This window comes from Malania oleifera, chromosome 5 (genome assembly GCF_029873635.1).
Source record: "Malania oleifera isolate guangnan ecotype guangnan chromosome 5, ASM2987363v1, whole genome shotgun sequence".
NCBI lineage: Eukaryota > Viridiplantae > Streptophyta > Magnoliopsida > Santalales > Ximeniaceae > Malania > Malania oleifera.
This window is the reverse complement of record NC_080421.1, coordinates 39950210-40022298: the sequence shown is the minus strand read 5'-3', so window position 1 is coordinate 40022298 and position 72089 is coordinate 39950210. Positions and strand designations below refer to the sequence as shown.

At 36.9% G+C, this 72089-nt stretch overlaps 3 protein-coding genes across 5 annotated transcripts; 2 read left to right on the top strand and 1 right to left on the bottom strand.

Moving 5' to 3' along the window:
- The first annotated feature begins 19863 nt into the window (after positions 1–19863).
- Positions 19864–20448, top strand: LOC131155939 (uncharacterized). The gene is made up of 2 exons (XM_058109392.1): positions 19864–20223; positions 20326–20448. Exons 1-2 carry the CDS (start codon positions 19864–19866, stop codon positions 20446–20448), a joined length of 483 nt encoding a protein of 160 aa, XP_057965375.1.
- Positions 20449–24995: 4547 nt separating this feature from the next.
- On the top strand, positions 24996–63007 carry LOC131155133 (putative lysine-specific demethylase JMJ16). 3 transcript variants are annotated; one of them, XM_058108065.1, is made up of 9 exons: positions 24996–25353; positions 28046–28333; positions 50924–50995; positions 51152–51229; positions 51367–51891; positions 51993–52217; positions 52371–52532; positions 61110–61478; positions 61792–63007. In XM_058108065.1, exons 2-9 carry the CDS (start codon positions 28046–28048, stop codon positions 62716–62718), a joined length of 2646 nt encoding a protein of 881 aa, XP_057964048.1. In that variant the 5' UTR covers positions 24996–25353; the 3' UTR covers positions 62719–63007. The 3 variants fall into 3 exon arrangements, with proteins under 3 accessions (XP_057964048.1, XP_057964049.1, XP_057964047.1); XM_058108066.1 differs by having other exon boundaries at positions 25006–25277; XM_058108064.1 differs by lacking the exon at positions 24996–25353 and adding an exon at positions 25896–26045.
- A 1162-nt stretch (positions 63008–64169) lies between these two features.
- LOC131155132 (probable arabinose 5-phosphate isomerase) lies at positions 64170–67039 on the bottom strand. Its single transcript, XM_058108063.1, has 3 exons — positions 66098–67039; positions 64786–65009; positions 64170–64495 (listed from the first exon to the last, which is right to left on the bottom strand). The coding sequence occupies exons 1-3, from the start codon at positions 66743–66745 to the stop codon at positions 64339–64341; spliced, it is 1029 nt and encodes a 342-aa protein (XP_057964046.1). The 5' UTR covers positions 66746–67039; the 3' UTR covers positions 64170–64338.
- Between the last annotated feature and the right edge of the window lie 5050 nt (positions 67040–72089).

Genomic DNA, 72089 nt, shown 5'->3' with positions numbered 1-72089 from the left:
ATTCAGTGTACGTTACCCCATTTGGTACACAAGCTCGGATTCCTACATCTAGTGCATGTTACCCCACCTAGAAGGCTACTACATCCGGTGCACGTTACCCTCTCTAACGCTATCTTGGACTCCTACAATCCTCATGCGGTTTGTAGGCCCCACGCAGTTTGTGTGACCCACATATCTCCATTGGGCCCCACATGGCTTGTGGGTCCCACACATCTCCATTGAGCTCCACACAGCTTCATGGACCCCCATATTATTATTACTGTTATTATTATTATTATTATTATTATTATTATTATTTAACTTATAAAATGCAAGCATACTTTGTTCCTCACCACATGCATTGTCCCCCTTATTATTATTCACCACATGCATTGTTCCCCTTATTATCATTCATCTCATACTATATTCCTCTCATTATTATTCATCTCATGCACTGTCCCCCTCATTTTCATTCATCTCATGTTATATTTTCCTCATTATTATTCATCTCATGCATTGTCTCCCTCATTATTATTCATCCCATGTTATACTCCGCTCATTATTATTCACCCCATGCATTGTCCCCCTCATTATCATTCACCTCATGTTATATTTCCCTCATTATTATTCACTCCATGCATTGTCTCCCTCATTATTATTCACCCTATGTTTTGTTTCCCTTATCATTTTTCACTCCATGCTTTGTTCCCCCTATAATTACTCCCTTATGTCTTGTTTCCCATGCTTGCCCCACGCTAAGTTTATAAATAACCTTCTCATTTTAAGCACAAAAGAGGAGTTTTTTTTTTTTTTGGGAGGGGGGATATTGAAGTCTTATATTGTTAAGTTTGTTTCTCTCTTTGTGAGTAAGCAGTAAGGCTATATTTCATTCTATCAGGAAATTTAGTGGTCGACAAATCCTGTTTCCTACTGTCGCTGAGTCATCTCACTTGAAGAAAGTGCTCTGTAGCGCCGTAACTCATAGGTCAGGAACCATCCCCAAAAGGATGCTATAGACAGGCCTCTAGAAGACTAACCAACAGGACAAGAAGACCGGAAGAGAGGAAGACAAAAGGTAAAACTACTAGGTCTATCCTTTCTTAATCACATTCTAAAATGTGATAGAATATTTATGGAATTGTGAATGCGGGAATTCAAGCTCAACGTTAGGTTCACCCCCCCCGAACCGGTTGGCGCTGGTCTTCTTCATTTTATATATTTAGTATCATTTCAATGCTTGAAAAGTTCACAAAAATCCATAAAAAAAAAAAATGTCAAAAAAATCACAAAATTTTTTAGAAAATCCCAAAAATATTTTCAAACTTTGATTTTCATGATTTTTTTCTTAATTTTATTTATGCTATTTTAAAGTTCGGGAAAAATATTGAGAGAATCACAAAAAATATTTTCATACTTAGAAAAAATCCCAAAAAATATTTTCTTAGGCCCAGAAAATTGTTTCCACCTCGAACAAATTCTAAAAACCTACCGCAATATTACTTTTTACTTAGAAAATTCTATACAGATTTCAAAACCCCGGGAGTGTATTTTTGTAAATTATTTTCTCGATTTTCCGATCCCTATGATTGCAACAGAGGGACATGAGCTTTTAAAGCTTCCCGTGCTTTAGTTATGAGGGAATATGTATACTATATTATTTATTCCTTTGTTTGCATTTTGTAAATTCACAAAGGGAGGAATCTAAATGGTAAAAATTACCTCTGCTAACTAATCTCTTTAAAGTTAATGTGAATAACGTTGAAGGTCACTTCTTCCATTACAATGTCTCTCTTTCTTATGAAGATGGTCGATCACAAATTAAGCTGTTCAAGCTTCGTATACTCTGATTCTGAGGGAGTATATACATGTTGTATATTTATGTGATTCATTTATTTGCATTTTTTTTCGTTTTTGTACATTTCTTAAATTCCTAAAAAGAAGTAATCTTAAAGGCTTATTAAGTTTGGTTTAAGGGATAATTTTTGATTAATTTGGTACCGTTCGTAAGAACGAGCGTGCATGGGGTGCTAATACCTTCCCCTTGCATAACCGTACTCCCGAGCCCGACTCTGGTAGCGTAGACTGATTCTACCCTTAATTGGGTAGTAATCAAGTGTTCTAACCACACTAAAAGGTTAGTGATGAGTCCATTACACCATTTTTCACAAATATTTAAATTCACTTTTCATTCGCCTCGTTCCGCTTCTAGACGTCGTGACAGCTTGGCGACTCCGCTGGGGATACTTGAGAGTCGAGCCAGTAATTAATTAAGAATTATCCCAATTTCAAATATAATAAGTCTTTTTGGTTACTCCACCATATTTTGTACATAATATTTGATTACATTGATTGTTTCCATGGTTATTTGAATAAGCATGTGATTAATACTTTATTAAGCATATGATTGATTGTGAATACTTTAAATAAGCATACTACTTTGTTTCCTTTGTTGTTTTATTAAGCATGAGATTACTTGTGAATATTTTGTTTGAATACGCATGAGATCACTTGTGAATGTTTTGATTAAATAACATGTGGATGAATGTGGGATAGAGGGTATAGGCTAAAATGGATGGACTCACACACTTGCGCACACCCTATACCCAGGTTTTCCTACTAGGACTAGATAGGGGTGTAATAGCATTTGTCCCTTCATAGCTAAAGCTTGATGGGACCCGCGAAGCACTCCGCTCAGTGCGAGTTTTGTTTAGACCTCTGTGAGGGAGGATAGAGTCTCAATTTGGGAACCTATTTTCCAATAGGAAATAGAGCCTAACCACACATGATTGTCTAAAATCCCTCACCTAGGATAGAGTCTTGAAAAACCATGTGTACATACTTACCCTGGGATAGGGACATGAACCACATCCTTCTCCACAGGTTGTAATCCATGTCTGTTGTATATATGATTGACAAATGTTTTTTGTTGTGTTGTACATTCTGCATCCATTTACGCATCTATATCATTTGCCCGATGTTTCGAGATAAACCCAATTCATTTATGAAAAAATCAAATTTTATTTCCCAACGTACCTTGCCATGGGAAAAATGGATCATTCCTAGTATCATTAATGGATAAGGTTTTTCCCAGAACTCTGGCCGAATGATTATTTAAGCTGTATTACACGCATCCATGCATAATGAGATTTCCTCTCCAATGGGCCGATAATCACGTTCCAACTTCCAATCAAGCCAAATTAAAATCCAAAATTCCAACATTAAGCCCACCTCTACCCACCCTTACTATACTAAAAGTAAGGCAAGGACTATGGCTAAGCAAGTGGAAGACAGAATTACGGGCCTTGAACGAGGGCAAGAAGAATTGAATGACAAAATGAGTAAGATCTTGGACCAACTAATAGGCAAAGGGAAAGCGGTGCAGCTACAAGATGAGGAGACGGATTCAAACCCTACTCATCCTTCAGGGTTCACCCCAGTCCATGGGCAAACATCAGTACAACCACTAGTTGCCACAGAAAACCCCCTACCGAATAGTGCTTCATTCATTCCTACTCCACCAATGCTAGGAATTCAAGCGATTGGAGTACCCCCGATAATGATGACAGATGCAGGGGTAAGTAGAATCGCAACTGAGCGTCGCTGTGATGTGCTTGAAGAATGGTTAAGATCCATTAAACGCTCTAATTCATTCGGATCTGTTAATCCAGTGGACCTCTACCTAGTACCGAAAGTGGTCCTACCACCGAAATTCAAGATCCCAGGCTTTGAGAAGTTCGACGAAACCCAGTGTCCTCAAACCCATTTGAGATTGTAAAGCCAAGCGATGGCGGCGCACTCAAACAACGAAAAATTGATGATACACTACTTTCAGAGCAGTTTGACAGGGTCGGCCATTCGTTGGTACATATAGCAAGATAGGACCCGGGTTCACACTTGGAAGGACTTGGCCAATGCCTTCATGGTCCAATACTGTCATGTGGTGGAAATGGCGCCAAATCGAATGACCTTACAAGAGATGGAGAAGAAGCCCTCGAAAACATTCAGAGAATACACTTATCGATGGAGGGACATAGCTATTTAGGTCGACCCTCCAGTAAATGACCGCGAGGTTATCTCTTTGTTTGTGGGCACATTGAAAGACCCCTACCGTGGTCATCTTCGAGAAGCAACTCCCCATGATTTCATGGACATTGTAGCCGTAGGAGGGAGGATTAAGGCGGACATCAAGGCAAGCCTGGTCAAGGATGGTAATGCTGAGAGTGGTCCGAGTAAGAAGTGAACTGGTAGGAAGAAAGATGAGGAAGCACAAATGGTTCAAAGGCATTATTACCAAAGCATACGAAACTAGGGACGTAGGAGAAACTCTGTTTTTGAAGCCCCCATTCATCAAATAGCACATGCAAATGCAAAGCCTCAGATGATTGCTCCAAGACTCATGCCAAATCAACAGAATACTCAGACACCGCAAAAAGGTCCTAACAGGGTAGAGCCAATTCCCATGACCTATTTAAAGTTGTTCCCTCAGTTGCTCAAAAGAAAGCTCATCGAGGTAATCCCTGGAGTAGCTATATGACATCCCCTGCCGCAATGGTATGAACCAGATGCTCGGTGTGCGTATCACTCTAATTCTCCTGGCCACACCATGGATCATTGCTAGCCATAGCGCCAATCTCTAAAGCTCCTTACCGAATGGCTCCAATAAAATTGGGAGAATTAAAGGACCAGTTGTAGGATTTATTGAATAAAGGGTTTATCAAACCTAGTGTATCGCCCTGGGGAGCTCTAGTGTTTTTTGTGAAAAAGAAGGACGGGTGTATGATGATGTGCATAGATTACAGGGAAATAAACAAAGTAACAATTAAGAACAAGTATCCTCTACCCCGTATAGATGACTTATTTGATCAGCTTTGAGGTATACGAGTCTATTCCAAGATCGACCTCAGGTCATGTTATCACCAGGAGAAAGTTAAAATTGAGGACATAGCACGCCCTGAACCCAATAATGGAACCGAGAGGTGAATTAGTAACCTAACATGTCCCTGTATCATACAATTCCAACAATACAGCACAATGAATGAGGGTCTGATCCCATGGGGTTTCTAGGCACCCTATACACATTCACACACACAATAGATACACAGCGGAAGAAAAGTCTCTTTATACATATTCTGTACCATACCAGAGTCTATACAAAGGATTTAAACTCCACAAAATACAACACAAACCTAGGTTTCGGCCAAAACCACCAAAAGACAACCCAGTACAGTTCTAGTACTTACCCAAGTACCACTTGCAGTACACCAACCACTACGCTCCCACACCAGGACGCTAGTTCTGGTTACTCGAAGGACATGTAAAATATGTATGTACACCAGGGGTGAGACACCTCTCAATAAGAAAGAATCAGGTTATATCAGTGTGTGGCATATGAGTGTTATCATGACATACTAACGTGCATAGCTCAAATAGTCAAAACAGTTAAAACCAGTTCCAGTATTTTCACAAAACAAAAATACAATCTGGTGTCGTCACACCCTTTGGCTCGAAACCGGACTGTCTAGTGGTATTTCACACCGTTCGGTAAAAATCGATGATCTGGTGGTATTTCACACCGTTCGGTAAAAATCGATGATCTGGTGATATCTCACACCCTTCAGCAATAGCCGGCAGTCTAGTGATATTTCATACCCTTCGGCAAACGCTAGTGCCCTCGGTAACCTGGCATAGCATCAGCCCACAATGTTGAGCCGATGTAGATCTGGTGTTCACACACCCTTCGACAAAAGCCGGCCGATCTAGTGGTTTGTGCACTCTTCGGAAAAAGCCGGATTTCAAAACCTGAAACAATTCGTAACCCCGTTCCTATTTCACCAAAACACCACTTATGCATGCTCATATAACCAAACAAATCCACACCCATTTGGTAATCTAAAATCATGATTTTCCAAACACATACAGTTTTAACAAGTCAAGGTACGACCATCCCTATAACACAATATATATCACAATATATCTATAGTTTTCCAACAAAACCAGGGATGCAACCCAATACCCCCTTTTTCCCAAAACTGTAACATGAAAACCCTATAATTTTACCTATTAGATTTCCCCAAATGAGTAACCAAAACGCACACAGGACCGTGGACCACAGTTCCACCGAGTCCGATTCCAAAAATAACCGACATAGACATAATTCCCCTTACCTTTCCCCAAATGACAAATCCTGAACTCTACGGTCCCTAAATAGCAAACTGAGTTCCCAAAACCTACAAACAACAGTATAGAACATACTCACAACTCCGTTCTCTACACAACTACCGAAACATAATTGAAAACCGAGCCTTACCTCGACTTTTGAGCCAAAACCGACAAATGCCTGAAACCAAGATTTGATCCATAAAACTTGTAAAGAATCCTTCCCTGATCCTGGTGGTAACGTCGAATCGACAATTCCCGTAATGTACAATGAATAAATCTAGAGAGAAAGAGAGGGTATTTCGAGTTTCTAGAGATATAGAGAGAGAATTTTAGATTACTTAGCTTGAAATAAAAGGAAATGGATATTTATAGCCCTTTGACTCGGATGCCCTCGTCGACAAGATGGCGTCTTTGTCGACGAGGCACTGAAGATAATTCGTCAACAAGATGGCGGTCTCATTGACGAGCCTGAGATTATCGGTTTCCCAAAACCTCTCGGCTTCTCCTCGTCGACAAGCCTCTGCATTTCGTCGCCGAGTAATAGAAGGCCTTCGTCAATGAACTCTAGCTTCATCGATGAAGCTTGCTCAATTACCATATTACCCATTTTCTTCATTTATTATTCCATATATCACTGTTCAGGTTCTTACAGGACATCTCAAAGATAGCTCTCAGGACCATATATGGGCATTATGAATTTCTAGTTATGCCATTTGGTCTAACGAATGTTCCTGCTGTATTCATGGATTTGATGAGTAGAATCTTTCATCAGTATTTAGACCAATTTGTTGTGGTTTTCATTGATGACATACTGGTATACTCGAGGAGTTTTGAAGAGCACGAGACGCACTTAAGGCTAGTACTTTAGATGCTCAGGGAAAAGAAATTGTATGCCAAGTTCAGCAAATATGAATTTTGGTTAGAGAAAGTTGCGTTTCTAGGGCATGTTATATCAGGGGATGGAATTTCAATAGATCCCAGAAAAATAAAGGCAGTAGTGAATTGGGTTAGACCGAAAAGTGTTCAGGAAGTCAGAAGTTTCTTAGGACTGACAGGTTATTACCGACGGTTTGTAGAAGGATTCTCAGCATTATCAGAGCCTCTAACATGACTGACCAGAAAGAATGCCAAATTTGAGTGGGACGACAATTGTGAGCAAAGCTTCCAGGAATTGAAGTAGAGGCTCGGCATTGCACTAGTATTGATTATTCCATCAGGAGGTGATGGTTATGTGATCTACTGTAACATATCTTTGAGGGGACTTGGATGTGTATTGATGTAGCAGTGTAGAGTGGTAGCATATGCCTCTAGACAATTGAAAGAATAGGAAAAGAATTATTCTACTCATGATCTAGAATTGGATGCAGTAGTTTATGCACTGAAAATTTGGAGGCATTATCTGTACGAAGAGAAATGTGAAATATTTTCAGACCATAAAAATCTAAAGTACTTCTTCATGCAGAAGGAGCTGAACATGTGGAAAAGAAGATGATTAGAGCTCATCAAGGATTATGATTGTACTATCAGCTACCATCCAGGTAAAGCTAATGTGGTGGTTGATGCTCTAAGCCAAAAATCAGGGGAAGAAGCTTAGTTAATAGCAGTAGTTCGACATTCAATCCTGATGGGCTTGGAAAGGCTTGGCGTGGAATTAGTAGAAAGTGAGCACCAAGCATTTATTGCCAACCTAGTGGTGCAGCCTACCCTACAAGAAAAGATTAAAGCAACCCAAAAGAATGACGTTAAGTTAATGGAGTTGATAGAAAAGGTATAGGACAGGCAATGGGAGGAGTTTAGTATATCAGATGATGGAGCTTTGTGGTTCCGTACCAGATTGTGCATGCCTGCAGATGAGGATATCAAAAGGATGGTCCTTAAGGAGGCTCATAGGTCCCTATACACGGTACATCCCAGTAGCATAAAATGTATAAGGATCTGCTAGAGTATTTCTAGTGAAGCGGTATGAAGAGAGAGATTTCCGAATTTGTGTAGCAATGTTTGATGTGCCAGTAGGTAACGGTTAAGCACTAGAGGATGGCGGGCCAGCTACAACCACTTTACATCCCAGAGTGGAAGTGGGATCACATTTCTATGGATTTCGTGACGAGTTTACCACTGGTGCGACAAGGGCAAAATGCTATTTGGGTGGTCGTAGATCAACTAACGAAGACCACTCACTTTACTTCTATTAAAATCAACTACTCCATGGACAAACTAGCAGAAATATATATTCAAGAGATAGTACGATCGCATGGCGTGTCGGTGTCTATAGTATCAGACCAAGACCCACGATTCACACCACGGTTTTAGAGAAGTCTGTAGGAGGCACTGGGGTTTCAGTTATCATTCAGCATGACGTTTCATCCTCAAATGGACGGGCAGTCAAAAAGGACGATTCAGATATATGAGGATATGCTATGGGCATGTGTGTTGGATTTTGGGGGTAGTTGGACCCAGTATCTGTCGCTGGTAGAGTTTGCATACAATAATAGCTATCATACCAGCATCGGCATGGCACCTTATGAGGCACTATATGGTAGGAGATGTTGTTCTCCTTTATACTGGGATGAGATAGGTGAGAGGCGAGTTTTGGGACCAGAAATAGTGCAGCAAGCATACGATAAAGTTCGACTTATTAGAGATAGAATCATTGCAGCTCAAAGTTGGCAGAAAAGCTACACTGATAATTGCGTCAAAAGTTGGAATTCAAAGTTGGGGACCTTGTACTTTTGAAATAGCACCACTAAAAGGTACTATAAGGTTTGGGAGGAAGGGTAAGCTGAGCCCTAGGTTTATTGGCCCTTTCGAGATACTTGAGAGAGTGGGGTCAGTTGCCTACCAGCTAGCTTTACCACCAGTTTTATCTAGAATACATGACGTATTTTATGTTTCTATGCTAAGAAAATATGTTCCAGATCCCTCCCACGTGATCAATTATGTAGGGATAGAACTCATAGATTCACTGGCTTATAAGGAGATACTAATGCAGATCTTAGACAGGAAAAAACAGGAATTGCGTAATAAGAGAATTCCACTAGTAAAAGTCCTATGGAGGAATCATGCAGTGGAAGAAGTTTCATGGGAACTTAAGTAAGAAATACATCAGAAGTACCCACATTTTTTCAGTGGGGACCAGCATTAGACAGAGGGAAAAAGCAGTAATAATTCAAGTAAAGTAGATAAGGTTTGATTTATTTATGCTAAGCAGGATAATGTATGTATAAATGTTATTGTAGGTTATAGGATAGGTAGTATTTTAGTTTTGAGAGAATTTTCTTTTATGTATATTATGTAATCTCTCAGAAACCTGAATGTAATCACGGTATTCCTCCACCACAAGTGAGGGTAAGTAATAAAATAAGTAGCTCATTTTCGTTAAGGGATGGTGTATAGTTTAGAATAGCAATTTTAAGGACAAAATTTTATAAGGAGGGAAGAATGTAGAAACTTGAAGAATTATAGAAATTAAAAAAATAAAAGAAAGGAGAAAAAAGAGATTTTTCAAAAAGGGATTCAGCAAGGTCTCGTCGATGAGTGCTTGGGCTCATCAACATGGATGCGTGTCTCGTCGACTAGAACTTACCGAGAGGGCTATTTTCAGCCTCTCTCTCTCTCTCTCTCCCCTCCCCCCTCTAGAAAATCGTCCTCCCCACCTTCTTTCTAGGTTTCTGGCTTCGTCCTTCATCAATTTGATGATCGAAAGCCGTCGCGCTACTCTTGGGAAGATTTTCTTCAAGTCTGTTGGAGTAGTTCGTTGGTTAGGCCAACTTGGGTACCATCCCAAAATCTGGGTAAGTTGGGTATTTTAAGTTTTATAAGGCCTTTGGTGTTTCTGGATTGAGGAAGATGCTTTAGATGGAATAATACTAAAGTTTTGTTGGGGAAAAATGTAATTTCAGGGTGTTGAGCCGGGGAACACATGGGTGTAGGTTTAGTTTAAATTATGGGCTTCTCAGTAAGTCAAGTAAGAGGATAAATTAAGTCAACCTTTTTTCATGAAATTATTTATTATTATACAACATTTATTTTCAAGAAAATATGTATGTTATAGAACTATGTTTTGGAATACTACTGTTGAATAGGGAAATGATTTTAACATTTTTTATAAGAAAAAATGATTTCTGAACAAATTATGAGCTTAGAAGGCTACTTACGTTTGTGTGGCATTAGTATAATATTTCTATGAAAATTATGTTATATTGAAATATTATGATTTTTCCAAGATAAGCATGTTATAGTAATTTTCAGGAAAACCCTAAAAATAGTACAAGAACTATGGTTTTAAGATTTTGTTAAATAGTGCAAGAATTTATGTTTATTACGTTATGAATTATGTTGGCGTAAATGCCATGATTTTTACGTTATGAATTATGTCAGCGTAAATGTCATGATTTTTACGTTATGAATTAGGTCGGCGTAAATACCGTGATTTTTACGTTATGAATTATGCTGGCGTTGATGCCGTGATTATGTATGATATATAAGAAATCATGAAATATGTTTATGACAAATATTACTCTAAAATACAAAACATCAATGTTTTAATATGGAATGTATTATATGTTATCAGAACCTAGATAGCTTAGTTCATTTTTATGAAGCACAATATCGTAGCTATTTGTTCACAATTATGTTTATGTTAGTGCTACCACACATCTTATGTTGAGTGTGGGAGATGGCAGTTGATGTGGTTTTATGGGAGTGTCGTAGTTCCCCTGGTAGTCCGGCATAGGTGGAACATGCCCATCGTACTTACACACCTATTTTTGACTTAGCATGGTCGGCCAACCATTGCTAGGTCCCGTCTTTGGGCCGCACAACCATGTCAGGTGGGGGGTAAGACATGACAACAACTAGCTATCTATCCCGGGTAATAATTCAAGTACGATATTGTTATACAAGATGATTTTTCAGTATAGAAATTTAGTATGTTAAACTATGTTATGATAAATCATGTTTTATGCAAATATGATATAACTATTTATACAAGTTATGAATTATGTATTGTTTATATGTATATCACGAACAATACTCATGTTGCCACACTCTGATATTAGCTTATCTCCCTTACTAAGAAGTGTCTCACCCCAGCATTACAAACATTTCAGGAAATCTAGGTAGGAGGGCGGATAGAGCCACACAGCAATAGAAGTGGACCGAGCTACCCTGTCAGTAGAGTAAGTGGTTGAGTTAGGGTCAGATGGGTTTTTGGATTGAGACCCTAGGAATACTTTTTGGGTCTTTTGTGGATGACTGTATGTATATATATATGACAGATTCAATAGAACTTTGGTATGGTTTTTGGTGTCCTATGGCATGTATATAATTTTATGTTTTCTACTGCTTAGGTATTAGAGTTGTATGACAAGTATATCCCTGGTACTCATGGGTCTAGGTTGATCATGATTATGACAGTTTAGTATGATGTTAGAATTATTAATATTATTATTATATGAGAAAAAAAATATATGGTAAAATAGACGGGTCGTTACACTTGTTGTTAATTGTCACTTTATTTATTTCTCTGTAGTTGATGCACATCCTTATTGTCCCGTCTTTCTTCTTTACAAATAACATTGGCGCTCCCTAGGGCAATATACTGGGTCTGATAAATCCCTTATCTAGTAATTCTTGTAACTGATCTTTTAACTCTCTTAACTTTGCTGAAGCCATTCTTTAGGGAGCTTTAGAAATTGGTGTCGTCCTTGGAAGCAAATCAACAACAAATTCAATCTCATGGTCAGGAGGTAATCCAGGTAGCTCCTCCGAAAAGACATCAAAAAATTCCTTCACCACTAGGATATTAATAAGTTTCCATTCTTTCTCTAGCACTTCCTTTACACAGTCTATATACCCCTGACATTCGTCTAAGAGTACCCTCCTCATTTGAATGGATGACACTAGCTGTGGTGAGTAGCTGTGGCGAGGAACGCATGTGCGATCCCACAAATCTAAACTCCTGCTCTCCAAGAGGTCTGAATATCACCTATTTGTGATGACAGTTGATGCTGGCATAATTAGCAGCTAACTAGTCCATTCCCAAAATCATATCAAACCCATGCATATCTAACATTACAAGTCAGTTGGTAGCACTCTCCCCTGAATATTCACTGGATACCCTTTAAGTACTTTTCGACACCTTACTATTAACCCTGTCGATGTGGCTACTGATAACTCGATGTCTAAAAACTGAGTTTTTACCCCACATAACATGACATACCCCATAGACACAAAAGAGTATGTGGCCCCTGAATCAAATAAAACAATAGCTTTAATTGAAAGCATATCAATAGTACATGTCACCACATCGCTAACCTCCTCAGCATCTCCTGGTGTTAGTGCATAGACCCGTGCCTACGTGGTATTCCTCTGATAGTCGCCTCGAGGTGCCAAAATGTTTCCTTGAAATGGTCTAGGAACGGGAGCATTGCTCGTTTGTGCACGACTGTCATGTGCCAAGTGTCCTGGTCTACCATACAGATAGCAGACAACCCTTCCCGCTCGGCACTCTCCCACGTGCCTCCTGTCACATCTCGAGCAAATAGGGTAAGTCTGCTCACCCTGAAACTCACGGCTCCCAATCTCCTATCTCTATCCCCCACTGAACTTGCCTCTCCTCCATAGGCCCCAGCTAGAATCCCCCTGAAATCCAAGAGGTGCGGGTCTAATCCTCAAACTTTGCACCTCGGCACCCCTCTACCTGCTTGCCTTTGTTGCAATGGCCCTATCCACCAATTCTACAAAATCTTGTACTTTCAAAACTGCCACATGTTCATAAATTTTTTTGCCTCAAGCCTCTCTCAAATTTTCTTGCCTTTTTTGCCTCATCTGAGACTATAACAGTGCAAAGCGGGACAGTTCAACAAATTTTTCCGCACACTACTGAACTGTCAGATGCCCTTGGGTTAGGCTCAAGAACTCCTCCACTTTACCTTCTCTAGTGGTGGTGGGGAAATATCGGTCGAAGAACAACTCCTTAAATCGGCGCCAAGTTATGGCTATAGGTACTGGTCTCTGCTCCTCTAGGAGTCTCATAGCAGACCACCAATGTTTGACCTCCTCTTTTAGTGTGTATGTGGCATACAATACTCTCTACTCGTCAGTGCACCGTAGTACCTTCAGTGTCTTTTCCATTTCCTGTGCCCAGTTCTCTGCCACAATCGGGTCTGCACTCCCTGAAAAGACCTGAGAATTCATACTAGTAAACTGCTGGATTGTGCTGCCCTGGTCCCCTGATGGGCATCCCTACTCCCTAGAAGTCCGTGCTATTTCAGCCATAACCTGCTGAGCTACACTGTGTAGTACTGCATCAGAATCGCTACCACCTATACTAGAGGCCCCTGCACCATCATCACCACTGGTATGAGCATTGTTATTCCTAGGGTCCATCCTGAAAAGAGAATAAACATAGTATGAGGACCCTATCTTTATATTATAACTAATACATTTATCTAACTAGGAATCTTGTAATATATTCTCACACCCACTCAAACTAGTGTCCTATTCTCAATTTAAGATCCAGTCCTACAATTTAGAAACAAAATCTAACGATACTTTACCATGGTCTTCTTGAAATTGTCATTCCAAGAAAATCATAGAAACCACCACAAAGTTCCTGCCTCCAGATTGCGGAACTAGAACCCTAAATTCTCATCTTAACTTCCCACATTGACTCACTAAAATCCTAATCTATCCATTTCCCACCCTCTTCAAGATCTATTCCTGTACTCCGGTATTATTTTTCGTTGTGCACTAAAGTCTACAGAACCTAGCAACCTAGACTCTGATACCACAATTATAATGACCCCAAAATTATGCTATAAATTTTTTTTTTTCTACATAATAATAACTTTGATACCATATCATAATAGCAAAATCAACTCGGACCCAGAATGGGTACCGAGGAATACCTATCTATACATACATGCTATTTATGCAACGGAAAGCATGAATTACTTAAACCTTAAATACAATACCAAAGTTCTACTATATTCATAAATACACATATACATCCCCAAAAAGAACCATAAAAATCCTAGGGACACTCCCAAAATCCACCTCCCAACTCAAGCACTTACCCTGCAGCTAGGGAAGTACTAAAACCTCCTCTATCTTGGAGCTCGCTCCACTTGTCTCTCTAGATTTCCTAAAATGTTTGAATTTCTAAGGTGAGACACCTCTTAATAAGCGGGATAGGTTAACATCAGTGCGTGGCACATGAGTTCTAATGTATTATAAACATATACTATACATAATTAACTATAACTGATAAGTCAGGAAGAAATTATAACAGTGTGTAGCAAATGAGTTTTAGTGTATACAAAATATAGTTGTTTGTTAATCAAAAGCAACTGACAAGCCAAATGTAGACTGTACTCAAACATACATAACCAATATTTATAGCGACAGTTCCTGAGGATTGGGGAGATTACATGCCTATACATGCAACGCCCCTTTGCTCTGATATTGTTTGTAACCTTACCCTTTAATTTGGGTATGACTACAACTGATACTAATCAAAGCACTCACCTTACTCAGTAAGCCCACAGGCGGAGAGTTTTACTTTGCCATAAATATTCATGCAGTTAATTTCACACACATGTACTCCCACACATCCAATATCAATCATATTCCAGAGATCCACGTATTCACGTATCATACATCATATTAGAATACATCAACATTCACAAAACATTCAAATCGCACGCATGTACTCACGCCCACAGTAAATAATACATTTCAATCACATCCACACAGGATACTACATATGTATTACACTTCTATATTTCACTTTTGGTGGTTCTCAGGGCATCCCTTGTAAAAACTCGATACGTGGGATCTAGAATAAATAAATAAGGAAAGGGCGCAACATAAAATTGAGCAGGCTTCATCGACGAAGCCAGAGTTCATCGACAAGGGCCCTTTTGTTGCTCGGCGATGAAATGCAAAGGCTCGTCGACGAGGAGAAGCTGAGAGGTTTCTTGAAATCCGAATCACAGGCTCATCGACGAGGCCACCACTTCGTCAATGAACACGCTGCCTCGTCGACGAGGTTGGTCGAGTTAAAGGTGCTATAAATATCCATTCGGGTTGCTTCTTAGTTAAGTAAGCAAGTTTCTCTCCCTCTCTCTCTCTAAGAACTCGAACTCCACTCTCTCTCTCTAGATTTCTTCACTGTACATTGTTAGAATCAACGATCCGACATTACTATGAGAATCAGGGAAGGATTCTCTTTGAGATTTGTGGAACGGATCTTCGTTTTGAGTGTTTTCGGGTTTTAACCCAAAATTAAGATAAGACTCGATTTTCATTTCCATTTTAGCAGTTCTATAGGGAATGGAATTGTAAGTATGTTTTATACTGTGATTTATAGGTTTTGGGAACTCGGTTCACTGTTTAGGAGCCGTAGAGTTCGGGTTTTTGATTTTTGGGGAAAGGTAAGGGAACTCTATTTATATCGGTTATTTTCGAAATTGGATTCGGTGGAACTATGGTTCAAGGTCCTGTGTTTTTTTTGGTTATTCATTTGGGGAAATCTAACAGGTGGAAATTGTGGGATTTTCATGTTATAGTTTTGGGGAAAAGGGGGCATTGGGTTGCATCTCTAGTTTTGTTGGAAAATCATGGAAATATTGTGATATATATTGTGTTATGGAGATGCCCATGCCTTGACTTATTTAAACTGTATTTTTGGAAAATCATGATTTTTAGATTACCAAATAGGTGTGGAATGATTTGTTATATAAACATGCATGTGTTGTGTTTTGATGAAATGAGATAGGAACGGGATTCCGAATTGTTCCAGGCTTTGATGTCCAGCTTTTGCTGAAAAGTGCGCAATACCACTAGATCAGCCGATTTTTACTGAAAGGTGTGAAAACATTAGATCTGCACTAGTTCAACGTTGTGGGACTTATGCTATGCCAGGTTACCGGGGGCACAAACTTTTTCCGAAGGGTGTGAAATACCACCAGACAGTTCGACTTAGGCCAAAGGGTGTGACGACACCAGATCGTATTGCTTTGTTTGTGAAAATACTAGAACTGTATTGAACTGTGTATGTTTTATGTCATAATAATACTCATATGCCACACACTGATATAACCTGATTCTTCCTTATTGAGAGGTGTCTCACCCCTATCGTACGTACATGTTTTCAGGTCCTTCGAATAACCAGAACTAGCGTCTTTGTGTTGGAGCGTAGTGGTTGGGGTACTGTGTGAAGTACTTGTGTAAGTACTAGGACTATATTGGGTTGTCGTTTTGGGTTTTGGCTGACACTTAGGTTTATGTTGGTATTATGGAGCTTCGATTCCTTTTGTATAGACTCTGGTATGGTATAATGTATGCATGGAAAGAACAATTTTCGCTGCGTATATGTCATGTATGTGAATGTGTATAGGGTGTATGGGATCCCCACGGGGTCGGACCCTCATTCATTATTGTATCATTGGTGTTTTGTATGATATAGGGACATGTTAGGTTACTAATTCACCCTTAGGTCCCATTATCGGGTTCAGGGCGTCAAATCCCTTCTCATCGTTCCATTTACATACTGAGCATCCCTCCCCATCGTTCCTTTCACATTGACCTATTCGTAGTAAATCAGTAAAGCAACCTCCTCATGTCACTGCCAACGTTTTACCCCCTTTATATAAATGACAATATAACAACCTCCTCAAATCCCGCTAACGTTATATTGCGATTTATATCAAGGACAATATAACAACCTCCTCAGGTCTGCAAACGTTATATTGTGAAATACCCGAATAACCACATAAAACAAATCATCCAAACACATTAATGTATTTACAACAGTATACACAACATCTCACACAAAACAAACCGTCCAAACCTATCAATGCATTTACAATAGTATTCACAACTAATTTAATATGAAAAGTTAATCTCATGCCACACTATTTTTCCCAAATATGATTTATATTCAAAAACCATCATTTTTCAATTGCCTAAATCATTCAGAAAATCATACCCATATATATAAATTTACATACTCGAATTTAACTAGTTCAAAATTAATAAAAAGCTATTATAACTTATTTCCCTTACCCGATCCTCGAAGTTTTGCCTAAAACTAATGGAAAATGGAACCTTGTATTTCACAAATCCTAACTTAATTAGTTCAACCCCAAAATGCCTAATATTCTAACATTTCCAAGTCCACATAGTCAAATAACTAATTGATCTAAAAAAAAAACTCCCTTACCCTAGTTTTGGAGCAGTGCCTAGGAATCCCAAATCACGATTCTGTTATGATTAGCTTGGAGAGAATCGCCCCTAGAACCTCATGGTGATTTCCAATCGTCGAATCAGGTTGAATCCGGCCCAAAATCGAAGAGATAAGGTAGAAGGGCCGAAACCCTAGAGAGAGAGCGTGAGAGAAAAGAAATTTTCCTGAAGAAAATGATCTAAGGCCTATTTATAGGCTGGTGTTCATGTGTGCTCGTTGACGAGAACAGAAGACTCATTGATGAGTCAAAAAAGGACACTTGTCGACGAGAACAATGGGTTCATCAATGAATCCTTAAGTTTGAGATTTCCTGCTCTCGGGATCTCCTTATCAATAAGCACATGGCACTTGTCGATGAGTCCCTGCTGTGTTGCCCTTTGAAATTTTCTTTCTTCTTCTTTTATTTTTTCTTCTTTTATTTTTTGGGTTTGGGTTAACACAGCCGTCCCCCGAGACCTTTTCTGTAATCATCATCGGGGAGTTATGTATCGTCGTCCCCCGTGACCTTTTCTGTAATTCATCACTAGGGCGTTATGTATCACCGTCCCTCGGGACCTTTTCCTATAATTCATTATCGGGGCGTTATGTATCGCCATCCCCCAAGATCTTTTCTCACACATACTCTAACAATGCCAGTATTTTCACAATTTCCAATCATTCACACAAAGTCTATCATATTAAGAAACATAATTAAACTGTCATATCATATCTATCATAATAATATTTCTGAATCAACTGTTATAAATATCTCTAGTCACAACATCTGGGCCGACTGAATTATCACGACATTTGTGCTGGCTGAATTATCAAAATATACTAAAAATATAACAATTTCTGTATTGTTTATAGTTTTCCTAAAAATCGTTATCAAATCATGTCTATTTTGTGTATTCATAAAATATTCTACCATGCTAAAATTTATAGTAAAATATTTACACTCATGCCACACAAGTGAGTGCTACACTGTATTATACTATATGATTGGGAAAAACATATTTTTGCTGAAAATAATATTGAACCTGTTTTTAGGGTTTCCTCACTTCAAACATCGAAATTTTCCAAAACATGACTTAAATCATAAATAGAGTTCCCATAAACCTGAATATTCTGAAAAATTATATATATCATTTCTGTAAATAAATACCATGAATTAACTGGTGAATTTTTTGAAAATACGTGACTAATCTATCCCCTTACCTATTTCCTAAAACTACGCCTACAGGGAATCCTAACTAGCGCCCGCGGCGTACGTGCAAAATCCCCGTATCCACAAACCCTAATCCAATCAACTTAACCACATAACATTTACCTTTTATACTCCTAAGCCCATACTCCTTCAATAATTAACAAAACTCGAAAAATAGCTTCCTTACCCTGATTTTGGGATGGTGCCTAAAATGCCCAATTCACAAAATTACTCCGGTTAAACTGCAGAGAATCGCCGTCGTGATCTCGAAATCACATTTATCAGGTGATTAATGCAAAGATTGTGTTGAGGATCACACAACTCATTCCACCAAGGCTTCCCAAATATAGCTGCACTGACCCCCATAATTGTAGATATTTCATTCATTTTAGGATATTAGTTTCCATTATATATACGATATCATTTTATTGTAATTATAAATATAGTATTCACACCCACATTAATGTGTGGTGGATTCTCAAATATTTACATGGTATCAGAGCCTAAAGATTGATCCTTCTTCAGCGTAGGAAAAATTCTCCTAACCCTACCATACCATCCTGCTAGGTCTCCTGTCTGCAGCCTTGCTTCCCTCGCCCCGCCATCATCTTCATCATCAACGACCCTTGATCCATATTCCTCCTCTACCCTTTGTTGCCATCACTGATCTCTTGTAAACCAGAGACCAAACCTGACGGACACCACCACCTTTGCATCTCCGTCACCCCCTGTTCCCATCATCAACTTCCTACAACATCATTCTCCAACCTCCGATGACATCATTCTCTGTCGTTGTCGTTTCTATCATCATCCTACGTTGTCATCTTTGAGATCGAACATCTCCGTTGCTGATCGCACGTCGCTGCACCAACTCCCAGTAACATCACTTTCGGTTATTCAACTCTGCCATCACCATTTTTCGATCTGCGCCTTCACGATTCACCATCTTTCTCTGCAAACGATGCGACCCTCTCTCACTCTGTCTCCATCGTCTTCGACACTCCTTCATTGCCAATTGCAAAACTCTAACCAGTTCTTCCCTTTGTCTCCTCATCGGATCTGCACCACGCCAAATTCTCGGATCTTCGTTGTTCTTCGCTGACAAATTCACTCGTGGGTGCACCAATTTTCACACAGTACTGAAGCACCTCCCCAGTTGAGATCAAAACAAAAAAAAAAAAAAACAAAAAAATTAAAAAATTAAAAAAATAATAATAATATAATAAAATAAAAACAAAACAAAAAAATAAAAAAAAATAAAAAAATCAAACCTTTTCTATTTGTCTCCATGGCTGCCAATACTGCAAGCACTGACAATTTTGATGATCTAAGTCATGTTTTTTATCTTAGTAATTCCGACAATCCTGGCATCGTCCTGATTTCCAATATCTTGATAGAAACCAATTACAATACATGGAGCCAATCCATGGCCATTGCACTCAGCACCCAGAACAAAGTCGACTTCATTGATGGTACCATATCAAAGCCCTCCAAGACATCTTCTGCTAAGTATCGACAATGGAATCGTTGCAATAATATGGTAAAAGCATGGCTTCTCAACTCCCTTTCAAAAGAAATTTCTGCTAGTGTTCTCTTTTGTGATCTTGCTCAAGATATCTGGATAGATTTAAAGGAGTGTTTTTCTCAAGTTAGTGGTCCTAGGATGTATCATCTTGAACAAGAAATCCATAATCCTGTTTAAGGAAATACATTTGTGGCATCCTATTTTACAAGACTAAAATTGCTTTAGGATGAGTTGTCATCTCTTCAGTCTAATCTCTTTAAGGGAGATGTTGCTCCATACCAACAGTACCAGTGCACCAGGAAGTTTCTTATGGGACTTAATGACTCCTATGGTGCAATTCGTGGCTAGATTCTCTTGATGGATCCTTTGCCCACGATCAACCGCATCTACAGTTTAATTCTTCAAGAAGATTGTCAATAGAACATCCAAACTACTTCACCTGTTGATGGGGTTGCATTAGCTGCAAAAGTTATTCTCCCCACACCAAAAGATGGTAAGTCATTCCGCAAGCCCAGAACAAATTGTATTCATTGTCACAAAGAAGGTCATACTATGAATCATTGTTATTTCATCCATGGGTTCTCATCTGGATCCCATAAAACTAGCTCGGGTTCCAAGCCATGTGCACACCAGGTCTCTTACGCTTACAACAATCCATCCACTAGCAGTCTTCCTTTTACTTTGGATCAATGCCAATAGCTTTTAGCCTTGCTCCACTCCCAGTCATCACCTATGGCAAACCATATAGGTACTACTGAGTCTTTATCAGGAATATTCTCCCATCCTTCTTCTGAAAGTCTTTGGATCCTTGACAGTGGAGCCACCGATCACATGGTGCACTCTCCCACTGACTTAACCTATTCTATTCATATTTCTGGTCTCACAGTACGACTCTCTGATGGTTCTCATGCTGTGGTAACACATATTGGATCCATTGTTTTCTCTCCTTCCCTTATTTTGAAAAATGTTCCTTCCTTTCATTTTAACCTCATTTCTATTTGCCTGTTATGTCAAAATCTCAATTGCTTAATCGTTTTTTCTACACACCTGCGTTTTATTTAGGACCTACGCTCGATGAGGATGATTGGACAAGGCACTGAGAAGGATGGGTTGTACTATTTCCTCAAGCCATCTCCTGCACGTTGTTAGGTGGCTACATCGTATTCCCAACTATGGCATCGCCGACTTGGTCATTTATCCAATAAAGTCTTGTCTTTACTTTCACAATATATTTTCGGCATTTGTTCTAATTTAAATCCATGTTCCATTTGCCTATTGGCTAAACAAAGACGACTTGAATTTCCATCAAGTTCTATTTCTTCTACTGTACCTTTTCAATTAATACATGTTGACACTTGGGGGGGTTACAACGTTCCATCACTCACCGAGGCACAATTTTTCTTGACCATTGTTGATGATTACACTCGATGTACTTGGGTCTATTTAATGCGTCATAAGTCAGAGACTCATTCTCTTCTCCAAACATTTATTCGACTCGTCGAAAATCAATTTACCCATACAATCAAAATTGTGCGCAGTGATCATGGTTCTAAATTCAACATTCCATCATTTTACTTTGAAAAAGGGCATTGTGCATCAAACTAATTGCATTGCGTTCTTCAGGTACTCTTTATTCTCTTTCTGATTTTCTATCTTATGATTCCTATTCTTTTACACATTGTTCTTTCACTACTGCTATCTCCATTGCACAAGAACCCTAGTCTTTTTTGCAAGCCATGTAGGATCCCAAGTGGCATGCTGCCATGCGTGCTGAGATTGATGCCTTGGAAACCAATCACACTTGGACTTTGACTCCTCTTCCACCCCCACAAATGACCCGTTGGCTACACATGGGTGTACATATCAAACACAATCCTGATGGATCTGTAGAACGTTACAAGGCTCGCCTTGTTGCCAAAGGGTACAACCAAAAGGAAGCGATTGATTACACTGAAACTTTTGCCTCTATAGCCAAGATGGTCACTGTTCGCACTATCCTCACCCTTGCTGCTGCCCACAATTGGCACCTCTTTTAGCTTGATTTTAATAATGTCTTTCTACATGGTGATCTCAATGAAGATGTCTAAATGCATCTTCCTCCTAGTTTCAAACAAAAGTGGGAGACCAGAATATGCAAGCTTAACAAGTCTCTATACAGTCTCAAACAAGCATCCAGGTAGTGGAATGCTAAATTATCTTTCACACTTATCAATTCCGGTTATAAACAATCTAAAGCAGATTACTCTATGTTCGTCTGATCCCACGAAACAAGTTTCACCATCGTCTTGGTCTATGTAGACGATATTATTTTGGCAGAAATCAACTTGGAACAGATCAACAGGCTTAAGAAATACTTGGGAGAATGCTTCGAACTGAAGGATTTTGATCCCTTGAAATACTTTCGAGGGATATAGGTGACTCGCTCTAAAACTGGAATTTTCCTATCACAAAGGAAATATGCCTTGGAGATACTTGAGGAGACTAGTTTCCTTGGGGCTAAACCATGTAATCTACCAATGGAACCAAACCTGGCACTTAGTGAGACGGATGGAGAACTTATCTCGAATCCATCTTCATATCGAAGACTGGTTGGGAAACTGATATATTTGACTATCACTAGACCAAATTTGGCATATGCGTTGCACATATTGAGCCAATTCATGGATAAGCCTTGAACTTCCCACTTGGATGCAGCACGTCGGGTTTTGTGCTATCTCAAATAGTCACTGGGCAAGGAATTCTTTTGTCAGCTTCTAGTGGTATTCAATTACATGCATTTTGTGTTGCCGATTGGGCTCAGTGCAGAGATAGTCGGCGATCTGTTACTGGGTACTGTATTTTACTAGGAAAATAACCAATCTCTTGGAAAACCAAGAAGTAAACAATACTTTCACGGTCCTCAGCTGAAGCAGAATATCGCTCTATGTCATCAACCTGTTATGAAATTACTTGGTTAAAGCAACTTTTGATAAATCTCCATATAGCTCATCCACAACCAATCAAGTTGTATTGTGATAATAAAGCACCTATTCACATCACATCTAATCCAATTTTCCACCAGCGAACAAAGCATATAGAGATCGATTGCCATCTTGTACGGGAGAAGATCCAAAACCAAGTTATTCAAACTATTCACATACCCGCAAGTCAGCAGCCTGCGGACTTATTCACAAAAGCACTCGGACCCACACAATTCAACCATTTACTGAGCAAGTTGAGTATGATCACTATCTACTCCAACTTAAGGGGAAGTGTTGAGGATCACACAGCTCATTCCACCAAAGCTTCCCAAATATAGTTGCATTGATCCCCATAATTGTAGATATTTCATTCATTTTAGGATATTAGTTTCCATTATATATACAGTATCATTTAATTGTAATTATTCTTTGTAATTATAAATATAGTATTCACACCCACGTTAATGTGTGGTGGTTTCTCAAATATTTATAGATTGGATGAGAAATCGACGAGAGAGAGAGAGAGGTGACTGCAACCCTTGCGAGAGAGAGAGAGAGAGAGAGAGAGAGAGAGAGAGAGAGAGAGAATTTTGATTTTGTTTATATGAAATGGCTTGCAGGACCCTACTTATAAGCCACTGCCAGAAAAAACCGTACCGTTGACGGTTTTCCCAAAAACAGTTGATGGTTTGGGTTTTAACCCATTTGTTTTTCACTATTTTATCGCTATTGGGCCTTGGTTACTCAAAACCGTCAAAGGTTTTCTGAGCTCCCACAAAATCGTTGACAGTTTAGTCCTACACCAAACAGTTTCTCCCTTTTCCCTTTACTTTCTTATTATTCTTATTTTTTGGGTCTTTACACAGCCATATAATCCAATAACTAGACAATTTTAACTTGCAAAATTTGAAAATTTAGTTAGTGAATACAGACAATTTTTAAGTGGGTAGGGTTAAACACTACCAAGTTCAGAATTTCCAATAAATTGCAAAATGAACACAACAAAACCTAGAGTCTAAGCTCTGAAGATAGCAAACAAATCCCAAGCATGAATTTGAAACAAATTAGAGTCCAGAGAAATGTAATTGCCAACCCATAGAGTCCTTTAAGCATTAGAAATGACAATGGGAGACCCTCTGTGGTGGGAGGCAAACAAGGAGGAGATACGATCAGTGATGGATCACTGAAAGGGCTTTGATGATTTCTTGAGGAACGAAGATCACAACCTCGATAGTCGAGAATCCATTGTCCAATTGCAACCATGAGCTCTAGGCATTGAGAAGCACTGAAGCTCACAAATATGGTGGCCTCTGAATCTCTTCTCTCTATAATCACACACATATAGACATTCTTTCTCTTTGCAATTGTGCGCCTGTAAAATACAAAACCCTATATCAATGAGCAATAGAAATCAAGGAGAAGAAGAAGATGGATTCGTACCTAAAATTTGGAACTTTAGTTATGGAGACAACTCAAATTTTGAAGGAGCTTCGGCACCAGACGCAAATGATTTGGTTTGGCTAAAGTTAGGGATTTTGATTCATAATTCATGCATTTATTGGTAATTTCAAATTATGGATTTGGTCAATTAAAATACATGATGAATTTCTTGTAAATTTAAATTCACATTTTAAAAGTGAAAGTCAAACAAAAAATTTGTATTTGAATTCTCCAAATTCAAGTACATAGTTTCAAATGAATATTTCTAAATAAACCATAAATATAAAATTAGGATACAATTTTAATAGTAGTAATGATATTAATAACTTTGTTGAGAAGGTAAGATGTTAAATAAAAAGATTTTTCATGATCGAATATTTTATTGCAGATTGAATTTTAGAATAGGCGGTTTTTTACGTAGTAGACCCCACAGGTCAAAAGGGGCAACATTGACCGCGGCTCTTCACGTCACCGTATAAAATGAAGTCCAACTCCGAAGTCTGATATGGGAGCTATGCAAACCGGAAAAAGCGACATTGGAAATTCGAAACTGGTGATTAATGATTTAAGCACTGACGCTCAAACTTGGTTGGAGGACCCGTTTTGGTGCGGCTTCGTCCTTGCGGAAGTAGGGTTGTTTAGGGTTCCTACAATTTCGATTGTTGTTCACCGTAATCCATTTTGTTCATTCAACACCCAAGGTTCGCCATGGTCGGCTGCATGACATTTGAGCTGTTCTGACCTCAACACAGAAGCCTACCGGTCAAGCACACGCGGGTTCGTCCCTCCTTCCGAGTCTTCTCTGTTCGGGATATGTTTTTCTTGTCTGCCGACGAACTGGGAATATAAATCGGTACTGTGACTGCTGATACTAATGTCATCCTGTGCATTTCAAATCATTATTTTATACTCGTCATTTCAGATGCTGAAACTTAAATGGGTATCTTTTTATTTTTATTTTTTATTTTTAAATCAATCTAAACGGTGTGCTGCTTAAATCTGCAATTAGGGAAGTAATGTAGTAAGAATTAGAGTTTTCTTTCTTTCTTTCTTTCTTGGATTGTTTTTTTTTTTTAATTGGATTTTTTTTTAACGCGAATGGGTGCGATACAATGTCATACGTGGATATCCTTGATGTAAGTCGATATGTTCTATTGTTAGTTTCCAATATGAAGTTGTTGAAATGGGGGGATGATAAAATTGTCCTCGCTTAGTAATAGTTATGCTTGTTTAATTGTTCATTTATATTGTGTAGTTGGAAAAAGGGTGTGATTTAACTTGCTAAATCCATCACACTAGGTGCCTTACATTCCTACTGTTGTCATCTGTTTTTCTTTTGGGATTTGAGGATTTGATAATCTCTTTATTACATGCTGTTTCTTTGAATCAGCACAGTATGTTTGGTGAGACTGAAAGCCTGTTCTGCTACTTTCCCCACATTCTTCTTAGTAGACCTTAATATCTGCTGATGAGAGTAAACACCTGCTCATCAAATTGCAGTTCTGATAGGTGCAGAGACCAACAAAGATGAGAAGCCAAAGAAGGGTAGGGTTGTGTTGGCTATGGAATATGTTTTCGAAACCAGATGATATTTATTTATGTTATGTTGAGTATGCCTCTTTGGTTGATATTGTTTTGAGTAAAAAATGCTTTTCCTTTTGGAAAAAAATTCAAACTTTAGAGAGCATGTTCCTACATAAATAATTTTCATTATGAATACATTGACATGATTTTTTTGCACTATTGGCCAGTTGTTATTTGTTAATTATAAAGTTATTGTGAGTTTTGCTTTTTTCCATTTTTTTTTTCTTAAAAGCTAAATCCTCTGATTGTCATTTGAAAATTTTCTTTTGCTTCGTCTTATTGATGGGATAAAACACCTTAATGCTCAACTCAGCTGCGAAAAAAATGAAAAAATCTTCAGTTCCTCCAGGTTTTGTGTCACGTATATCCTTTACACTGAGGAGGGTGGATGATAGTCAGAAACTTGCTGTTCTATGGCTTTTGTGATAGGATTTTTGAATCATCTGAAGGAACTTGCCCTCATTTTACCTCGAACGCCTACTAAAAATATTTTATTGAGCATTAAGTTTTAGTATTGCGAGGCATTTTTACGTAGTAGGTGACCACATAGGTCAAAAGGGAAAATATTGACCATGGCTTGTCTTGTCACCTTATAACACAAAGTCCAAACTCTGAAATCTGAAAGAGGAGGAAACCAGAAATGTGACATTGCGAATTCAACTGGTGATTAATGATTTTAAAGTTGACGCTCAAACTTGGGGGAACTGTTATGGGGTGCGTTCAACCTTGTGGAAGTAGGGTTGTTTAGGGTTCCTACGATTTGGGTTTTAGTTCATGGTAATTTCATTGTTCATTCAACACTTGAGGTTTGCCATGGTTGGCTGCATGGCATCTGATCTGTTCTGACTTCAACACCGAAGCCTAACAGTCAAGGACACGTGGTGTTCATCCTTCTTGGGATATCTTTTTATTTTCTGTCCGCGAAAGTGGGAATATAAATCAGTACTGTGACTGTTGATACTGATGTCGTCTGGTGCATTTCATATCGTTATTTGATACCCATCTGTTCTGATGCTGAAACTTGAATGGATATTTTTTTTTGTCAATCTAAAGGATGATGTGCCAATTAAATCTGCTAGTTGAGAAGTAATATAGTAAGGGCTAGGTTCTTTCTTTCTTTGTTTTTTATTTTTTTATTTTTTATTTTTTAAATTGGAATTCTTTTTTTTTTTTTTTTTTTTTTTTATAAAAAAAACCATGAATGTGTGTGATAAAATGTTTTACATGGCTATCCTTGATATTAGCTGATATGTTTTATTGTTAGTTTCCAATATGAAGTTGTTGAAATGGGGATGATAAAATAGTCCTAGCTTAGTAATTATTATTACGTGTTTAATTGTTCATTTATATTGTGTAGTTGGAAAATGATGTGATTTAACTTGCTAAATCCATCTCACAATGTGCCTTACACTCTTACTGTTATCATCTGTCTTCTATGGGGATTTAGGGATTTAATAATCTTTTTATTACATGCTGTTAATCAGCACAATATGTTTAGTGAGACTGCAAAACCTGTTCTGCTACTTCCCCCCACATTCTTCTTAGTAGCACCTTAATATCAACTAATGAGAGTAAACATCTTCTCATCAAACTGCAGTTCTGGTAAGTATAGAGACCAACAAAGATGAGAAGCCAAAGAACGATTGGGTTGTGTTGGTAATTGAGTATGTTTCTAAAACCAAATGATATCAATTATCAAACTTTTATCTATGGTATATTGAACATGACTCTTTGGCTGATATAGTTTTGAGTGAAAAAATTCTTTTTTCTTTTGGTAAATTCTCACTTTAGAGAGCATGTTCATTTTCAATATGAATAAGTTGACATGAATTTTTGGCACTACTGACCAGTTGTTTTTTGTTAACTATTGTAAATTTTTTTTTCCATTTTTTTTCTTTTTGATGAAAGGCTCATTCCATTGAGCGTTATTTGAAATTTTTTTTTTTTGCTTCATCATACAGATGGGAATGAAGCACCTTAATGCACAACTTAGTTGTGAACAAATGAACAACTCTTCAGTTCCTCCAGGATTTGTGTCACGTACATCCTTCACACTGAGGAGGTTGGATAATAGTGAAGAAAGTTGTAGTTCTATGGCCTTTGTGAATGGATTTGAATCATCTCAAGTAGATGCTACACATATAGTTGACATTGGAGCATTTAAAACATCACTTAGGCATAGGCCATGGATAGTCTACAATCGCTACAACGACAACCAAGAAGAGTCTGACTCGAAGCCACTTGATATGGTAACCTCTCTCTCTCTCTCTAAATTTTTCATTTAGTTCTTGTAGGATGCAAGATTGTAAATCTATAGATGCAGAAACTGTTTATCTTCTTTAGAGTGGAAATATAATGAGAAACTATTTTGTAAATTGTGAAATATTTCCCCTTTTTTCTTTATTGAGAAATTTGTAAAAGAATAATTCAATATTCTAAACATATTAGAAGAGTAATGATTGCTCAATGCAAACTATATTACCTATAATAGGGCTGTAAACAATTGGTTATTATCATTATATTATTTCCAAAAGACGGATATTGAGGTACATGAGTGGTGAGACAGAAAACACAATTTTAAAGGAATACATTTCTAAGAAGCCAAACATAGGATTGAATATCGACAAGGAAAGAGCCAGTCATTTGAGAACTGTGCTGGTCTAGTCCTGTGTAGTTATAAATATTTTTGAAGATGTGAAAATATGTGGTTTTAATTGATGGCACTTGATTCAGTGAGTTGAGGCCCAAAGTTCAATTCTGGACATGTGAGAATTTTGAAAAATTAGAATACTATTGTAAATTTTATTTATTCATTCCCATAAATGATCAGTCTTCCAACCGTTTATCAACTGCATACTTGTACGGCCACTGCCACTGTGCCTTAAAAAGAATTCCGCGCATGCTGTTATGACCCTACCACTTAATAAACGTTAAATTTCATTAAATTGCATATTTTTCATGGTTGTGTTTCCTATTATGTTGAATAATTTATGCTAAGCATATGTATGCATTTGTTTCAAAAGAATGTTATTGAATTTAAATGTCACAGGAAGGGCTGGGATGAGAAAAAGGTAAGAAGGCATCAGTTGAAAATAAGGTAATACAAAGATTTGGGGTCAAACTATAAAAATGAAAGGGCTGGCCACTTAGGAAACTAGAAAAGTGACACCTGCCTAAAACTTTTTGTGTTTTTGCTATCTAGTTCTGTTGTTTCTAGCCTTCTAGCAGACACACTAATCTATTGCTAGAAACTCTAACCTATAGAGAGAGAGAGAGGGAAGAGGAGAGTGAATAAGTGGATGAGTGAGAATTTCTATAAAAAAAAATTTAGGAAAAAAATAGGGAAAATATAGGAAAAAACAACGCATTAGTATGAAAGTTGAAAAAGCTGGTAAGTAGGTTAGTTATCTCTAATCTTCGCTCCATTTGGGGTTTTGGTAATAGTGGAATTCATTAGGAAAAAATAGTAACTTGCATGTTATTGAATCCTTGTATAAATCAATGGTAAATATGTGTTCATTTTTTTGTTTGATAAACTCTAAGACAAGTGTTCTCTTTATCATGGTAGAAGATCTTTGATTAGTTGGAATAATTTGGTTTCTGTGTTTATGTGGTCTTGTTAGTGGAAATTGTTAAGCTAAAGGATTTTTGCTAACCTGTTTTAAGTCGATTAAGCTTTAAATATGAGGGATTGTATGGACAGATTGCATTGGTTGGGTACCTGCATTAACTAACTGAACAAAGACTTGAAAAGTGTATGGCTACTGATTATTGTCATGTGAAAATATGATAATACAAAAGTTGTGTTGTAACTGTATGTGCTGATTGTGCTTTGAAATGCCATGGAATCCAAAAAAGCACAGAATTGTGGCTCACTTGAGTGAAAGGCTCTAACCTTCTTGAGGGTATTTCTGTTATGTGGTGGTAGGCCAAGCTCAAGCGTGTCACTTGATTTGAATGTTTCATTGCCATGTTAAAATGGTTGTGCTACTTCAAAAGCTTGTGATGATAATTCTAGCTAAGAAGATTCCTCAGAATGATGATTACGTTCATCATGCAAAGTTGTGTAGTAACCATATGTGCTGGTTGTACTTTTGAAATGCTGTACAATTCAAACAAGTACGAATCGGGTTTTGAATCTAATTGGGACCATCTTTGAATCTAAATGTTGAATTTGTTTGTAGTTGTTTGGTGACTAACTGTTGAATATGTATGTAAAGTAGGATTTTTGGGAGACGGGAGAAGTGAATCATGGAGCATTGTGGTATTTGCATTTTTTTAGGTGGCAAAAAGTCCAATAGTGCTTCTGAATAGACCTTTTATTGAATCAACAGCCGGAAGTTTCTAGTTTGATAAGAGGGAATTCACCAATTAAGAAGCTTTTCACTCGTTTTAGAAAATCAAGGGGTCGATGCTGAATGGCTTCTATTTAGAGGTTAGCTCTTAATTGGTTCACTAATGAGTGAGCCGGTCTTACTTGTTTAAACTCTAAATGGGTACTGAATGTATCCTGACCAAATTAGCATCTTCTCTATCTCTGATTTGGTCAGCACATGCATTTAACACAATTTTTACATATTTGCCCTTAATTCTGCCCTTTCTTCTCTTCTTCTCTCCCTCACTCTACTGTGAAAAGAGATTCCACAGTGGTGATTCTACTGCTGATATACAATTGGAAATCTGATATTCCGATCAGCCAAAAATCTTGCACACCCAATTTTCCCCATCGAAAGACAAATCAGAACTTGGTAGCCTTGTCGCCAAAGACTTGTTGGACAGCCATGGCAAAGAAGAAATTGCAGAGCAGTCATGGTGAATAAGAAATATTCACACTCATGCTTTGCCATAGGAACTTTGGACATCCAGCAACACCTAGATAATTGGGGCGAGGGAGATGCTGTATTCAAAAAAATAGATCGAAGAAGAAGAAGGAAGGGGGAGGTGGAACTGCAGAAGCAAGTTAGGAAGAAATTAAGAAACAAGCTGAAGGAAGGAACTGACCCTGTTGATGGTTGAGGAGATCATTACAAACCTGGTCCGTGGATTCTTGATTACGGCTCTAATGGAATCTAGTTGAAGAAAATTAGCTTAATGGGAAAAAGAAAAATTATATATACATATATATTTTACAATATTAGTCAGGGGCTGACACTGCTGAAGGAAGGGAAGAACATATATATATTTTATGTTTGTTTATTTATCATTAAATACTATTTTTACTCTTAATTATATTTGTATTAAAATTACTCAAAATATTTTCAACTAATATTTTATATTTTAAACTTGAGAAACATTATTTTTGCTATGATAAAAATTATTTTAATTTTTGAAAACACTTCTTATTTTTTCATTTTAATTTTTGAAATTATTTCTTGTTTTTAACAATCAGTTTTGCTCTTGATGCTTTAAAAGGTTAAAAAATAGGAAAAACACTTATTTTGAGGTTAGTTACCATACAATTACAATAATTTGGCATTCAGATTCAAAGGCAAGTTCTAGTTATATTCAGAACCCAATTCACGCAATCAGAATTGTATTTAGTATTCAACACTTAATGCTCAACCTCTATTAAGAGGCAATCAAGTGCAAACTAATGGGGCCTTACACATTCTGATTGCATAGTATCTAAAAACACGTGATACCTTCTCTCCTTATTTCTATTGAAAAATAAAAATTTTCGAATATGGATTGCATTGTTGCGGGTCTAGTTTAATGGTAAAAGTGCAATTTCTTTTATTGACCCTTTAACCATTTAAACACTTGGTAATTCTTTGGCTGAGTGCATCATGAGATGAGAGGATGTGTTCTTAGGTACTACGAGGACAATTTGAAGATTTTGAAATAAAATAAATCATTGAAGAAATCACAGAAATTGAGGAACCTGAGCAAACGAAGTTGAATTCAAGAAAAATCTTGAGAAGGTGAAAATTGTTGAAGGTCAACAATCAATGAAGAAAATATTGCCATGTTTAAAAATGGAAAACCTGTGGAGTCCATAACTAAGAATCCCATATATTTGGATTCATTGTCCCTATAAAATTTTCAATTGAGCCTCCAGCTACTCATTTAGCAAACTGTGCTGATTTGCTCTGAAGCTAGCAACTTTCTATACTTGCATCGTCATACTAAAGGCTTGCAAGCATCTTTGATCCTTCCCCAAGCACAATCAACCAAAATGAGGAAATGTTTAGTATGTGAAAAGAGGTCGAGAATTAACATTTAAGTTATTTGGGTATTTTGAATATGTAATTTTCATCTTTTTTGGCATTTTCTACTAGTATTTCTCTTTGCCATGAATCAAGGATATAGTGTTATTAGGAAGAAATATGCTAGTATTATTAGATTTCCTTATTTTTACTTTCTTGTTTCCTAAGCATTTTGGGTCTGGTAGTTTTCCATCAGGTGGCTAGTGGAAGGAGGTGTACAGATATGATCATGGAGCTAGAAAATGTGAGTTTGAGTGATTGTTCACTGTCTAACGTAAATAGCAAAGGTGATGACTCATTTCAATAATATTTATTTTCGGTGAAGGGTTTGATTGGAGTTCAATTTTTTGAGGAGCCAGGTGGGTGGTTAGAGAAACCTTTTACAGTTTAGGAGGTTACAGATGGTGGTGGAATATGTAAAGGACAATCATAGGGACACTTGGCAGTAAAAGCTTGGAGATAGTTGGCAGAAAGATTAGAAGGAAAATTAAAATAATCAATGGTTAGAGAAACCTTTTACAGTTGAGGAGGTTACAAATGGTGGTGAAATATTGTAAAGGATGAGCTTAGAGACGCTTAGCAGTAAAAGCTTGGAGATAGTTGACAAAATGACTGGAAGGAAAATTAACATAATTTGCCTCCAAGAAACTAAGTGGGTAGGGAAAAATTGTTAGAGAATTGAAAAAAATTGTATTTGAACTTTGGTACACTAGAAAATAAAAACATAAGAATGGGATAGGAGTGTAGGACTGCAGGAATGACCTAAAAGATAGTGCTGTAGATGTTAAAAGAGTAAGTTATAAATCATAAAAATCAAGATGGTATTAAGTTGAGATAATTAATGTCATTAGTGCTTATGCTTCTCAAATAGGCTAAGTAGAAAATTTTGCAAGAAAAAAAATTGGGAAGATATGGATTTATGGAAAATATTACACAAGGGATCTCACAGACTAAGAAAATATTATATAAGTGGATTCGAATGGACACATTGGAAAGGACAATGAACGTTATGAAAGGATACATGGAGGGTAAGAATATGAAGATAAAATCGAGTCCTGTGATATGACCTTAGAATTTGCCATGTCATATGATTTGATTATAATGAATACATGCTTCAAGAAGAGAGAAGAAAGCATAAACTTTCAAGAGTGGACAAAATAAAAGTCAAGCAGATTTTGATGCATCGTTACCATGTAAGGATTGTGAAGTTATTTGGGTGAAAGTTTAACCATTGAACAAAGAGTTCTAGTGTTTGATATGTGTATAAAAAAATGGAAGAGAAAGGATAACATAAATCAATGCAAGAGAACTAGGTGGTGGAAACTAAAGGGTGAAAATAACACAGTTTAAAGATAAAATGATCAAAGATGGAGAGATTGGACAATAAGAGAGTGTAGACACAAACACCCTTTGGAGTAGGATAGTTAGTTCTATTACGAAGATAGCAAAAGAGGTTTAGGTGAATCTAGGGGAAGATTCTCAACTAGTGAAGAGAGATGATGGTGGGATCAAGATATCCAATAGTTGTGAAGCCAAAAAGAATGTGGTTTAGGACATGGCAAAAATATAGGAACATGGTAAACTTTGAAAAATATGAAGGGACAAGAAAAGATTCAAAAAAGGCCATTAGTAAGGCTAAACCATAGAGCATATAAAAGTTTATACACTAGCCTAGATACAAAGAAAGGGAAAGAAGAGGTAGAGAAAGAGGGAACAAGGACTTAGATAATATCAAATGTACAAAGGATGTGGATGATAGTGTTTTGGTTAAAGAAGTCATAAAAGAAAGATGATGAAGCATGGTTTTAAATAACAGCCGCGACCGTTGTGTAACACCGTTACTTAACGATTTTTTGGGTTCATGATTCCATTACACATCACAAAATTGGTGGGAAGAAAAAAAATCATGGTTGTAGCAGTTGTTGTGTTCTGTGACTGTTACATAAAGGTCGCTACTTCCATTATATACGCTAGCACAAGATTGTTATGCCAACAAAATTTATTTTATTTTTTAATTTTTTTTCTCACTTTTGTTCTTTCCTCTTTCATAAATCACTCTCACTATACTGTTGAGAGAGGGGGAAAAGATTATAATGAGGATGATAATGATACAAAATTTACTATTTTTTTTTTTTTTTAAATACTTACAAGTGATGCATTGATTAACAATTCGAAAATACTAACTAGTTAGGAAAATATTTTATTTTTATAATTTTAGCAATTTTATATTTATGTTCTATATTTTTCAATTTCAACCTTCTTTTCTTTTCTATTCTAGTTATTTTATATTTTTTTTACTCACATGTCTTACGTGTCTAATAGATTAATGGAATCTATAATGTATTTTGTTTTATTAATTAATTTATCACATATAAAAATTTAACATGCATAAGAAAAATGATAAGTATAAATACACAAACACATGTAATTTTTCTATCAATGGTGGTTTAAAAAAAATGTAAATTTCTTGCGCTTACCAAACAACTTAGTTACTTGAACCGAAGGATCTAAAATACACTAAAACTCTTTCTAAGAAGGGTTAAAAGCTTAAAACATGCAAATACACTAACATGCACAAGGTTGTGTGCTTGATAAAAATCATGACCATCATACCCACTTCCCGTTATGTAACATCTAGTACTATCGCTTCTTGTTACACCCGTTATTGTTACATTACACTGCTTGCTACCGCAATTTAAAACCATGTGACAAAGTTACTTTAATAAGCTATTTAATGAAAACCAAGTAGAACGCTTAAACTTAGAATTGAAAAATGAGGAAAAGGCTAAAAATTTGAGATTTAAAAAAAGTATTTTTTTAAAGCAAAATTAGCGTTAATGAAGTTAAGATTGCATTAAAGAGTATGAAAAATGGAAAATTTAGGATTGAATGACATGCCAATTGAGGTTTGAAAATGGCTAGTTGATAGCGAAACTATTTTGTTAATTAATTTTGTTGTTGTCAAAAATCGAATGACTTTTGTGAATCGTCCTTCGACCGCGATCAGCTGAAAAGAATCAAATGTGAATGGCTTTGAGGACCCGGAGTGTACTTCGGGGGATCACTCCGATGCTTAAGTTAGAGACTTGTGGGAGGCTTTGAATTGCAATAGTAGAAAGAAGTAGATGAGAATGAGATGCTTGCCTCCTCTCGAAGTCTCCTTTTATAGTGGTGGAGGTTGACCCTCTTTCAAATGGGCATTGATGAGCGTATTATTGTGCTTGTGGGGGTTATGATGATTTAAGGGTATTTATGTGGTGGTTTTAATTGCAATTTTATAACCGTTTCCTCTCATGAATAAGCATATTAAATTTAGCATGTTGGTTATGTAGAGGTGTTAATGGTGGTTTCGTAAATGTTTCTTCATATGAATGAGTATTAATTTTGGGTATATCAGATGCCCCCCCTAGTTTCAAATTTTTGAATCAAGTTTCTAAAGCTCGAATGTTTCAAGGTCTGTTATTTCATTTGAGCTGTTTTTTTTTTTTTTTTTTACGGGGCTTATTCCGAGCCCTATTCCTTAAAGTTTGGCTCAATCCGAGTCGATGCACTCACGTTCGACCAATCCGATCTGGTTATTTCTCCTTTAGGCTCAATTCGAGCTGCATTGCGTCTCTATTTGGCTAAGTTTGAGCTGCGTTGCGTCTTTGTTCAGCTTAACTCGAGCCGTGTTACATCTCTATTCGGCTTAATCCAACTTGCATTGCGTCTTTGTTCGGCTCAATCTGAGACGATGCACTCACATTTGGCTAAATCCGAGCCAGTTGTTTCTCCTTTAGGCTCAATCCAAGCCATTTATTTCTCCTTTAGGCTCAATTTGAACCGAATTGCGCCTACGTTTGGCACAATCCGAGTCGCATTGCGTCTCTTTTTGACTCAATCTGAGCCGATTATTTTTGCTTTAGGCTCAATTCGAGCCAATTATTTCTACTCTAGGCTCAACCCAAGCCGATGCACTCACATTTGGCTCAATTAAAGCCAATTATTTTTCCTTTAGGCTTAATCAAAGCTGATTATTTATGCTTTAGGCTCAATCCGAATCACATTTATTTCTCCTTTTAGCACATCCGAGCCGGACGCATCGACAATTTTGCTCGATTTTTAGGCCAATTTTTTCACTTTCTGGTTCGATCTGAGCCAGGTGTATCACTGTTCGACTCAATTCGAGTCGGATGTTTTAAAATTGGGCTCAATTCGAGCCAACTATTTCTCCTTTAAGCTCCATCCAAGCTGGAGGCATTGACAATTTTGCTTGATTTCGAGCCGAACATTGGCAAATGTTTTTATTGCCTTATGAGTTGTGCTCATTTTTTACCTACCTCATGAGCCGTGTTCATCAATTGGGCGTGTGTTTGGGGCCTCGTGAGTAGTGCACATCGGTTGGGCCATCTTTGGTGAGCAAGGCTCACTTTTTGTTTGCCCCATGAGCTGTGTTCATGAAGTAGGCTGGTCTTCGGGGCCTCATAAGTTGTGCTCATCAGTTAGGCCACTCTGGTGAGCAGCACTCACTCTTTGCTTGCTTCATGAGCTGTGCCATTAAGTGGGCTAGTCTTTGAGGCCTCATGAGCTATGCTCATCAGTTGGGCCATTTTGTTGAGCAGTGCTCACTCTTTGCTTGCTTCATGAGATGTGCTCATTAAGTGGGTTAGTCTTCAAGGCCTCATGAGCTGTGCTCATCAGTTGGGCCACTCTGGTGAGCAGTGTTCACTCTTTAATGCCTAATGAGCTGTGCTTATCAATTGGGTTAGTCTTCGAGGCCTTATGAGCTGTGTTCATCAGAGGAGCCATGGTGATGTGCGCTGTTTTGGGATTCGTGCTTTTGGGATTCACGCCATTGGAATTCCCGCCACTGAGATTCATGTCACTGAGATTTGCGCCATTGGAATTCCCGCCACTAGTGTTCTATAAATTGCTTCCTTTGCCTAATTTTTCTCGTCTCCGGAGGAAGTTCTTCCATAGCTAGCAGGTGTGCCGCTGCTAGACCATTTTAAATCCATCGTCGCCTTGGTCATTCATCCTTGGACTAGTTGAAACAGCTAGTTCCTACCTTGAAATCTATGTCTAATCTTGAGTGCGAGTCTTGTTAATTTGGGAAACTTCATTGTGTTCCCTTTGCTTAGGTCAACAAATGAGTGGTTAGTCCTTTCATGCTAGTCTATTTCAATGTTCAGGGTCCTAGTCGTGTCAAGACGAAGTTGGGTTCGCTACTTTGTTAAATTTGTTGATGACTTTAGGATGATGTGGTTGTATTTAATGAAAAATCATTATCTTTTGTGCCTTCTTTTCTCAAATAAAAACTCAGCTTAATATGCTAGTTAAGATACTTTGTAGTGACAATGCTAATGAGTACTTTAGTACCCAATTCACTACTTATATGACTAATTGTGGTACAATCCATTAGTCCTCTTCTGCCCACACTGCACAACAAAATAGATTTGCAAAGCAAAAAAATAGACATATTCTTGAAGTTACTCATGCCCTATCGTATCAAATGAATGTCCCTAAATTTTTTTGGAGTGATGCTGTGCTCACAGCTTGCCCCCTTATCAATAAAATGCCATTCTCTAGCCTTGGTGGTAAAATCCCATATTCAACTTTCTTCTCTAGGGCTTCTTTGTTTTTCCCTTCCTCCTCGTATATTCAATTGTGTCCTTTGTGCCTTAGTTAACTCTAGGAATGGATAAGTTGGTTCCTCGTACTATCAAATGAAATTTTTTGGGCTCTTCCTATACTTAAAAGGGATATTGATGTTATTATAGTTCTACTGTACTTTGATTCTTTGTCTTTGTTGATGTCACGTTTTTTTGAGTCTACACCATACTACTCTAATTCCTTGGGTTCTGCTGATCTTGATGTGTTCTTTCCTTTGCCTTGCCTTCTAGATCCAATCCTATTATCTGTGCCCAATCTGCCTACATCTTCATCTAGTTTGAGTCCTTCTTGTGGTTTGGATTATCCCAGTTTTTAGGTATACACATAACAACTCAAGGGAGGAGAGTCTCCTCAAGCTTCTACTACTATGCCTCCAATGACCTCATTAGATCATCTTATTTCCCATGATGTTGAGCCTCCTATAGTTGTTCAGAAAGGTAAACACACTTGTACCCAACATCCAATCTCTAAGTTTTTTGTTATGATTTCTTGTCACCCTCGCATTACTGTTTGGTTAGTTCTCTATCTTCTGCTACTCTTCCAAAATCTATTTTTGAAGCCCTATCCCATTCTGGGTGGAGGACTGTAATGGTTGAAGAGATGCGTGCACTACGTGATAATGATACTAGGGATTTAGTAATTCTTCCTTCTAATAAGTTTGTGGTTGGTTTTCGTTGGGTGTACAATGTGAAAGTCAATCTTGATGGTTCTGAAGCTCGTTTAAAGGCCCACTTTGTTGCTAAGGGATATATTTTCAATTGTATGTTTTAGATTATTTAAACATATTCTCTTCGGTCGCTAAACTTGCCTTAGTATGTTTGTTCATCTCCGTAGCCACTACTTGTCATTGACCTTTACATCAGTTAGATGTGAAGAATGCTTTCCTACATGATGAATTGGTGATCTTCAGGAGGAGGTCTATATGAAGCAACCACCTTGGTTTGCTGCTTAGACGGAGCCAGGCTTAGTGTGTCGGCTTAAGAAATCATTATATGGATTAAAACAATTTCTCAGAGCATGGTTTGGCCGATTTAGTGCTGTAGTACTTAAGATTAGCCTTTGATGGTGTGTAGTAGATTGCTCTATTTTATCATCATACTCCATTTGATAGGATTTTGCTTATTGTGTATGTGGATGACATTGTGATCACCAATAGCTTTACCTAGTGTAAGTTTTAGACCAAGAACTTGAGACCATTGAAGTACTCTATGGGTATAAAAGTATCGAGATCTCATACAAGAACCATCTTGTCACATAGGAAGTATGTCTTGATCTTTTATATTAGACTAGACTGTTGGCATCCAAACATGTTGATACACCCAGGGATCCCAATATTAAATTAGTGCCAAATATAAGTGATTTGTTGCCTAATCCAGGATGGTATAAGAGACTTATGGAAACTTGAATTATCCCACAATCACTTGACTAGATATATCTTTAGCAACAAATGTTGTGAGTTAGTTTCTTGATTCCCCTAGAAAAGTCACTAGGATGCAGTAATTCACATTTTGAGATATCTCAAAAGGTGCGCTAGGGAGATGTCTCTTTTATTATGATTGGGGTCACACTCATACTTAGGGATATGCGTTGGGCCGGGTCGCTTTTCGAGCGAAGATCCTCAACCAGGTACTATATCTTTATTGGTGGTAGTTTGGTTTCTTGGAAGACTAAGAAACAAATTGTGGTAGCTAGGTCATGTGTTGAGTCATAGAGCTATGGCTCACAATAAATGTAAACTAGTTTTGTTGAAAAATATGTTGGAAGAACTTGGTTTTCCGTATTCTTAGCCTATGGAGTTGATGGTGATAATTGAGCTGCTATTCGTATTGCCTCCAACTTGGTCTTCCATAAGCGAACAAAGCACATTTAAGTTGATTGCCACTTTGTTAAGGAGAAACTTGTACAAAAGCTCATTGCAACCTCTATGTGAAGTCTGATTTTCAACTTGCTAATTTGTTCGCTAAAGCCTTGGGAGGTGTTTGAGTGAAATTCATTTGTAACAAGTTAGGAGCATATGATTGTGTTAGTTATGTAAGTGTGAGTCAGTAAGGGTATTATGGTCATTGGTATTGTACTTGACAATCGACATATGTTATAAATAGATGGGAGACCTATCATTGAGGTTAGGTCTTCCATTTTACCCAATTATTCAACAATATGAAATAAGAAAATATTTGTAATTACTAAACTTATAAGTCCAACAATAAAAATTTGTGAAAGGCTATTTGAGTAAAGACTAAGGCTAGAAACGAGGTTTTTAGAATATTAGTTTGGTTTATGTTTGGGGGATCAATTAAAAAGCTATATATTTATTGAGAAGATTAATGGAAAAGTTTAGGAAAAAGAAAAGGACTCCAATTTTTATTAACTCAAAGAAAGAAGATATTTAGGGAAGTTCTTTGGTGGTTCAAGAAAAAAAAGGAATATGCTATAGGTACAACAACAACAATAACAAAGCAAGCCTTAAGTCCCACTAGTTGAGGTTAGTTATATGAACCCTTTTCTACCAATTTATGCGATCATGTACAATTTCTTTCAACAAATTCAAGGCTATTAAATCCTTACTATCTTATTCCAAGTTCTTTTAGGTCTACCTACCTTTACCCCTTTTACTGCTCTTCACAACTACTAACTCACTCTTCTCATTGACATACTATGTGACGATGTTGCTAGTGCTCAAACCATCTGAGTTATCCCTCCCTTATCTTATCTTCTATAGGAGCTACCCTAACTTCCTGTGAATATGTTCATTACTTAATTTAACTTTTAACATTATACGAGTCATCCATCTTTAGTAGTTTGCTTTAGTTATTCACATGAGCAATTATGTGTTTAGATAATGAAGATTTGATTCTAGGTTATGTTTTAGGAAAATCCGACGTAGTTTTATACGGGTACTACTAGGAGATAAGAGTCAAAATTGAAATAAGCCGTTATGATTCAACTGGACGGCCTATAATTTATGGACTACGCAACATGTCTGTGAAGATGCGGATTCCTTGCATCTGGATATAACTACCCTACAAAGCTTCATTGTTCCTTGGGATTGGCTTTGGCCGTTTCCTGCGCAGCTTAGGTGGAGGGCGGAGAAGGCCTCCTTTCGCCCCCCCGAGGGTGGGGGGGTGAGCTATCACTGAGATACCACTTTGGAAGAGCTATGATGGAAACAACAACCCTAGTCACCATCTCTATATCTGGTTTACTTGTAATTTTTATTGGGTACGCCTTATATACTGCTTTTGGGCAACCCTCTCAACAACTAAGAGATCCATTCGAAAAACACAGGGGCTAAAAAGATAGCGAAAAAATATATTCCAAGATTTGGGACTAAAAGAAATGTATAAACCAATGCTTCCATAGAGTCAATTGTGGTTTTCAATTATAGCTTCCATACCTGTTTATTTATTTGGGAATATTTTCAAATAAAGAAAGAACAAGAGTCAAAGAAAGGGCGATGATTCAAATCAAGATTTCCCTCGTACTGGTACCCTATGTCAAATCCATCAAAGAAAATAGAAACAAAAAATACTAGAGTAATGTTGTCTTAGACTACTAGTTTCCTTATAGTTGGATCCCCAAGTTTTTGGAATGTGTCAAATTCCACTTGAGCATCCAAATCCGGGTCAATACTAGCAAAAACATCTCTAAACAAGGTTCTAGCACTATGCCAAATATGTCCGAAGAAAAAGAGCAAAGCAAACAATGCATGTTCAAACGTAAACCAACTCCTTGGATTTTGCTATGAAAAACCCCATTAGATTTCAAAGTAGCACGATCTAATTAAAAAATTTCACCCAATTGAGCACATCTAGCATATTTTTACTTTTTGATATTTTGTTTCTTAGTTACCTAACATTCTTATCCATGTAGCATATTTGGTCATATAGCAGTCCGATAAAACTTCCCTTTTAATTTTAAGAGTATTCTACGATCACAAAGTACAGTTGAAACGCTTCTCCATTTTATCCAACCTGCTTTAATTTTATGCATTACATCATCTTCAATTTCTCCTTCAGCTTACATAATAGATCCAAAGTATTGAAATCTACAAGTGCTATTTATTTCCTTATCATCAAGTTTAACTTTGTTCCCAATATTCCTCCTATTATGACCGAAATTACATTTCATATATTCTATCATATTTATACTTATCCTAAAGCCTTTAGATTCTAAAGCTTCTCTCCATAATCCTTATTTAGATTCTATTCCACTCCAAGTTTCATCAATCAAGACAATATTATCTGCAAACAACATATATTATTGTACCTCATTTTGGATGTCCCTAGTCAGTTCATCCATCATAAAAGCAAAAAGATAAGGGCTTAAAGCAGATCCTTAATGTACACCTATTGGATTGGAAATTCCCTAGTCTTTTCGCCTGTAGTTCTAACGCTAGTCATTACCCCATCACATATATCCTTAATGACATCAGTGTATCTACTACATACATCTTTTTTTTTTTTTTTTCTCCCTTACCTAGGTACCCTATCATACACTTTCTCTTAGTCAATAAATACCAAATGCAAGTCCTTTCTTTTCCCAAAACTTTTTCATTAATTTTCTTAATAGATATATAGCTTCTATAGTAAATTTCCTAGGCATAAAACCAAATTGATTTTTTGAGACCTTCATTTTAACCTTAATCTTTGTTTAACTATCATTTCTCACAGTTTCATTTTATGACCCATAAGTTTAATTCCACGATAGTTATTACAATTTTGAATATCTACTGTATTTTTGTATATAGGTATTAAAGTGCTTTTTCTCCATTCATTTGACATTTTCTTAGATTTTGTAATTGTAATAAATTTTTTAACCATGTAATTTTGTTATCACCTAGGCATTTCCAAACTTCAATTGGGATGTTATCCGGTCCTATAGGTTTTCCATTTTTCATCTTTTTAAGAGCAAACTTAACATCATTACCTCTAATTTTGTGAATGAATCTCATATTTTAATGTTTTCCTCATTTGTCAACTCTAAATTTAAGCCTTCTACTTAGTTTTCATTATATAGCTTACTAAAGTAACGTCACCATCTTTCTTTTATGTTTACTTCCTTAACCAAGACATTATCATCCTTACTTTCATACATTTTACATTATTTAGGTTTGTACTTCTTCCTTCCTTAGCTCTAGCAAGTTTAAATATGTCTTTTTCCCCTTCTTTTGTATCTAATCTAGCATATACAAATTATCAAGTGATCTATATTTAGTTTCACTAATGGTTTTTTTTTTTTTTTTTGCATCTTTTCTCATCTCTTTATACTTTTCAAGCTTTCCATTTTTCTACATTTTTGTCATGTTTTATACCAAATTTTGTTTGTCTTTACAGCTTTTTGGACATCTTGATCCCACCACCCACTTTCTTTGCTATTCGAGAATCTTCCTCTTGATTCACCTAAAATTTTCTTTTGCTATCTTTTTTAATAGAGCTAGTTATCCTACTCCAAAGAGTGTTTATGTCTACACAATCCTCTAAAGTCCAATTGCCATCTTTGATCATTTTGTCTTTAAATTTATTATAGTTTCTCCCATAAGGTTCCACCACCTAGTTCTCATGCCTTGATTTATTTTATCCTTTGTCTTCCATTTTTTAATACATGTATCTAACACTAAAATTCTATGTTATTTGTTTAAGCTTTCACCTGGGATAACTTTACAATCCTTACACGATAAACAACCTACCCTCCTAGTTAAGAAAAAATCTATTTAACTTTTATTTTGTCCACTTTTAAAGGTTATTAAGTGTCCTTCTCTCTTCTTAAAACGAGTATTCATTGTAGTAAAATCATATGAAATAACGAAGTCTAAGATCATCCCCCCAAACTTATTTGTGTCTCCATATTCATATCCTTCATGCATCCTATCATAACTTTTATTATCCCTTCCAACATGTCAATTCAAATATGCTCCTATGAATATTTACTCCATCCCTAATATCCCTTGTATAATACGATCCATATTTTCCCAAAATTTTCTCTTAAAATTTTTTACTAAGCCTACTTGAGGAGTATAAGCACCAAGGACATTTGTTATCTCTTGGCTTAAGAGTTAAGACCATCTTGATTTTTATAACTTTATCCCTTACTCTTTCGACATCTATAATTCTATCTTTTAAGTTTTCGTCTACAATAATTCCTACCCCATTCTTATATTTTTCTTTTCCAATGTACCAATGTTTTAATCTTGATTTTTCAATTTCTCTACCGTTCTACCCCACCCACTTAATTTCTTGAAGATAGATTAGATTAAATTTTCTTCTAATCCTTGTATCCACACTTTCCATGCTTTTAGTATCCATATATTCCAAGTTGCTAATCTAATCCTAGTCTCCTAAATTGATTTATTTACCCACTCGTGTCCACAATGATCCAGGAACCCTCGCATATTTGTCATTGTACCTGGGTGCTAACACCACGTGTCATTTCGGGCTGGTGACCTAGTATGCAGTAGGTGCACTAATGTTATTAAGGATATGTATAATATAGTAATGAGAAGTGTTATGACTACTTGCAGAGAGTCTACTAGAATAGGTGTGCATCAACGGGTTCGCTTTGATATCTTATCTTTTTTGCATTAGATATAGGTGTACTTATTAGGAGTATCCAAAATGAGGTTCCATGGTGTACGTGTTGGTGATGGATGAACTTATTGGTAGTATCTATAATGGGGCTCATGATGTATGTTGTTTGCAGATGATATTGTCTTGACTAGATATGGAGAAAAATCTAAGTTAGAATTATAGAGAGAAGCTTTAAATCTAGAAGTTTTACAATAAGTAGAAATAAGATAGAATATATAGAATGTAATTTTTAGTCATGGTAGGAGGAGTATTGGACAGAAGATTAAACTTGAAGCTTAAGAAACTAATAGTAGCACTAGAAGATTTTGATATCTTTGTTACATTATGCAAGGTGGAGGAGAAATTAAAGATGTAATACATAGGGTTAAAAGCGGGTGGGTAAAATGGAGAAGTGATTTAGGTGTGCTGTGTGATTGTAGAATACCCTTAAAATTAAAAGATACATTTTATAGGATGACTATAGACTGGCTATGCTATATGGATCATAATGTTGAGCAATTAAGAAACAACATATCTAAAAAGTAAAAGTTGCCAAAATGAGAATAGTAATACTAAGATGGATAAGTGGTATAATGTTAGAAAGATAAATTAAGGAATGAATAAGTTCATGATAAGTTATGCAAATACTTATACAAGATATGGGAAGGATGGTTGAGATGGTTTGGAAACATGCAACATAGGCCAGATAATGGACTAATGGTGATGAGTGAGCCAGTTACTCTTAGTCAAAATATAAGGGGTAGGGGTAAACCGAAAGAAACTCGAAATAATATAGTGAATAAGGATTTTAGAAGCCCTCAAGTTGTGAGGGGATTTTTCCCAAGATCGTGCAAATTGGGAGGAAAGGATTCATGTGACAAACCCCACCTTGTGGGACTTTATGCTTGTTTGTTGTACTATCTTATGAAGATTTCAAACTAGTTTCATGCTATGGTGCTCTAGGAAAGTTTGTCAAGTCTTCTTAAGAAGGATCATTCTATCAATACGAGGGATTTTAGGATGATTAGTTTGATGATTGGTATTTATTTGACTAAGATCTTATAGAGGAGGTGGTTGTACTGCTTTGGGTTCAACAAGTTCCCACCACAAGAAGCTTTCTTGGGAGGTATGTATGTTCTTAATGCATTTGTGGTTTGCAAGGAGGTTATTGAGGATGTAAAGGCAAGGAAGAAGAGGATTGTGTTTAAACTTCTCTTCGAGAAGGTGTATGGTTGAGCGAGTGGGAGTTATTTTTTGGATGAGGTTGTAGATAGAAGGGTTTTAGCTTTACATGGAGGAAGTGATGTTTTCCTTTATCAATGATTGCTAGTCTAAAGCTTTGGTTTACAACATTGAGGGGTCCATGCCAAGCTTATCCTTCGCCTTTTTTTGGAAACTATTTTCCCACTTCAGTTGTAGTTGTTTGTGAGCATATTGTTGAGTAGAAGCGAGGCCTATGGTTTTGTGAAAGGCTTGGATTGTTGGAAGAAACAGGTTTTCAATTTGAATTTATGGTAGAGACGTGTTTTTTTTTTCTTTTTTCCAATTATAGGTTGTCGGTGTTGATGACTATTTTTTTTTTATTTTTTATTTAAAGGAATAAAGTTGTAAAAGATGATTTGGAAGGATGTATGAATGCTTTTACTGTGTTCTAGATTTTTGATATTGTTCATGATCATAGAATTACTTCGTCTAAGCTTGGTTGGCATAGGTTTGAGTGGCATTACCATGCAATCTTCATTTTGCTTCTTTTTCTTTGGATCTAAGTGTAGAGAGGGTATTTAAGAGATTGAATAGGTAGAAGCATGCTTATTTGTCTCTATAGGGTCACATTACACTTGTTGCAGAGCTTTTGTATTGAGCATTAGTCTATGTATTTGTTTACTTTTTACATCTTTATTTAGGATTGTCGTGTCTCTGGCTAAGAGACTGAAAAGATGATGAGAAGTTTAGTCAGTTGGGAGGTTGTCAGGAGGCCTTGGACTCATGGAGATTTGGCTATAGAGAGTCCGGTTTCTATGGATGGTGGGGGAAAGTGGTTGTCATGTTTCTCTTTGGAAAAAAAGTCTCTTTGACGAAAGGTGATTTAGAGCAAATGTAAAGAAGAGGATGGGATGCGCCTTGGTTTTCTCTTTTATTTATTTATTTATCTTTTGGGGGCAGGGGTTTATATTATTCATCCTAGTCCATGGAAATGCCTCTTGGGTACCTCTTTCCTTCCTTTGACTTGTATAAACTTGCTAATGGAACTAAAATCCAATTTTGGGAAGATTTGTGGCAAGAGGAAATGTCTCTTGGGTACCTCTTTCCCTCCTTTGTCTCATACTATTCCCTTGCTTCTATCATCATATCTTTGCCTTCTATTATGATGCTTTCGTTTCTAAATTCTACTTCAAGATGGTTCTATTCATATTTAGAATAGCATTTGTCATATAACAGAGTTCAAGGCCCCATTTCTGCTTTGCACTGCTTTAGCATTGCAATTTAAATTCTTGACCGAGTCTATTGTTATGCCCACCACAGTGGCTTGCGTTAGTAATGTTTCCATAAAGTCAACTTCCGCCTCTTTTTCCAGCTCTTTTGTGCAATTCTGTCTTTTCTACTTTTTGTTCTTACTAATTTTTTGCTTGAAAACGCATGATTGAAGTAGAAATTAAAATCAAATTGTGGGCAGCTTCCCATATCTCCACTCAGATCTATTCATACATTTAATTTCTTGGTTTGTAGATGTTGTTTTCTATTGATTTTAGTTTTTTGTATGCTCTTTTTCCCCCCCTTTTTATTATAGATGTTTATTCCTTGTGCTATTCTACAATTACTTAATTTATGATTATTATAATATTTATTTTAATAATTATTGAAAATTATTTATTAATTTTATTTCTTTCTTTCATTTTTATTAGAGACAATAATGGTTGGAATGTTTTTTGGCTAAAAGTATTACAGACTACTTAGTTTGTCAGCAATGATCAATTAGTTGTAATGTAGTTTATTATATCCAAATTTTGTAACTTAATAATTTATATTGTTATTTTTTATTAGAAATTAATATTTATTATGTTCTTTTAGTAATTATTATTTCCATTAGTAGTGTGTAATTTTGTATTTACACTTTATTACTTAAGTTATGAAGTATCTAGTGTATATTTGTATTCATCTAATTTATTTTAGATTTGTAATTGCATTCGTCAGATCTAATTTAAGTTCTTTCAGTTAGATTTGACTTAGTAATGATATTCCTTCTTTTTACTTGTTGTTGTAAGTTGTTATTAAATTATAAAAGATTTTTTTTGATAAAAAATACATTTCATTTAGAGAGAAAATAAGCTACGAAGCTGAGGATAAGATTGCAAATTAATATCCCATCCAAATCTCTGGCCTGTACTTGTGCTTGAAGGAAGGCAACTTTCCTTTCTGAGAAGGCAGCACATTCCATTGAACTTAAATGAGATCAATTAATTATTTGAATTCAGTTGTCTTTGGTTTTTAGCTTATCCTTTCGATTGCCTGGTGGAGATGATCTTTGGAATACACTAACCCATCCTTTGTCTTCTCCTCCAACTATGGTCAAATTATCTAATCCAACAATCTTCAATGACCCACAGAAACATAATGTATTCCTCTCACAATTTTGACCTTCTTTAAAGCTTGAAGAAGAGCCCACACCAGCGTGTTGGCTGCCCTCTTGCCTTCTTGAATTTTCCTGGCACAAAATATTTTGCTCCTGTTCGCTATCGCCTCAAAAGATAACCCTGCCTTCTGAAGCCTTACCTCAATTCAAGGTGGAGAGTTGCAGTGCGTGAGGAGATATGTGCTTTGCTGTACTTGGGAGCATGTGCCTCTTCTGATAAGTCTCTGGTTGGATGTCATTGGCACCATGAGGTCAATCCTAATGGTTCTGCAGCTTGCTTGAAGTCCTGGTGATGTAGGACGGTAAATAGAAAATCAGAAACAGAAAAGAACAGAGGAGGAGGAGGAGGAAGAAGAAGGAAGAAGGAAGAAGGAGAGGAGAGGGAGAGGCTGCATGAGAGAGAGGGAAAGCCAATCTGGAAAACTGAATTGAAAATGATTAACTGATTCATAGATTACAAAGAAAGTATTTATACACCTGACATTACAACTAAAACAAATATTTACAAATAACTCCAAGTAAAACAAATAATTACAAAATAAGCCAAAGTATTTAAAATACACAAAATGATCCTAAATTAACTTAACTTCTAAAATAATCAGAAATTTCAAACTAGAATAAAACTCCTACCTACAATATAAACATTTAAGGGGCCGTTTGGTATCATTGTCGATATTATAAAAAATGAAAACTATAAATGAAAACTAAAAACCAGAAATAGAAACTAAAAACTGAAAACCAACAACCTGTTTGGTTTTAATATTTGTAGAACTAAAAAAATTTAAAAACTTGACTGAACAACTGCTCATTTTTATCATTGAATCAAATAACAAATGTAAAATATGATTTAAATAAAGTACAAACAGATATAAAGTAAAAATACTATAATAAAAATTAAAAATTGTTGTAATTATCCTACTTAATTATTATATTTCAAATTTCACTTTACAAGAACAATCTTAGTGTATGTGACAATTGGAATATAGTAAAAAATATTTTGTAAATGACTTTTAAATTCATATGATCATTTTATTTTAATTTTAATAAAAATTATGAATAAAATGAATGAATTAATCCAAGAAGTTATATCTAGATACTAAAATATTTTGGCCACAAATTGCCAAAACAACTGTTGAAAAACGATAAAATTTGATTTTTAGTTTTTCTGCAAATAGCTGAAAATCGTTAACAGAAACAGAAAACCATCAGCTTAAACAAACACGTTTGCATAATCTGTTCTTCACTGTACACAAACAAAAGCAGAAACGATGCTAGACAGGTCCTAAAATTCTCCATTGTTGTTTCTCCATCACTCAGTTTGTTGCCAATGGATATAAATAGGTATATGGTTTGGACTACCCTAATGCGTTTTTCCAGTCCTTGAACATTCATCAGTTCATCGTTTTATCTATTTTTAGCTACCACTTGTTATTGGCCTTTGCGTAAGTTGGAATGTTCTGTAGGAAGAAGTCTATATGGAGCAATCACTTGGGTTTTTTGCTTAGGGAGACTGAACATTGGTGCGTGTAGATATGTGTCATAGATCAGTTTGTATCCTACCACCGTACGACCATACTGTTGTTGGTAGGATTTTGTTGGTTGCGCATGTGGCTGATATTGCTATTACTAGTTTTGACGGTATACAAAGCTTGAAGCGTTTTCTACAAACAATGTTTCAAACTAAAGACTTGGGATTGTTGAAATAATTCTTGGGCAGAGAAGCATCCAATTCTCGTATGGTGCCTGTCTTGTCTCTGAAGAAGTATGTTCTTGGCCTTTTGGATGAGACCTAGCTATAAAGATCCAATCTTGTTTATACACCTAGGATCCTAAACGCAAATTATTACCAGATGTGGGTGTCTTGTTCAGAAGTTAAACTGCCTTATAATCACTCCATGAAACATGTCTTTCACAACAATTTTTGTGAGCCAGGCCTTGATTCGTTGTGAACGTGTCATTGAAGTGCTATTGTTCGCATCTTAACTTTCCTTAAAGGTGCATTTGGGAGAGGTTTCTTTTATTAGGACTGAGGTCACTCGTGTTTTGAGATACACAAATGCAGATTGGGTTGGGCCACCTCTGTCTTAAGATCCATAATAGGGTGCTGTGTTTTGTATCTTGGAATACTAAGAAACAAAACATGGTTGCACGGTCAAGTGCTGAGTCTGAATACAGGGCCATAGCCCATACTATTGAACTTGTTTGGTTGAGTGACATGTTAACTTGATCACATTCCTAGCCTATGGATTTGATGTGATAATCAAGTTGCTATTCATATTACCTCGAATCTGATCTTTCCTGAGAGGGCAAAACATTTGAGATTGATTTTCATTTTGTTCAAGAGACACTAGTGCAAAAAGCTCATTACAACCGCTTACTTGAAGTCAGTACTAACTAGCTGATTTCTTCACTGAACCTTTGAGGGTTACTGGGTTAAATTTGTCACAAAGCTAGGAGCATATGATATCTATATTGGAGCGTGAGGGCGCGTGTTACCTATCACTTAGTTTTATTACTGTATATTAGTAAGTGTGAATTAATAGGGGTATGATGGTCACCTGAAGTACATGAGATATATTTTAAATAGAGAGGGAGACCTATTGCTTTGTTAGATTTTTTCCAATTTTATTAAACCCTGTTAACATTTTCCAAGGGTATAATGTTGTTGCTGATGTACTGTAGTGGACTTGTAAAAAAAGAAAAATAAGCCCCAATCGACACTTTTTTCTTTTCATTTTTTATTCCTGTTGATATTGAATATTTATTTATTTATTTATTTTTTTCCAGACTCTTCCATCGAAAACTTACCTTCCCAAAGTGCCGACTCGTGGATGTTCAGAGTGTCGTAATTGTCAGAAGGTTGAATTTTAAAAGTAAATTAATTTTTAGTTAAGTTAGATGATTTTTTTGGTACTAGTCAATATTTCAACCAGGTCAAGAAAAATTATGAGCAGTATGATATGAAGGTCCTCCCTGTTGCTCAGATGCTTGTCTTCCATTGAAATCTTTAAGCAGATCACTGCAAGTTGGCATCCAGGAGATGCATGCATGCCTGTCCTTGAAGAGGCTCCTGTATTTTACCCAACTGAAGAGGTATTTCTTGGGACATATAATACTGGTACTTATTTTTTCTGTTTCATATTTCTTTACCACTATTTTTGTTGAATGTGGAGTTTACTGGCTGGTTGAGAATTGTATTTCTGAAGGATCTTTTGTCCTATTTATTATAGGAGTTTAGCGACACATTTAAGTATATTGCAAGCATTCGTCAGACAGCAGAGCTGTATGGAATTTGTCGAATTGTTCCACCTGCTTCATGGAAACCATCATGCCTTACTAAGGAAGAGGAAGGATGGAAAAGCTCTAGATTTTCCACTCAAATTCAAAGGGTTCATGAACTTCAGCATCAGTATTCAAAGGGAAGGATATCTAGACTTTGTGAAGGTAAAGGAATGAAAAGAAGAAGAAGTTGGAAAATGGATTTGGAGTATCAATTTGTTGATGGATGTACTGCAACTGATGAAGCTGGACTTCAGGAAATGAAGGGCCTTAAATTTGAATCTGGGCCAGACTTCACTCTGGAAACTTTCAAGAAATATGCTGATGATTTCAAGGGGCAGTATTTTTGCAAGAAAGGTGAGGTTATGGATTTAAATGTGAGCTCATCCATGTTTGAGAAGCAGTGGGAACCATCTGTGGAGAACATTGAGGGTGAATATTGGCGAATTGTGGAGAATCCAAGTGAAGAAATTGAGGTATGTTGGAAAAAAAAAATGATAAAAAGAGTGAATTTTCCAAAATTTCTTTTCCTTATATAAGGCCCCTTTTTTTTTGTAATGCTGGCATGTTGTTTTAGGTGCTTTGTGCTTCTGATTTGAAAACCAAAGCTTTTAGAAGTAGATTTCCTGTAGCATCCAGTTCAGTGAGGCCACCTGAGCATGTTGACCATCTGGATTCTGGCTGGAACTTAAAAAATATCTCTAAGTGGCCTGGTTCTCTACTATCTTTTGAAAACTGTGACGCTTCTGGTGTTTTGCTACCTGAATTGCGCATGGGAATGTGTTTTTCATCACTTTGTTGGGTAAGATTCAATGGACCTTCTGTGGTCACTGTTAAATTTATGGTAATTTCATTTTTGTGCATGCCTCCATCCTATAGTGCTTCATATGCCTTTCTAGCTGTTCTGGATGTGGATTTTCTCTCTTGATTTGTGTATTCAATTTCTGTGGGGCAGAAAGTTGAAGAGCACCACTTATATTCACTGTGTTATTTGCATGTGGGTGCTCCTAAAATATGGTATGGCATCCCTGGAAGATATTCCTTTAAGTTTGAGGCGGCTCAAAAGAAGCACTTTGCTGGCTTGTTTGAAGAACAGCCCAAGTTACTTAATGAGCTGGTGAGTACCATTTTTTAATATTGTATTATGTAGCGGAGAATTGTTTTTTGCTTTGTTTGAAAGATCATTGTATGGGATTCATGCTTAATACTGTTGTAAAGTTAGAGATGGAGCAGAGAAGAAGAGAAAAAGAGAAAAGGAAAGAGAAGAAGAAGAAAACAAGAGAAAAAAAAGAGGCTGCAGTTTCTTGGAGCCTTATGTACAGCTCCAGGTCTGCCCTCTATTATTAAGAATAAAAAAACTTAAGGACAAAAATACCCTCACTCACAACCTAATTAGTAATTACTAAAATAACAGATTTTCTTTTGACACTCTCATAAACATCACAAATGGAGTTTTCATGACCTTTTTCAACACAACCCTCCACAAAATGACTGTCAAATTATTGTGATTTATACTCTCATGAAATAATGGATTGCTAGCAATATAAATGGTAGCTTGATTATCACAAAACATGTCTATTGGTTTTGTTACCAAGATTTCCATCTCTAACATAAGCGACTCAGTCACATGAGAGACTTCTACCACATAAGCTTACTCAAAAGCCATAGTTAGGTATTCTGTTTCAGCACTAGAGGTTGCTACAGCAGTAGTAGTTTGTTTATTGCTACACCAGGTAACGAGATCACCTCTCAGAAATGTACAATATCCAGCAACCGTCAATCATCAGCTGGCCCAATCTGCATGAGAGTAGCCCAATCTCACAATTTTTATTACATTTGAACCTTTGCTAGGAGAATTTTTGACGTACCACAAAATCATACAGATAGAATTCATCTCAATGTGGTTGTTTCATGTTTGGGATTCCTGCTAAGCTGGCTCACCATCCCCCAGGTCTAGTGACAGTCAAGTAGATTAACTCTCCATCCAACTGCTTATATCAATCTTTATCTTCATAGTTTGAGTACAAAATCCCTAGACAGCTTCATGTTAGGATCCATAAGAGTATCATTTAGTTTAGCTCCCAACTAACGAACCTCACTTTAGCAAGTCCAAGGTATATATTCATTGAGAAAGATTCAACCCTTCCCTACATCGTACAATCTCAATATCAAGAAAGTAATGCCGAGTACCGAAGTGCTTGATTTGAAATTTAGTTTGATACCACCACTTAACATATGCAATCCCACTTTGATCACTACTAGTTATGATGATATCACCAACATGTGCTACTGTATGTGCCCCAACTATCTCCTTTTTGCAGATAAAGATCGAACGATCAAAGGAAGCACTAGATAAAGAAATGTAGAGACCACCACTATGAACTCGTCAAACTAGGCTTGAGGAGATTGCTTAAGACCATATTATGCAACCTACATACTTAACCATCCTCCTTCTCAGTAACATACTAGGGGGTTGCTTCGTATGTACCTCTTCCTGCAAATCTCCATTCAAGAAGGCATTCTTCACATTCAACTGGTCAAACTTAATAGCCAATGAAATCAATGCACAAATAGAATTTAGCCGAGCTACTGGAGAGAAGGTCCAAAATAATCAATACCATAGGCAATCAATCAAGAAGATATTTGATGGTGTAGACTGTAGACCAAATGAAACCAAGCCAAATCCTTACATGGAGGGACATCCACCAAGTCTCGTGTCCCTTGAGTGGTCAAGGTATCCATTCTACAGCAATAGGATAAGCATCTAAGGGCTTCTGAAAACATGTTTGTGTACCTTTCTGGTGAGTAATGGGCAAATACAAGTCACATCGGGATGGATCTCTAGAACTAGAAGTTGAAATAGTGATGGATAGAAGAGGGCCACATGGTGGTAGTGATGTTTGTGCTTGATTTTCATTGTTCATAAACCCTTAATTGTTTCTTTGGGTTCGTAATTGCTAGATTTAGATGAGTAGATGATTTCTAGAGGGGGATATTGGTAGCAACTGGAGGATCAACACATAAAGGAGGATCATAAATCATTGATGGACTCAAAATAGATTCATCCAAGGAGGACCCTGCACTAGAGAAATAAGGTGCCCCTTGAGAAAGGTGAAGGAATGAATTAACCTTACAAGTTGCCACTCTCACTTCTCAAGTGTCTTTGCAAGTCATTCTCAATTCTCATGTATCTTTCTTTCTTTCTTTGCAAGATCTATTTGCTCCATGATTGGTGCGTTTGAATCCATGCTCTACATGATCCTGACTCACCTTGGACCCAACATACAAAAGATTTCGATAATTTGATTACGCATACGATAAGTATGTGATGAAAATAAATTAATAAAACATAATAGATTAAGCATGCAATATAATATATTATTAGCCTATTGAGTTGTTGCCCCAAAGGGACGTGCCACGTTGGTGCTAGGTGCAGTGTCAAAGATGCAAGGATTCTTGCATCATTGCAGATGTATGCGGACGAAGAAGCTATTTTTGGAGACTAGGGTTAGATTAGCAACTTGGAAATTAGGGACACTTATTGGTAAAAGCATAAGGTAGTTGACACAATGATTAGAACAAAAATGAACATAATCTACCTTTAAGAAATTATGCGGGTGGGGTAAAAAACTAAAGAAATTGAAAAATCAGGAGTTGAAGTATACAGGGAAAGATAAACACAAGAATTGGTTGGAAATTATTGTAGAAAAAGACCTAAAAGATAGTGCAGACTGTTCAGTAGATTTTAAAAAAGTAGGAGATACAAAAACAACAAGAAGCAGCCTTTAGTCCCATTAGGTGGAGCCGGCTACATGAATCCTTTTCCGCCAATTCACCCGATTGAGAGCGTTTTTCTCTATTAGATTAAGGGCCATTAAATCCTTCCTCACTACCTCATTTCAAGCTTTTTAGGCCTACACTATCCCTTTTCATGCCATAAACAATAACTAACTCACTCCTCATTGATGCTGTACTAAGCCCATGTTTCAAATGCCCAAATCATCTAAATTATTGTGTATATTGCTCATTTTTTACTTTATCTTTTAATGTTATACCACTCATCCACCTTAACATTCACATTTCGGCAACTTCTACTTTTTTTACTTGTTGTTTCTTAGTTGCCTAACATTCTGAACCCAATCAGATGGTCTTAGGACATGAGATATAAATGTCAATGCTTATGCTCCTTAAATAAGCCTAGTAGAAATTAGAAAATCTTAGAAGACAATTTGGAAATGATATAGGTAGTATTATGGAAGGGATATTAGGAATTGAGAAAATATTCATAGAAGCGGGTTTGAGTAGCCCCATTGGAAATGATAGTAAGTGGGCGTTGGGTTTGCGAAATCAAACATACTCCCATGGAATGACAAAGAATATCGTTCATGGGGATAGGATGTCGTTCTTATAGTTATATTTTTGTTTGTTGTGTATTATATGATTCCATGAATGTACATTATGTCAATGCTAGTGTTTGGTTTAACATAGGAATCCTGGTGGGATGTATCAGTGTTTGGTTTAGCATAGGAAACCTAGTAGGCATTTTAAAAATATTACCAGTGTACCCTTAACCAATTTTATTATTCCCTTACTAGTATACCCTTAACTTATGTATGAAGAATAATCATATTTTCATGACAAAAACATATGAAAAATATCTACCAAATTAAATTAATGACCTAAAAAATGTAAACCATCATAGTAAAAAAATTCAACACAATAATCCGATTAAACAAAATAATGGGAGCGCACTATGGTTTTAGAACTTCAACTATTATGTTCTATTATTATAACACAATTTATTCTTATTTTTCTTGATTTATATTTTGGTTATTATAATAACTCAATTGTTATAAATATAATTATAACATGTCATAATAGTATATTATGAGGGAATTAATGTCCAAATTTCAAAAAATCATGGGGGAAATTTAGTCTCAAAAAATATTCCCGTGGGAATGAGATTCCCATTAAACTTACCCATGGAGGAGCATAGGAATATGATTCCCATGTTTTGTGGGAATCCATCATTCCTAGGGAATGTGAGATTCTTGCCACGTTAGATTCAAGCCCCAAAGCAAGCATAGGAAGCTATGAATGTTTAAAAGATGTTGTGAACCCCTCTAAAGGTTATGAGAGGATACATGGAGGACATGGATACGAGTCAATGACATTGGTGATATGATCTTATACTTTGCTATGCGGTTTATGAAAGTGAATACATGTTTTGAGAAGAAAGAACACTTAATGGCCTTTGAGACGGACAAAATAAAAGTTAGATAGAATTTTTCTTAACTAGGAGGGTAGAACTTTGTTGTATAAGGATTTTAAAGTTATGGCAAGTGAAAGTTAAGCTAAGTATTAGGATTATTGGTGTTAGGTATATAAATAAAGATAGAAGAGAAGGGGTACCATAGATCAATATAAGAGAACTAGGTCTTGGTACCTAAGGGTGAAAATATAATAAAACTTGAAGGTGAAATGAGCAAAGATGGTCATTGGACAATAGGAGGTAATGTAGACATGCACTATTTGGTGTAGGATAGCTTGTTCTATTAAAAAGAAAGCAAAGGGGTTTTAGTCTTTTAAATAAATCTAGAAGAAGATTTTCATTAGCAAAGAGAGTTAGTGGTGGGATCAAGACGTCCAAAAAGCCGTTAAGACATAGAAGAATATAGAAACATAGAAAACTTTGAATAGAATAAATAGGTAAGAGAAGATGCAAAAAAGGTCATTAGTGAAGCTAAACGTAGGGCATACAATAATTTACATTGAGGAGTTGTCCATTAATTTTCTTAATAAAGTGGTTGATAATTGTCAGGAGGAGGACGATCTGCAATCAAATGGAGACCAGAATGAGGAAAGTTTTGGTAATGGCTCATATCCAGATGAGGGGTGGGTATTTCTGGGGAAAGCAAGGATGGAACAAAATGTGAAATGGCTGTGGATATGAAAGTGTATAAGCATTGATCATATAGCAGGTGGAAAGGTAAGAAAAGTTTGCTTCTTAACAATTGTATCAACTCAAACATGGGGGGTGGACAATTTTAAAAAGTAGATGATGCTGGAAAGTTTATGTGGGTCATCTCAGTATTGCTCTGAGGGGGATATTTCAGAAGAGGACAGTGAGTGTGATAACGATTTTGCATGTGATAATAGTCTATTGTTGGATGAGATTCATGAAAAATTGCATTAATAGTTCCGACTCTTCTGATGCTCCAGGGAATATTTCTTATGTGTCTCCTAAGCTTTGGAGGATGCATCTATATTTTAGGAAGGGTGATTGGGTGTATACTTGCCTCTGACTGGTCAATGCAGGGATGGGTTATTACCTACTCCTGTGGAGGAGGTTAGTGCACAAGATGTTGTTGCTCAAAAAATTCTGGATGATATGGCATTGTGATTGGTTTATCATGGAAGGAGTGAAATTGATTTGATGGGGCTAAGAAAATAGACTAAAGGTCAGGAACTAGCAAGATTACAGAGCTCTATCTATTACAAAGGTAAAGGCTTGAAGAAGGGTTTTCTTAATAAGTTTGTAAGTTTCCCTTTTTGTTTTTTCTATTGTCTCAATGAATTTTATTTGTTTATAAAAAACAGGGTAGTGTTGGCAATTGGCATATCATAGATTGGAACTTTATATTCAGCAGTTGGTGGCAACAGCTGTGGCATGTTAATTGACGAAGGAAGCCTCCTTATGATTTTTCTAAGGGTCTTTACATGCTGGCATTTCCTTGCTCCTCTTAAAATATAGCTTGCTCAAAATGAATCCCTTTGAGCTTGCATCTATTGGTGTTGCGCCTAGCCAGGATTGGAACTTGCTCAAGTACTGAGTTGATTCAGTTCAAGATGGAGTAAAAGGAAGACACTTATTTACTAAGAATGGTGTTAGGGAGCATGTGAACATTTCTGTTACCTTCTGTGTTGTTCAGTTGTTTCAGTTCTCACTGCTGTGCTATCATGTGTGGATATTGAAACATTTATGCAGCAATGGCTGACAATTTTTACTCATTCACCATGTAGAGGAATGAACTTTTAAAGCAGAATCACGATGCCTCCACAAGCTGACACCTTCTTCCAAAAAGCTTGTGACCATGGAGGATCCTCTTTCACTGTTTAACTTGACCCGGGAAGTTCACTCGACCTCTCCTATTCACCTCCTCCTTTCATGACAAGAACTCTAAGCCTCCTTTCCCTCCTTCTCTTCCTCTGATTCCCCTCTTTCACCCTTCGCACATTCTCTCTCACTCTCTGTAACAAAGTGGGACATCTCACTCTCCAGCCTTTGATTATGGCCGGCCAAAGCAAATTTTGCTAGTTGAGAGAACCTTCAACCTAGTTATTGAATGTGAGAGAGGAGATAGGTTATGCTGAAACAATTGGTTCATATTGAAGGAAAATCCTTCCATCTGTGATTAGACAAGGTTGGGGAGGTCTTGTCTTTGCTCGTGGTCAAGAATAATGTCTCCCAAAACAGCTGGGTCAGGTTTTCTAATATGCGGTGGTCTGGTTTGCTGATGGTTTGTCTTCTTTCAGTTGGATGCATAGGGGCTTTTGAACTATTCGAATGGGATTCATAAAGTATTGGATGCCGATTAGGTGGAAGAAGATGGGAAAGTATTTGAACTTAGGGCTGGGGTGCAAAGGAAAGAAATTTTTAGTGTTAATTCCTGGAAGTGCCAAAGGCGATGGGTGCAAAGCTTGGCAAGTGATTTTTGTGAGATAGCAAAGGTTTTTTTTTGAGGATTCTGAGGGTGTTGGTGCTGAGTTCTTCATGCCAAATATTGTGGAGTCAGGTGGTGCTGGAAGGCGAACAGAGGGAAGGAGAGGGTCTCAGAAGTCAAGTTGATTCTGAAAATCAGGGTGTGCTGGTTGGGAAAGAGCTGTGCCATTGGTGTGGAGGTGTGCTGCATCTGAACGAACCGGGGGCCTTCACAAAGCGATCAGAATTGATCAACCAGAATGTGAAGGAATCTAGGGTTTTGGATGGCATTGCGGTCATCTCAGAGGCAGCTAGGGGTTGCTGCAGCTAGGGGTTGCTTTAGGGGAGGAGTTTGTGAAAAGAATTGGGCTGGGCTGTATGTTACCCATTTGGACCTGGGCCAAGTTATTGGAAAGGAGGTTTTTTTTTTTTTTGACTAAATTGGATCAATTATTCGAACAGGCCCAATGCATAGGAAAGTTTAATTCTTTTCAATCCAAAGGAATGCTCTCTTGATATGGGTTGACAGCAGAAGGGTCAAGGTGGTATTCAGGCCCATGTGTGCAGTAATGGTGACATGAGCACTTCTTTGTTGGTTCCTGATATAGGGCAGGTCCAAACTTTTGCTCCTGGATCTCAGAAAATGAGTATAGGGGAGGACTCTAAAGATTCTGCTAATAGAACCCAAACACGGCATCCTGTTTTTCAAGATTTGAGTTGGAATGGCCAACAAGTTCACAATTCTAATAGCAGATTGTATTTGAAACAAGACCGTGGGGATAAAATTATGTCAAGTTTTGAAGAGGTAAGGTGGTGTGGAAAAGAGTAAAAGAGAAGAAGCTGGGTTTGAGGAGAAATCTGATGATCGCCGTCTTAATGCTGATTAGACAAGGTTTATGCTTGAAGGAGGGCAGCTTATGGGTGCTGAAATGAAGAAGGTTTTTGAAGAAAAGAAAGGAAATTCTGGTGAGTCAGTGCTAAAGTTACTGAGGAGAAATTATAAAGTAGAGTTTAGTATTCTGGAAGACCCAAATGCTAGGAAGAAGACTGGGTGTAGTAATGGCATTCTTCTCTTCTTTTCATCTAATATATCTTCTTTTGTTATTTGAAAAAAACCAAAAAAGTGTTAAGAGAGTATGTGATAAAGAGTAATTGGGGACCCTCACCCTTAATGATCACGTAAACTCTGTTAGGTCTTCCCAGGGACACACTCATCCAAGGTTAGCATTTACTGACTAAAAGACCACACAATTCACAAGAGATTAAATGAATCAATTGTAAATTGCTAACTCTATCCCCCTCTTTTAAGACACCCATATTTATTAAAAAAAAAAAAAAACTAGCTTTTAGCCATTATAGCTTTAAAGAGATATTTTAATCAGTTAAGACTCTTCATCTTTTATTTTGAAGTCATCTTTTTATTGTTGACTGCATCTGACAATTTCTCTAACCAATCTAGAGCTACACCATCATGACCAGTCTCCCGTCTTTCCAAATTGCAATATGAGGTGATGCTTGATATTAGTCCATTGAATCAGTGATACCTTTGTTTTTACACTGGTTCATTACAGTACGAATATTTTTTGTCACGAGATAAATTCAAAAGCTTTGAAGGCCCACTGAAACTATCAAACAGGTTCAACTATTTTATACTGATTATGAATTTCTGATTGTTGTTGTTAAGAGTGGGACCCCATGACATAATTGGCTGAATTTAATGCTGAAACTTCTTTGTATTGATGAAGAGCTTTTCCATAAACAGGACCTAGAATGCTGGCATCAAGATAAATAATGAGAAACAACGAACTCTTGAGGGAAATAATGAAATAAATTTATTTGCTTGGCAACAGGCCAAATAAAAAAATGGGAAAAAAGAAAGAGAAATGAAACGAAACAGAGAAGGTAATATTGTTTATTTCTGAGGAACATTTTACTTTCCCTGTCAGAAGTGATGATTTTATCATCATACATTATCTTCTGATCCTGATGCAGGTCACACAGCTCTCGCCCTCCACATTAAATTCTGAGGGTATACCTGTCAGTCGTTGCATTCAACATCCGAGGGAGTTTGTTCTTATCCTTCCAGCAGCATATCATACAGGGTTTGATTGTGGTTTTAACTGTTCTGAGGTTGCTAATTTTGCACCTTTCGACTGGTTGCCCCATGGACAGAATGTTGTTGAACTCTATCGTGAACAGGGTAGGAGGACATCAATCTCCCATGATAAGCTGCTGCTGGGGGCAGCCATGGAAGCTGTAAGAGCACAATGGGAAATTTCCCTGAGAAAGAAGAACACCTTAGAAAATCTTAGATGGAAAGATGCCTGTGGGAAGGATGGGATCCTAGCAAAAGCACTCCGGGTAAGTTTTTAGGTTTCCATGAATGTATAGTCTGAAAAGCAAACATTGAACTGCCTTGCCTTGAGAATCTTGAAAGGCAGAAAATAGTTATTGCCCAACCTTCGCCCGGGCTCCCTCCCTTTCTTTTTTCTTTCCTTTTGGAAAGAACATCTGCTGTGTTGCATTTTTTTTTCACCGACTTTGATTGTTCCTTGTTGAAGTAAGGTTTAATAAATGGCCTTATTTCTGGTGGACCGTAATTTTCCTATAATTTATTCAGCCATATGTTTGATTTATTATTGAAATAATTTTTTTGGGTTTCTTTCTTATAAAGGCACGCGTTAAGTGGGAATGCATGAGGAGGGAGTATCTCTGCACATCTTTGCAGTCCAAGAAGATGGACAGAGATTTTGATGCTGTCTGTAAAAGGGAATGCTGTATATGTCTTTATGACTTACACCTGTCAGCAGCTGGTTGTCCATGTTCGCCAGACAGATATTCATGTTTGAATCACGCAAAGCAACTCTGTTCTTGTGCTTGGAGTGCAAAAATTTTTCTCTTCCGTTATGAAATCAATGAATTAAGAGTTCTTGTTGATGCTCTGGAGGGGAAACTTAGTGCTGTCTACAGATGGGCTAAGGACAATCTTGGACTGGCTTTGCTTTCGCATGCATCCAAATATTGTGCACGTGCACCTGGGGTTCATGTTCCATCTCTCTCGGAAGAACCAAAGCAAATAGAGCATCGATCCTCAGAAATATCAGTCAGTAAGGGTTCTACGATAAAGCTGAATCCTGAAGTGCAGGCAAAATTACCCTATTCAACATCATCCTCAAATGATCTGAAGGACAGAGAGAATAAAATAGCATCGTTTACATCCAACTCAAGTTGTACTGCTGATTATACTTTACAGAAAGACATGACATCATTTGATCCAAGAGGTACTGCAGATAATTTTTCTTCTTTATTGAAAGATAAGCCATCTACAGTCTCATTTGAAAATACAGTTGGGTCAGAGCTCAGTTCCAAGATCAGTGTGCAGTGTCCAGTTAGTCGTGACAAAGCATATGAATTTCATAAACTCTCAGAAGGTTTTCCTATCAAGCGTAATATTGTTGAATACTCTAATGCAAGTTTTAAAGCGGCTCCTTTGAGCGGTTCAGCTTCTTCTGAGAAACAGGCAGCAAAGGAATCTTTATGTAGTTCTCCAAATAATGTTATTATTCTCAGCGATGATGAGGGTGAGCAGCCATGTGGATAAATCTATTTGAGTGTACAGTACTGGGAATGCGGCAGCCTGTATACACTTGCATATAGACTATGATACAGTCGATAAAGCTTTGTAAACCAAGATCATGATTCTGAATGGAATAGGATGGAAATAGAAAATAATGAACAACATGAAAGAGATGGATGACATTTGATTCTATCTTCAATTTGATTTTATTTTCATTTTCATTCCATTCTTAAGTACTGAAACATATTACACTGTTGTATTGTTTGCAAAGGGTTATCTACTTCAAATGACACTCGGGATTGTTTTTTGAAAACTAATGATCAAGCCCATGCCGTCTGCATAATCGTTGAAGTGCTGCATTAGTTTTCCCTGGAATACATGGTAAAATTGTGAAAGAAATGAGCAGGTTATTGTTTTGGCATGCATGGTTGATGGATGAATGCATGCATGTATTTATGTATGTATGGGATGAAACTTAAGCCATGATATCATTCATCAATTCCCAAACTTACTCAAAGCCAGGAGCATTTGTCATTGGACAACCAGCTCTATAATTTCATCAGATCCAAGAAAGACTGCATACACAACTATTTCAGATCTTTAAATTGGCTATTGTAGATAGTTTGTGCTGTATCCGCCTGAGGTTTAACAAATCAGTTATTCACACATTTTTTAACAGTTTATACTCATTTTAAAGATTTGTGCGAAGGTTGTCATCGGATGTATTGGTTTGTGCTTCATTTTCTATTGATTAGCATGATCGATTCGACGCCCTTGCCAACAAATGGGGTCTGCAGTTAACAGAAATTTGAGTTACATGCTGAATTAGGTCACTAAATTTTTTAAAAATGTTTGTAGATCAACTATCTTTTTTTTTTTTTCTTTTCTGTCTAATATGTAGTTTATATTCTAACTTGTTCTATTTCCACTCACCAAACTTTTAAATTATTGCATTTTCAGTCAAATAATTGCACTATAAGGTAGAAATAAGCGAATGGGCTAGCATATACATTTTTCACAAAATTTATAAACAAAGAACAATTTTTTTCCATAACACATTTTAATAAAAATAAAGAAATAGATAATTTTATTGGTTCTTTTTTCATATAAAAACTATTAAAAAATAAAAACTAATTTAAATTTAAAAAATTAACTCATTTAGTAACTTGAATTTTGAGGTGGACTTGGACAAAACATAGGTTAAAATTATATTTAGTTTTTTCTAAATCCATAAAAATTCAAATTTAAATTTGAAAATTCATACTTCCAAACACTAATTAAAGGTCAAAGTTAAGTCTGTAATAAATTGTATTGTAATATATATATATCTTTATCTAATGTTTTTCAGGCTCAAAATAGGTGTTCGAGACTGCAGAATAAGAAATTCTAGTTCCATGTCATGTTTCATGCCAAGACTACAAATATTAGCCCATCTATGTGACCGACCCACAACATGTACACATTGTTATACCCCGTTTGCACAATAAATAAGAATGAATAACATTACATTCATATTATCAGGTTTCCAAATAGAATCCCACCTCATATTTGAATTTGAAATTCTCGAGGTACAAAGAGATTAAAGAATCATAAACTGAAAAGAATACAGGAAACAAATGATACAGACAAAAACACAAACACAGATCACAGGCCAGCTGAGACCAATCCATGCAACGTGACAATGCCAATCAGGACATTTTGACTATTGACGACTGGCAAGAATTGGACAGGCGACGGTGGTGATTCCATCTTCCGCATTGCCTCCACTGCCATTGCATCTGGATTGATTGTTCTTGGGTTCCTGTTATTGGACAAAATTGAATCAATGCGCTGGTTTGCCATACAGATTTTCAAATCAGGAAAGAAAATGTAAAAAAAGAAACGGCTAAAATAAGGGAAAAAGAGACCCTTATTTTGTATAGGTCACAAAATCACTGGAATGTCCAACTTCATGGTGTGATTTTGCAAACCCTGTTATTCTTTTTGGGGTTGAATCACATTGTAAGCAGAAGAGGCAGCTTGTACTTCATGAATACAAGGATGCAACAATGAAGCTGTGTGAATCATCCATATTGAATCCAATTATCTTACCGGTTGCACATTTTCCCCACCGAGAGCTTAAAGATGCCTTCACCGCTGGCTTTAAGAGTACGTCTCAGGTCACCATCTGTGAATGTCCCGATCAGATGATGCTCATCATCAACAAGAAGCAAACAACCACAGCCTTTACTTGTTAACTCCACTAACTGATCCATGATTAAATCTCCTTCTCTGCATAGTGGGAGTTCATCTTGCTTCTTCATGACATCTTTCACCTGCATATCAAAACAATTAAAGACTAGTACAAGATTCCTTTCTTTCTTTGCGGGTGTTCTCTCTCTCTCTCTCTCTCTCTCTCTCTCTCCATGTATATATATGAGTTACTCGGATATGGTGAACTACATCGTTGTAAACAAACATACCCATTCAGTACTTTCTATAAAATCAAGGATTTATTTGTATAAAAAAGTGCAGGCTGTTTAGTGACCAACGATGCTGGTCTATGACTGCTCAATGAACAAACAACGAATGCACCAATTTTAAGAGAGCCTTAACCCCATGAAGATTTGTATGTTGTTTATTAATGAAGACTAATAGCACATTTTCAGTCATCCACTAATATAAACTCCTACCAATCAGCATATAAAATCACAACATAAGTGCCTGAGAGTACTGTGCCCCCTCCAATAAGATGGTGCCATGTTAGTTTGTGTAAGGTCACATTACTCATACGGCTTCATTTTATTGCGTGGGGGCCGGAAGAGAAGATGGCAGTGTATCAAAATTCCAAAACATCTATTCAATAAGAAAACTACCCATGCATTCCTTGCATCCTTGATTGACATTTCAACTATCAAATACAATCCAAGTGCCAAACTATGAAATCGAAAATGACTCAAAGCAGGCTTCAAATTCGAGCTTCTATCCAAAATCAGATTTTTCCTTCCAACATTACTTTTCATCTCGTCAGTTTGGATCCCAATAAACAACAAACAAAAACTAAAATTTTCATTAAGCATTTTCCAAGTTGGCAAGCCCTCAGAAGCTTACTCAGCAAGAGCTCCTCAAAATGTGCATGAACAAGAAAAAGGAAACAGTCAAAACAGATCCACCTAGCATAAAAGGGCAGCGGTTCTCCCCGCCCCTCCACCCCTTCCACCCGAATTTGACATATAAGAAAGCCAGATATCAAATGCCAACAAAAGTTAAAAAGCAGCATTAGATCAACCCAGCATAGAACTCACCGATTGAAAACTAATATCACCAAGATCCACTAAATTATCCAGATCAAGACATAATAAAAATTGATAGAAAATTATCAATAAAAATCTCAATCGTTCGACTCAATTGGAACCTATCTGACCTTGAAAATGAGACTCTTTCCGATCCTTCCCGCCGGATGATTCGCCGCATACTCATCCTTCGTCAAATTCCGTGCCGCCATCAGCGCAATCGCCACTGTATCGCCGAAAACCATCTGGATCGCGGTTGAAGTGACCGGCGCGAGATCGAACGGGCACAATTCCCTCTCCAGAGGCAAATGCACATTCAAGTCACACACCCCCGTCAGGGCATTCACCACCGTCGACGTCACGGAAATGAGGTACGCACCCTTGGCCTTCGCGCACGGCGCCAACCTCAAGAGCTCCTCGGTGTTCCCGGACTTGCTGAAGAACACCACCAGGTCGGCGCTCGACAAGACGCCAATGTCGCCATGGAGGGCGTCGACGGGGGACAAGAACCCAGATCGGACGCCCAGCGAGACAAGGGTCTGGGAGATCTTTTGGGCGACAAAGCCGGACTTGCCGACGCCAGTGAAGAAAATAGTGCCTCTGGCATTCAACAGGGTTTGGGTGAATGCTAGGGTTTGCGAGTGATTAAGGTTCTGGAAGAAGAAATTCAGGTACTTCTGTTGGGACTTGAAAAGATTGAGCAGGTCATCAGGGTTAATTAGGGTTTTGGTTTCTTTGGGATTTGCAATGTGGTCTGAAAATGGCGGAAGAGAACCCATACCAGAGGCAGACACAGAGGAGAGAGAGGAGAGAGGAAAGAGGAGAGAAAGAGAGGGAGAGGGAGAGAGAGAGAGAGAGATTCTGGGTTTTGTGATGGATTTTGAACGAGAGGTTTTGTTATAGGACGCGGGGTGCGTAATTGGCTGTTAATTTTCGCGGTAATGCTTTAACCGGGCAATGGGTTCCGGTCCCTGTAGGCGTGTCGGTGCCGATGGCCGGTGGATGTTGAGGCAAGATTTTAGCCTTTTGTCCTAAAAGAAAAAAGAAAAAAATAGGTTTTCTTCTTTATCCATAAGATTTGATTTTAGGTTGGTTATGTGTTATAGTCACACATTTAATGTGTTATTTTATTTTATTTCACATTAAAAGGAAGGCCAAAGATGAATTTTGATTTTTAAAATTAGAACTTATTAATTAAATGGTGTAGTTGTCTTCTTTTTTCACCCAATTAAACTTATTTATGAGTAAGATCTCGTTTAAATTATTCACATGCCAAAACTTTATTTAGGTTATTTATAAAATTCTTAAAATAGTAAAAGAATCAATGAATACAAATATACAATTTAGATATATAGTAACTATAAAAAGTATAATAAAATCAAAATTATGAGCTTTAGGGGATGTTTAGTAAAATTAAGTGTTAAATGCGGAATATTGGGTGAATATTAAATTCATATATGATTTTGTGAATTAGTTTTGAATTGAATTTGAACTAATCACTGAATCTAAATGTATTAACATTTGAATATGTGCTGTTTTTCAATTTTAACATTTTCAGCGTTGAAAAGTATAAATATTGTAGACACCCTTATTTCAACTAGACCTCTTTTTAATAGGGTCTCTTTATTTGTTCCCTCATCTCATGAAAAATAAAATAAACTTATGAGGTCCTTTGTAACAACTTTGTACTATAAGGTCAATTTTTATGACATTTTCATTCATTTTCCATTTCAGGAATTTAAAGGCCCATTGGATAACATTTTATTTCATTTATTCCATTTAGTATTATTTTAACCTGGGTCCTTGTAGATAGCATCTTTTCTTCTCTCCCAAATTTGACTAGGTCCTTTCACATTTTTCTTATTAGGTCCCTTATTAAACATCTTACTTAGGATACTGTTCTTTTAATTAAGTCCCGTTTTGCAGTCAAATCCTTGAATTTGGAAAATTTTTTTTGGTAAAAATATATTGAAATACATCAGAATATACAAGAAAGTACAAATGTACCAAAATACAAAATACATTGAGGGGGATTACGGGTTTAACAAAAACAAAAAAATGAGAGGGGGCCAAACAAAGATCTTGCACACAAGCATATTCCAAAGCATCTCCAAATAAATCTGTATTCAAAAACAAAAGGTAGATCAAGCAGCAAAGGAAACAAAATTTGAGCAACCATGCAATTAGTTATAGAGATTTCAAAGATTGAGATGTATCCCCCTATCTTTAGTTGAAGACTTTAAGAGAATGAGAGAATTGGCACAAATCCCATAAAGGAGGGGATCAGTTGCTGTAGGAAGGAAAGCATGGGCTAGGGTTTGCTTAAAAGTAAAACACTGAAAAAGGAAAGGTTTGAAGGCTGCCTATTTTAGGTGAGGCCCAAACTCTATAAATTGGGGGCCTCACAGAAGGAGAAGAACATCAATTAAAAGAGAAACACCCATACAGTGAGCAAAGAAAAGAGAAAAGCATTGAGGATAGAATAGTCTGGAAAGGCACAACCCAGTGCTCCCTGCACCCAAAGGCACAACCCAGTGCTCCCTGCACTCGAAGGGCACAACCTAGCGCTCCTTGTGCTTGAAGGGGGCACAACCTAGTGCTCCCTACGCCCAAAGGGCACAACCTAGTGCTCCCTGCACTTGAAGGCATGCCCCAATACCCCTGCAACCCGAACATCCCTTATAACCTAGAAGGCTGCCTAAACAGACAAAAATGTAAGGAGAAGAAGACCCGAAGGAGTAGAAGGCCTCAAGTATATAGTTGGCTATCCTTCCACTAAACTATCATCCATTATAGGTACCTAGTCGAAAGAAGGATGCCCCTCTCCCATGCATGCACATAAGTCTCCTATGTGAGACTAGAAAACCCTGTGACCTATCTCAGAAAGACCGCCTATAGAGACCCAGGAAAATAAAATGGGAAAAAGTGATTTTTGGTCGAAAAATGAGAAAATCGGTGACGATTTTGGTTTTACCATGGAGCGGTAACGAGTAAACAATAAAAACTGAGCCAGTTAAATAGAAAACTGATGAAGGTTTTCTGAGGGTTAGAGAAAATCGACGACGGTCTTCTTTGTAGTGGACATATTAAGGAGATCTCGTGAGTCAAATTCTAAAAATCAAAACAAACACTCTCTCTCTCTCTCTCTCTCTCTCTCTCTCTCTTTCTCTCTCTCTCTTTTTCTCTCTCTCATGCAAATCCACGAACCCCTCTCCTTCTTTTCTTGATTCTGGCTTCATTTTAGCTCGAATCAACGATCAGGAACCACCACGAGGTTCCTAGGAAGGTTCTCTGCAACGTAGGGAGAGTGGATTTTCAGTTTGAGGTTCCGAGGTACCATCCCAAAACTAGGGTAAGTGGTGTATTTTAGGGTTTTAAAGTTAATTTGGAGTATACGAAACCTAGGAAGTATTAAATGGAAATTATTCTAGGAGTTGTGTTGAATAATTTTGGGTAAATGTAAATTTCAAATTTTTGGGTTGTGAACGTCGAGGGGCGTAGAAATTGGGTGTTTTAGTGAAATCTTAGTAAGTCAGGTAAGGAGAATAAATTATAGCAGTCTTTTATGAAATTATGGGTTAAGAAATATGAGAAAATGAAATATGATATTTTATGTGAAATTTATTATGATATAAATATCAGATGAAATTTATGTGGCATATGATTTATATTGAGAAATGTTTAAAATTGGGTTAAATGATTTATCCTAAGAAATATGAGTTAATGAAATGTGTATTGATATATGAGATTTGAAATGTGGAAAAATGATGGAAGTGAAATGCACTGAAATATTTATATCTTTTGAGAAATGATGAAACGTGAAATATGGAAATGTTGTATTGAGAAATATTGAATAATGTGAAATGAGATATGTATACGTTATTATGGGAAACATGGTTATGAGAAATGTGAATATGAGAAATATGAATATGAGAAATGTAAATATGAGAAATGTGAATATGAGAAATATGAATATAAGAAATATGGTTATGAGAAATTTGAATAAGAGAAATGTAAATATTGCAATATGAAAAATTGAATTATGAGAATTGAAATGTGAAATTCTGAAATATGAGTACAAAAATGTGAATGATGAAATTCCAATACCGTATAATGAATGCAGGTTTGTGGTAGTGATAATCCTGATGGATGGATATGGAAACCCTAATGATGGGTTGTGATATTGAGCATGATATCGTTGCTATTGGAGATAGTGCAACCACACGGACTCGCGGAATATGTGGCGTGATAGTAGAATGAGCTGTTTAGTAGAGTTGTTGTGCCCCCTAAGTTCGGATCAAGGCTATAGGTCGGCTAGTCGTACTACACATATGGGATATATGAGATGATATTTTGATCTAATCGGGTCGGCCAACCGCAGTTAGATCCAACCTTTGGGCTACACAACCCTATTCATGGGGGGAAGCATGACATAGAGAGATATCCTCAGGGTAGCCATGAGTTACAAACACGGATGTATCGGTTACGAGGACACTCATGAGTCAGATGTGAAATGAAATGAAATGGAAATGGTAATGGAATGAAAATGAAAATGGAAATGTGAATGAAATAGTGTGAGTAAATAATATGAATAATTAAAGAAAAGTAAAACACTCCACCTGAGGGCTTGCCGAGTAAAGCGAGTGTCCTGATAAGTATCAGTTGTAACCGAACTTGAGTTATTCAGGTAAAAATACAAACGATATCAGGGCAGAGGGAAGCTGCTTGTATGGGCGGGTAAGCTTCCCTATTCTCAGGAACTTCCCAGGTAAACATAGGTTATGTATGAACAAACTTGGAAATGAATTAAAAGCTTATAAAAGGTTGTGTTGTATATCTATATGATTGTAAACGTGGAAATGATATATTTTCTCAGAAGATACTATCACAGTTATGTTTATATGTTATGATATAATATAACTCATACCGCTACACACTGTTGATAATTTATTTCGTCTTACTGAGATGTGTCTCACCCAATCATTTAAATATTTTAAGAAACTGAGATAGGCCTGATGATAGAGCTACGAGATAGAGGGGAGCAGATACCCTAGGTAGACAGGGTGAGTATTTTGAGCTAGGGAGGTTTGATTCCCCTAAAGGTTTTGTGGTAGACTTGTATTTATGGATGGTTGGTACTCTAGTATATGTATTCACTGTGGTATGTATATATATATATATGAAATGACTTCCACTAATAGGTTTGTGTATATGTGTATGATTGTGTACCCGGTACCCACTTTTGGGTCGGGTTATGTATGATGGTATCATAGATTGACGTGGCCGATATATGATTATATGATTTATGTTTTATATGGAAAAAAAATGGTATGGAAAATTGGGGCATCATAGTTTGGTATTAGAGCCTAGGTTGTTAGGTTCTGCAGACTTTAGTAAATAGGGAAATACAATACCAGAGTATAGGAATGGATTTTGATGAAAATTTTGGTTGGATAGATTGAGATGTGAGTTAGTGATTATTATAGGAAGAGATTAGAATTTAGGAATCTGTCTTGCGACATGGAGGTAGAAGTTCCATGGTTGTTTCTGCATTTTTCCTGGGGTGACGATTTTAGGAAAACCATAGATACTATCATGGGTTCTTGTTTCTAAGTCGTAGGATTAAATCTTAAATGAGGATTGAGAATGTTAAGAGAAATGCCTATAGTAGAGTATTTTGCAGATTTTAGTATGTTGGGTGTGATAGTGAGTCATGATGATAGATCTCTAAAATAGTTTTATTCTATTTACAGGATGGATCTATGGAGTAGTAGTGCATATGCTGGGGGTGAAGATGTAGGGCCTTCCAGTATGGGTGGAGGATATCTTGATGTTGTACTACGTAGTGTCACCCTGCAGGTGATGTCAGAGATGGCTAAGAGTTCGGGAGGGCAGAGCTGCACGATTGAGCAGTTCACTCATAGAAGACCCCCATCATTATCTAGAAGAGTTGACCCACTTATGGCTGAGAACTGGGTCCAGGATATAGAGGATATGATGGCAGTTCTTCTGTGTATAGATGAGCAGAAAGTTTTATTTGCAACATTTAAGCTGACAAGGGAGGCAAAGCACTGGTGGAGATTAGCGAGACTGTTGGAGGAGCAGAGATCTGACCCTGTAGTG

Bases quoted from the DNA above. Each gene is read 5' to 3' on its own strand.
- LOC131155132 (XM_058108063.1), bottom strand. From the start codon at position 66,745: ATGGGTTCTCTTCCGCCATTTTCAGACCACATTGCAAATCCCAAAGAA. The intron at 65,010-66,097 runs GTCAGATAGGTT...TTTGATATGCAG, and splicing joins GAAAGAGTCTCATTTTCAAG to GTGAAAGATGTCATGAAGAA. The intron at 64,496-64,785 runs GTAAGATAATTG...GTCCAATAACAG, and splicing joins GTGGGGAAAATGTGCAACCG to GAACCCAAGAACAATCAATC.
- LOC131155133 (XM_058108064.1), top strand. The intron at 50,996-51,151 runs GTTGAATTTTAA...ATCTTTAAGCAG, and splicing joins AGTGTCGTAATTGTCAGAAG to ATCACTGCAAGTTGGCATCC. The intron at 51,230-51,366 runs GTATTTCTTGGG...TATTTATTATAG, and splicing joins TATTTTACCCAACTGAAGAG to GAGTTTAGCGACACATTTAA.
- LOC131155939 (XM_058109392.1), top strand. From the start codon at position 19,864: ATGGCTGCCAATACTGCAAGCACTGACAATTTTGATGATCTAAGTCAT. The intron at 20,224-20,325 runs GTTAGTGGTCCT...AAATTGCTTTAG, and splicing joins TAAAGGAGTGTTTTTCTCAA to GATGAGTTGTCATCTCTTCA.